Source organism: Rousettus aegyptiacus, unplaced genomic scaffold (genome assembly GCF_014176215.1).
Source record: "Rousettus aegyptiacus isolate mRouAeg1 unplaced genomic scaffold, mRouAeg1.p scaffold_m13_p_5, whole genome shotgun sequence".
Classification (NCBI taxonomy): domain Eukaryota; kingdom Metazoa; phylum Chordata; class Mammalia; order Chiroptera; family Pteropodidae; genus Rousettus; species Rousettus aegyptiacus.
The window spans coordinates 34809968-34863484 of NW_023416308.1; the positions used below are offsets into that span (position 1 = coordinate 34809968).

The following is a 53517-nucleotide window of genomic DNA, read 5'->3' on the forward strand; positions in this document are numbered from 1 at the left end:
ATTATTATTGCAATTAAAGGTAGAATCCTAGCAAACTTTTTAAAAAGGATGCAATTATTTTCACTATAGTTAAAACAACATTTATTGAGGGTCTCCTATGTTCTAAGTACTCTCAAAGTTTCCATCTGGTAGACAAGCAATAGACAACACAGTATAGGGCAGATGGGTTCTGATGGGGAACTCAAGATGCACAGAGAAACCAGAGGCAGCTAGCTCACCCACAGGCCAAATCTGAGACAATTTGAGGATTAAACAAATAATGATAGTAATGAATTATAATCCACTCTATAAAATAAGAATCCTTTGAATCCATACTGATAAACAAATATGGGATAAAGAAAAGTTCTTCCTTACTATAAAATGCCAACTAAATAAATGGAAAGGGAATAATAGATTTAGAAAAATAATCATTTTATAGCCATCAAAGTAATGATTGATTCAGGCAAGAATCATAAATGGATGCTAGAATTAGTGGGCCCAAACTTGATGAGGAACAGGATTTTAGATCAAAGTATCTCCACACGAATTATTTTCTAATTACAAAAGATGGAGAGAGATAACTTTACAGTAGAGAAACCTGGTGGATACTAAACCAGGTGATTGAAGTTACGATCACTAACAATGAGATAAACTAATAATGGTTAGTGTGATGTACTTGGTGTGAAGTACTGGGAAGGAAACAACGTCACTTCTGTGGTATTCTTGCCAAAAATGCTTAGGGCTAACTATGAGGAAACATCAGACAAACCTAAACTAAGGGACATTCTACAGAATAAGTGGCCTGTAAAATAGTAATGTTATAAAACATCAAAAAGGCTGAGAAAGCCCTCTAGATCAAAAGAGACTAAAGAAACATGAAAAGTAAATGTACTGCATGATCCTGAATTGGATTCAAGACCAGAAAACAAATTTATATAAAGAACATTATTGGGACAATTGGTTAAATATAAATAGGATCTATACATTAAATATAGTATTGAATTAATGTTAAATTTTCTGATTTTGATAATTTTCTCATTTCTGATTTCCTGGTTATGTAAGCCAATCTCTTTGTTTTTAGGAAATACACAGGTGAAGTATTTATGGGTAAAAATTCAAGATGTCTGCAAATTACTCTTAAACAGTTCAGGAAAAAAATAATCTGTCTTATGTGTAAATGGAGAGAAAAATGAAAGCATGATAGAATGTTAGTAATAGGTATAACTGATGAATTATAGGATTTAGTAAACAGGATCTTTTTTACAGTATTGTTGAGATTTTTCTGTAAACTTGAAATTATTAAAAATAAATAAAATTTTTTTAAAAAATCACCATTTAATCCTATCTCCACAACGTACTACAGACGTGATCTTGGATAAGACATAAAACAACCTAAAATAATCAGAAGTTCCAGAAAGTTAATACTATCATGGAATCATTCTTAAACTGTAGACGAATTTACTAAATAAAATAAGAGCTTTGTGCAAAGGTAGTGGGGAAGAGGACCTGGAACGGCTCCATTCTGTGCCCTCATGGTCCCCAAACCCCAATATGAAAGACACAGTAGAGAGTACCTAGCTGAGGCTGAAGGGGATTAAAGGCGTCGAAGCTAACTCCATCAGAGCTGGCAAAACTAACTCAATTAGAGCGCGGGTATTTGAGGAAGCGGCTCAGAGGATTTGGTCTCAGTCTCTCCGACTCTCCCACTCCGTGCAGGGCTCTCTCACTTCTCCCTGAAGGTGGACCTGAAATTCCAACACCTCGACTTCTGGGCCAGCCTCCATGGCCAGGTCCCGGGGTTGCTGGACTGGGATATGGGGAACGAGTGCTTTCTGGCCTGCACGACGACGCACCTTCCCTTAGCACAGCAGAACCGTGAGTGCCGGGTTGGGGGCAGGGGTATGGGCGTGTCGGGCGGCCGGGTCGGGGGCTCATGAGAGCCAGGCGGGTGGGCTCCCTAGCCTTCCACCTCCTACCCTCTGGGGGCGACCCCAGGCGATGGCGCAGAGTTTTGGAGCCCTGCGCCCCCTTTGCTGAGGACCGAAGCCCCCTCCCCCACTCCACGTCCCCCTGCAGCGATCAATCAGGCCAGGCCGCCTTGACTGCAAGCTCACAGAGGGCAGCGGTCTTGCCCTGCCAGGCACCACGCTTTCAACTCCACCTCACCCGCCCAGCTTGGTCCCAGAACCTTTTAGGCCTCTTCTCATCCTTTTCTCCATAGCGCCTATCGCCATTTGGTGTGCTACTTATTTTACTCGTTCTTATCTTAAAAAAAAAAAAAAAAAAAAAAAAAAAAAGCCATCTCTTGATACATTGTATGACACCCAGAGATGTTCAATATTTGTTGAATGGATGGCTGGCCGCCAGGGTCTTTAAAAAAATTTTTTTTTCAATCTGTACTCAAAGGCAGTTGAGACAATCACCTTCTGTATTCTTGGTATGCTTTATTGCCATCGTTTCCCCAAAGTACTTGGATTAATTCATTTTCCCCCTTCAATCTCCACCCCACTTCTATCACCTCCCACACTCCCATATATTTACTCTAAGCGAGTTAATGTCTTTAGATATGTGTATATTTGAAAACGACTTAGCACTATTTTGTTTCTAGGTGACCTTAATTTATATAATGCTCATTGCTCCCCACCCATACACAATCATTGTTTTTGAGAGTGATTCAAGTTGCTAAATGTAGATCCGATTCATCATTTTTGACTGTTGTATAGTAGTATACCATCTGCAGATGCTACCTTTCATATTTTAATTCTCCTTGCTGATGGAGACCTAGATTGCCTCCAACTCTGCCACACAGTAATGCTGATGGACATTCCTGTATCTCCACCGATCAGAGAAATATTTACTGAGCATTTCCAGTTTGCCATGCACTGTTCTAGACATAAAACATTTATATGCTGGTATGAGATGATAACTGAGATGGGGGGAAAAAGACATAGAGGGCCCAAGAATGGGGCTAGAGCAGGGAAGGTGGTGGTAGCTACAGTTTTAAATAGTGTGATTCATTGGGAACATAATATTTGAGTAGAAAGTTGAAGGAAGTAAGATGGTGAGCCAAGAAGATTATTTAAAGGAAACGTTTCCCAGGCAGCAGAAATAGCCAGTGAAAAGCCCTAAGGAAAGAATATGCTCGGAATGGTTGAGAAACAGTAAAGAGGCCAGTGAGGCTGGATCAAAGTAAATAGAGAGTTCTGAGGGTGTGTAGCAGAGATCAGGAAGACTGTCTTCTACTCTAAGGACATTGCAATTAACTTTGAGTAGGATGGAGCATGGTTGAAAGGTTTTGAGCAAAAGAGAGACAATAGCCAGCTTCATGAGTATGTGACTTGTACAGTTGCATAGGGTGGCTATACTTGATTTAATGCTCTGCTTTCACTGTCTTGAGGTTTTTAATCATTTTTGAATAAGGAACTTCACATTTTCATTTTGCACTGGGCCCTGCAAATTATGTAGCCAATCCTGCATGATCTATATTATGAAAAGATCACTGTGGCTGCTGTGTTGAGGGTACTTTGTAGATGTAAAGAAACTAGGAGCCTAGAACCTGGGATGCTGGTTAGGAGGCTACTGTAGTAATCCAGATGAAATAATGCTACCACCAGGGTGGTAGCACAGGATGTGGTGAGAAGGTAGAACCAGCTAGATTTGCTGATAGATTGGATGAATGGTGTAAGAGAGAGTAGAGAAGGACTTCTCTGAAGTTTTTGGCTGATTAAGTGGAGTTGTCTTCTATTGAGATGGAGGAAGCTTCTGGTGGGACAGATTTAGAGCATGCTGAGTTTGAAATACTTTTTAGATATCCAAGTAGAAATGTTGAGAGTAAGCTGGTGAATATGTAAGTCTGGAGTTCTGGAGAGAGGTGTGGACTGTAGATATAAGTTTTGAGAGTCTGCAGTACATATGGGGCATTTAAGGAGTGAGAATAGAGAAGGAACAAGGATTAGCCCAGGGACATTTCATTTCAAGGAGAGAAGAGAGATAACCAGCAAAAACTGAGGAAATGACCAGTGAAAATCAAACAAAGATTGTGGTCTCCTGAAAACTAAATGAAAATATTTCAAGGAAGGAATGGTCAGATGAGAGGAATGCAGCTGAGAGATCTGGTAAGAGGTGGGGGCTGACAATTAGATTTAGCAAAGCACAGCTTCGATAATGTGGTTTTGGTGGACTGATGGATGAGAAAGTCTGATTGGCATGGTCTTGAGTGGAAGGAAGGGAAGTAGAGACAAAGTATACTCAATTCTTTCAAGTTCTTCCTCAAAGGAAAGCAAAAATATGGAATAGTGGCCTGGCACAGAAAGTGGGGTTTAATGTCCTTCTTTTTCATGTGATGAATTAACAGCATATTTGAAGGCTGTTGAGAACAACGCAATGGAGATTTAAAAATAAATAAATAAATAAATAACAGGGAAGAGGAGAGAAGATTGTTGGAACATTGTCCCTGAGAAGACATGACGACATCTGTGCCAGAGATGAGGAATGAAGGAGGGAGACAGTAAGACAGACAGGCATTATCCTTTGATCCCCGGATATCGCCAGTCTGTTGTTCCTGTCACCTTTTTACTGCCCTCAGTCGCTGGGTGTCCTTTCTTCCTTAACTTGGAATCCCATGATCCAACATGCTCACTCTCCTTCATACACTTTTCAATTCCTTTGGCCCTCTGTGGTTTTGGAGCACTTGCTGGGCCAAACCACAACCCTGATTAAATCCAACTCTGCCAAACGAGTGCTCCAAACCCATAGATCAATGGACTGGCGATATCAGTGGTATCAAAGAATAGTTGGGGTTGAGAAGGAGGTAGCTGGAAAGATAGGAGGTGATATATTTTTGTGGTGCAAAAATGAGGTTATAGAGAGGTTGCAGTTGCTGGGTCAGGTTATGACAGTGGGAGAGACCATCGAAAGTAGAATGGAAGGCAAAATCTTTGGAGAAGAGTTATTAGAAAAATCATCTATCTATTGAAATAGCCAAGACTTAAGGCAGGAGAAGTGTTAATGACAGTGAGCCAGGAGCTAAACTCCTCTAAATGAGGGGGAGACTAGTAGATGACACTAACAATGAAGGTTAGTGTATAAATTTCTATGTTAACTTGAATATACATACCCAGTAGACAGTATAGTAAATTATAGTCCTACCTACCCAATTATTCATCACAGTGACAGCACCAGTTGCTATAAGATTTGCAATATAATAAAGGATTCTATTTTTCTGCATCTTGCCAGCACTTGGGATTATCTGACTTTATAATCCTTGTCAGTATGATGTAGTGTTAGCTCATTATTTTGTGTTCTTTTTACTAGTAAGGGTAAGCATCTTGTTATTCAGGTATCCCCTCCCTATGAATACCAATTCATACTTTTGCCCATTTGTAGGTTTGTGTTAGTCTTTTATTTATCGAGTTGTAGAAGCTGTTTATTAGAACAGCAGTCCTCAACCTTTTTGGTGCCAGGGACTGGTGCTCCTATGAGAACCTAATGCCTGATGATCTGAGGTGGAGCTGAGGTGGTGAGGCTAGCACTGGGGAATGGCTGCAAATACAGATGGGGCTTCACACGCTGGCCTGCTGCTCACCTTCTGTTGTGCAGCCCAGTGCATAACAGGCCACGGACTGGTACCTGTCTGTGGCCAGGGGTTGGGGACCCCTGTATTAGAGGACTGAGAACTTTGAGTTGAAAATTTTTTCTGGTTTATTTTATTATCTACTGATTTTTTCCTTAGGATTTTTACTATGAAGAACCTTTTAATATGTAGTATAATATCCGCATAAAACGTACAGATCACTTTGAGAGTATTTGGCATCTTTATAATACATATTATGTCTGTTTTTTTCAGGTCTTTTATGTCTTTAAATGGTGATTGCATCATTTCCCCATAAAAGTCTAGTTCATTATTTGATGGGTTAAGCCCTAGATACTTTATAACTTTGGTGGCTATTGTGAAACAGTACCTTTTAAAAAGTTTCCTAATGCTGAAGGAACAGTATTAATTAGTATGTTATTATTATATCCAGCAAACTTCCTGGACTCTTATTAGTCCTAATAATTCATATATCAATTTTATATGGTTTTCTACATTAATCAATTTTTTCTGTAAATAACAATAGGTTTGCCTTTTTCTTTCCAACTTTATATCTCTTGCTACTTTTTCCTTTTTTGAATATTATTTTGAACATTAGCTATATAATGAGCATCCTTTCTAATAACTGAGCTTTCCAATAAGTATATCACATTTTCCAGGCAAAAACCTCGATTCATTTGTAATATGATGGCACTCATGAGGACAATGAGGAAGACACAAATAGTTTCCCCTAACCCCAAGGAACCAGCACAGTGCCAAGCAGATAGCTCTAATATATACTTGATTTACTCTTAGCCTACCATGTAGTCATTCATCCAATTAAGTTGAGCTTCTCTCATGTGTCAGGCAGTGAACAAGACACGCCTGGAGATATACTCTAAGCAAGTAATTACAATAAAATGTGTACTATGGGGGTGTTTAGACAGGTGGTCAAAGAAGACCTGCTTTAGAAAGATGTTTAAATAGACGTGATGGGTGAGTAGCAATTAACTAAGAAAGCCGGAAGAAGGAACAGTGTTTCTGGCAAAGGAAACAGCTTGTGGGAAGGCCTAACTAAGATCTAGAGTGTGGTCTGTTGGAGATGGGTGGAGACCCTGGGAGGAATGACTCAACACTGAGGAGGAGCCAGGGCCTTTTAGACTATCTCAAGGAAGCCTATCTTTAGATTTGGCCCAAGGGCAGTGGAAAGTTTTCACAGCAGGCTGACAAGATTGGATTGACATTTTAGGAAGATCACCCAAACTGCAATATGATCTGTTAAATAAAAGGATAAACAAACCATTTAGGTTATGGCTTGGACAAGAATGGTTGGACTTGGTGATCGATTGAGTGTAGTTGTATGGGAAAGAGAAGTGTCAAGAACAGTTTCCAAGTCTTTGGCCTGAGACTGGGTAAAGTGGTGCCACTTGCTGAAACAAGGAACATAGAACAGGAAGATGGAGTTTAGTTTTAGAAATGTTCTAAATACCTGTGGTTTATCTGAGCGAAGACATGCTGTAGGGAGTTCAACTTAAGGGGTAGCAGAGAAGTCTGGGTTAGAGATAAAGATTTGAAAGCCCTAATTTTGTAGATGGTGACTGAGGCCACAAACATTCTTGAGATTGTTCAGGGACGGTATATGTGGCTTGTAAAGAGGAGAATGCAGAGGGAGTGAGAAGGTCAGAGAAGTAAGGAGAAAACTTGTAGAATATTGTGTCATAACTCCTCAGGCAGGTCCCACAGCCCTCTCCCAGAGAAGCTTCAAGGCCCAGGATCCTAGGACCACAGTGGAAATTCTAGGATGTTTTGACCCTCTGTCTTTCTTTTCACCAGCTGCCAGATACAAACTCCGTATAGTTGAGCCACCAAAACTCCCTATGGAAAAAAAATCCAACCCTGATAAAGATGGTGAGTAGTAGGGTTGAGTACTCTGACATGGTCCTATGGCCTGGGCTGGACACCCAAATCCAGTGAGTTATGGCACACAATCTTCTTTTTCTCTGCACAGGTCCAGATTTTGAGCCTAGCCTGTGGATGTGGGCAAACCCCAACATTCTGTTTTCCCCTGGAAAGCAGGAGGCCCCAGAATCTGGTAGAGGAAAGGATCTGACAAGCATACTCCCCTCCCCTCAGCTGCCCCCAAAAGAGGAAGACTTTGTCAACTACACAGAGGCCACAGTGATGGAGTTGCTGCCACCTTCCTTCAGTGAGCAGTCTCCCCCTCAGAAGCGATTTACCTCTTCCCCCAGTAGCTGGGAGGTAGGGATTTCTGGGGTTATGGGCCAGATTTGGGGAAGACAGGATGGGCATAGTGATGATACATCAGAGGGTTTTGTTTTCTTAGGGGTAACAAAGGGTTGATGGGTTCAGAAATTAGCTGCACCCTTGGGCGGGAGAAGTACCGATGGTGGCCCTAGACCACTACCCCTTCTTGCCATTGCACCCCTGGAGGAGAAGCCATGGAGTCAGGACCAGTTCCCACTCTGTGCTCCTCTAGCTCACAGAAGAGGAGGAGGCAGAGGACCAGGATGACAGCCCCTCTGTGGCTTTCCCATCCCCTCACAAAATGGCCCCCCTCCAGAGACGGAGGCCTCAGCAAGCCAAGAGCCTGGAGGGAAAGCTCTGGTCCCGGCCTCCTCTCAATTACTTCCACCTAATTGCACTGGCATTACGAAACAGTTCCCCCTGTGGCCTCAACGTGCAACAGATCTACAGTTTCACTCGGTATGTACCTGTGCAGGGCTCTGTGAAGACAGGGAAGGGAGGGGCACGGGCCCTTAGTCTGAAACCTTCCAATCTGTCACTGCTCTGGGGTGATGCCTTGGTTTCACTGTCTGGGTTTGAGAAGATAAGTATATTCCCAGTTCTCCTTTCCCAGGCATTGGTTGTGGGTTGTCCTGAAATGTGTGTCTATACATCACTCGTACAGGAAAATATCCACCCCACCCCCTTCCACATCTAGAAAACTAACCCTTTTGTATCTTAGTTTTTTAAAACATAAATTCACCTGTGTCATAAATTCTCCCACTTTTCCACTCAAGATTATCTAGTACGAAATCTGGTTTCCCCCAGTTTCTCATATGCTTTCTCTTTGGACTATACTGCCTGGCACAGCTTCCTCAGGGGTGCCCAGTTGAAAAAGGATTTACATTTAGCTTTGATAGTGATGTACACATGAGTGTGAAGAGTTTCTCAGACCTTTTCCCTATATCTGAAGGTCTCAGAATATTAATCCTCAAGTGGTATTCCTTCTTGACCAGGATTCCTTTTACGGGAGTTGGTTGGCCTGATTTCTGCTTTGTTCCTGTCGTGAGTCAAAGTCCCAAGTTCTCAGAGAGAGGGAGAAAAATGAGCCTGGGAATGGGGGCAGTAAACTGGGTTTAAAAAATGAGAGTTTGCACAAGAATACACCAGGTGAAGGTTTTGCCACATGCTCAGTCAGCAAAGAGCAGTGTAAGCTAGCTCGCCATTCTCCACCCTGAGAGAAGGGCTGAGGTTCCTGGCCCCTGGGGGAGAGCATGCACAAAGGTCGGGTATCTCTCAAAGAAACCATGCCATTCCTTACCATTCCTCCCTGTCCACAGACAGCATTTCCCCTTTTTCCGGACGGCTCCGGAGGGCTGGAAGAACACCATCCGTCACAATCTCTGTTTCCGTGACAGCTTTGAGAAAGTGCCAGTCAGCATGCAGGGTGGGGCTAGCACAAGGCCTCGATCTTGCCTCTGGAAGTTGACTGAGGAGGGACACCGCCGCTTTGAGGAGGAGGCCCGAGCCTTGGCCTCCACTCAGCTGGAAAGTATCCAACAGTGCATGAGTCAGCCAGGTGTGAGGCCTTGTCACAAGGGGGAGAGGGGGGAGCCTGAAGGGAGGGGACCTGAAGATCCTGACCTAAGGCTGAATTGCAAGGAAGGAACCCGGGCCACACCATGGGGAATACCTTCTGTAGGAAGGGAAGAGGATAGCAGTGGTCTGAGACCCTAGGGTGGTGCCTGCTTGAGGTGGCACCCTGCACACAAGCATGGAACTTGAGGTACAAGGAATCGATAGAGAAACAATTAAGATACAATTGGCCCTACTCAGTCCAGCAGCCTAGAGAAATGGTGACCACACAGTGTCAGAAGCACGATGTGAGGATTGTATGTAAAGGAGGCTTTTTCTTTTCCTGGACACTAGCTGGCATTTGGGCTTTGAAGAAAAGAAGATCATCTGCTGTGAGACAGCATTCCAGGCTTAGGTAACAGCAGCTGTAAAGGGCAGATGGATTCTTCTGACTCTCTTCTCTTACAGATGTGATGCCCTTCCTCTTTGACCTTTAAGTCCAAGAAGTGAGAGTCAGCCCATGTCTTATTAAAGTTACTTGCAGCAGCCTGGTGTGTGGGTGTGTGGGTGTGCATGATGTGTGGTCTCTGAGGATTGGTGGAGGGGTGGAGGTGGAAGGTCAACTCTGAGGTTGGAAATGAGATGCCCTCAGAGCCGACAGATGCTCCAGAAGCAATGGGGTAGTTGCCTGGTGTGCAGCAAAGAGAGCCCATATTCTTTCTTCAAAGGAATAAAATATTCAACTCTCTTAGGATCTTGGCAATCCTACTTTTCTGGGTTATGAGTATAGTCTTGGGAGATGCTAGCTTGTAGCAGTCAGCCCAGCTAAAGGCCTAAAGAAGCACCACACACTCACAGGAGTGGATGTAATCAGCTGGGGACAGTGAAGACATCATTTATGGGGCAGTTGAAGGAAAGACAAACCCTCGTAGGCCATGAAAGAACAGTGACAAAGGTGAGAGGAGAAAGATTTCTTGAATCTGGTGAGCTGTACTCTCATTTCCCCCATTTCACCATTGGGGTGGGAACTCAGAGCTGAGGTGCATGGTCTCTCCCTGTGGCACTTGTCTCCACTATACCCTCAGCAGAAGCCAGAGCCCTTATGGATTAAGAGTCCTTTTCCAGCTGAGCTGTTGTGGTTTTCCTGGTGTGGGAGACCATGTTCAGGGCAGGGCCAGCTGCCACCCTCAGATGTGAGGGAAATATGGAGATGCCTGGGGGACAAGTGATAAAAGATCAAGGTTCAAAGCTGTGTCAGGATGCCACAGACATTCAGGCAATGCTTGAAGATAGTACTGGATTTCCCACAGGGCTGAAATGACCATTCTGATTCCATCTCCTGCTTTTCCCTCACCAGTGAACAGGCCTGCACAGGAAACATGGCTCTACATTCAGAAACCCCCCTCTGGGGAACTGCGGATCACTCCTCTCTGGGGGTGGCAGTGGGTAGTGCTCAAGTTTTGAGAATGGCTCCCCTTGTCCAGGAATCTGCAGTCAGTCAAGGTTGAGGCAGTCTCACTTCACTGTTCCTCCCTGCCCTGCTTGCTTTCTATCAATCAGCTCTGAGGTAGCTGCTTGCCACTGCTCCAGCATCTTTGTTTCAGGAGAATCAATCGCCCTCTGGCAGGCACTTCTCTTTGAGCTTGAGTGTCCTGATCAGGAAAATGAGTTAACATCTCTTTCCTAGTACCAGAGTGGAAAACAAGTGTGTGGAGTGGAGTGCCTACACTCTAATGTACACAGCTAGTACTTCTCCTGGTTCATGGGGGAAGCTAAATCAGTGGTAGCTATTTTATTATTCATTGTGACATCTGATTAGGAATCTTCTCCCTGTCCCAGGATGCGGGTAGACTACTAACGGCCTGGATCCACTTTTAACACTTGACAGCTCTTAGTGGTAACCTGGACCTTACTGTTGCTGGCAACACTTTGCTTTTTTATATTTGACACCCAGCTCTGTTCCCTCTCAGCAAATAACCTGTCCTTTACTATGTCTTCTTTAGTACTGGTTTTCTGAACATTTCTAAACCTCAGCTTCTTTTTTATGGAAAATATAGATAATAAAAATACAAAGATTTGATTTGAGAACTAAGTAGGACAATGGAAAGTGCACAGTCCTGTGTCTGGCATGTTAACATCAAGTGCTTACAACTGGACATCATTCTACGTACACTTGCAGATTTAAACCATACAGCCACCTTAAGGAGTAGACACTATTCTCTTCATGTCTTTGAGTGTGATGGCTATTATATTTGAGGAGTAGCCTTCATTTCCTGTCCACTTATTCACCCCTTAATCCCTTGCAGTCTGTCTCACGGTGAGATTCAACTGCCCCCTCCCTGGTCTCTGAAACGTGGTATTGCTGAAAAAGCACAACCAGATGAAAATCTCTACCTTTGAAGAAAGGCATTTGCTTGATTTGCACATTTCACTAACACACAAAATCCCTTCCTGGTCACCTCTCTATCACCACTACCACCTCTGCTCTACAAGCTCCAGCTTGTACATTCACTCCCTAACATACACCAGAAATATAGTAGTGCTAGGCCAGGTGCTCTCACTAACCCTAGGGAGAACTGTGGTTGCTGCAAGGATTTGGGGGTGATGTGAGCATTGAAGTTAGACCCAGGAGTATCAGATGTTCTCAGTACTGGAGGCAGTCTTTTACCCTGAAGAATCGACCCTCATACCTCAGGCCATTTATAATAACCTGAGCCAAGAACCTAACTCAGCTTTATACCAGAAAGTACTTGTTACATCATTTTAATATACACTGAATTTTCCAGGAATGCAACTATTATATAAAATGAAGAAAGACTGTACTCTTTTTGGATTGGAGGTTTACTAAGAGTTGTCTGCCATTTTTGAAGATCACTTCACAGATAGCAAAACTGCTCTGGTATTTAAGTCACTAATAGCACCTATATCAGTCTGTGTTTGTATGTGTTGTACTCACAGGGATTCTACATGTATAAGCAAATATTTAACTATTATTTCAAGGTAGCCAATATAAAGAAAAAATATTATCAGTGTCATTCAAATATCATTTCTTAAATCTAAGCTGTTTGTTCTACATGCAAATTTCCAACTACCGCTTTTCAAATATAGTTTATCCATTGACATAATTTTTCTCCCTTTATTTTTCTGTTATATTACAAAGTATTATATTTATCTTTTAAAAATTATATGTGTAGATAAATTATTTTATCAGTAAGATTCATTTCAGGATTGTAAAGATGGTCTTACAAAATATGTGTTTTATTCCTAGAGTGTTAAGGCTGATGGGGTGAGAACCACAAAACCAAGCAAAGTATAAGGTATAGACCCTGTCCCTGAGGCACTCACTTACAGTGACATTGACAACCAGTGAGGACAATACACTGGAATAAGTCATGTTCATATCCAAACCCCGAGGGCCTAGCATGGGGCCTGTTAGGTAGTAAGAATGCACTGTTGCTATGTCACTGGTGACTTCTGAACAGGCAAATTCCATACTCTCTGGAAGCAGAGAAGAGAGAGATTAGCTCTGTATGGAGGAGCTGAGGAAGGATTCTCTCAGGAAACATTAACACTAGGTCTTTTTTCCAGGTTTAGAAAACAACAGCTAGTACTTTTCCAGAAGTGCTCAAAGCCATCCCTGCCTGGCAGGGAGGCCGGGGTTGGCAGGGCTGATGATGATACCCCCAGGAGGCAGAGGTGGACTCAAGGAGGTAGGGAATAAATAGCAGGGATGGGATGGGAAGAAAAAGTGATAAGTGCCAGGGACAGGGCAGGGCAGATATATACAGATGCCCAGTTGGAGAAGTAGAGAACTGCCTTTCTCTAATCTGCCTGGAGGTGCTTTGTGCTGATTCTCTTCTCTTAAACTGTCCAGATGCTAATTTTATGTAATATCCACTGGAGGAATAGGTAGAGGGACCAGGACATTAGTGTCATTATTTCTGGGCCCACTCAGTACCCTGCAACCAAAGCCCCCTCTCCTACCACCCTGGGCTATCCAGCTCCCAGGAAGGAGAGTTTCATCTGATTTGTCCTCAACTTATCCACCTCATCTGCATTTTGTGTGTATCCTTATCCCTGTCCATGTTCTTGTCCATGTCTGGTTTAAGTGCAAGCAGATCCCAAAAGGAAGCAAGTCAGAAGGAAGGAATAAAACAAAATAGTCTTTGTGGGAAAAGTGACCCTGAGAAAAATCTGCCTTTACCCATTTTGCCCTCTGAGAGAATATTATAGTCCTACCTTCACTTACTCATTTTTACTCATTCAACAATTATTTGTTTTGAGATTTCAATATGCCAGGCCCTGTGCCAGGTGCTAGGGATACAGTGAAACCCAAAATGGGTCCTCACAGAGTTTTTAGTCTAGGTGGAAAGATATTAACCAGACACACTAATAAACAATGATAATAAGGTAAGTCTAGGTTATTGTGAGAGAAAACAATATAATTGGAGAGGTCAGAGAAGGCCTTTCTAAGAAAGACATTTTAACTGAGATAAGTTTAATGAGTTTTCAGGCTGAAAAATGGGAAGGAAAATGGTTCTAGTAGAAGGAACAGAATGGACAAAGCCTAGGAGGTAGGGACCTCCTCACCTTGACCTGTTGAGAGAATGGGGATAAGGCCATGGCAGACAGAATATGGTAAGCAAGAGGAGAAAGATCCAAGGTAGAATCAAGTCAACAGGATTGACTGGATACAGAAAAGAATTACTCAAGTTTTTGGTTTGAGCAATTTGGTGAATGATGAGGAGAGGAAGCCTGTAGGAGCGGGTTTAAGCAGTTCTATTAAAATCTGAAATGCCAGGATGATTATGTCAAGTAGGTAATTGTTATAAGTCTGGAGTTGGTAAGTCTGAGCTGAAGATGTAAATACATTTGAGAGTCATTGGAATACAGATAATATATAAATCATGCTCTATCTACTGACATAGAAAGATATCCACAATACGTTTTTGGTGGGGGAAAAAAACGTATTCAATATTCCATATGTGCCAGATATTATTCATATATCTAAATATGTTATCTAAGCATGGCAAATGTCTTGAAGAATATAGGTATCAAATAGCAATAGTCATCTTTGAAGATTGGGGGTGGCAAGAGATATGGAGAACAATCTTTATAGCCTCTGGTTTTTTTGTTTTGTTTCTGACAACAAGAAATTATTTTTTTCAATTTTTAAATAAATAAAACTACCATTAGCTTGTTTTGTAGTTTGATACTGTTCATTATCAGGCTATTAGCTGCATGTTTCCTAATCTCCTTCCTTGCATAAATTCCCACCCCAACAGTATCTTAACCCTGGGTGCCTGTAGTTTTAATAGTTTTAACCTAATTTGACAAACATGCATAGAAGACCAGCTTATGCTAGTATTCTAGGAATTCAGACATGAACAAGACAGTCCCTGCACTTGTGGAGCTTTTCAGCTATTGGGTTTTCAACTGACTACTAAACAAAAATGATAGCAGGATTAGCGAAAGATATTGGAACTGCAGGGACAACTCTGGAAGTCTTCACAAAAGGTGTGACAATTCATTCAATAATGAATTGATATGAGCGTTTATGAATGGATTGAGAGCTTACCATATGTCAGGCAAAGTCACCAGCCTCATGGAAATTCCAATCTAGTTCATATTTCAGAACCTAGAAAGAATTTATCAGGTAGATGGATCCAAGGGTTGGAGATGCTAAAGTGCATAGGAGCAATAGGACTGCTAGAATACAGATGCTCCTAACTTATGAGTGAAAAATATCATAAGCCGGATTTAATGCATTTAACACTACACTATAAAGTAGCAGTTGTTTACCCTTGCAATCATGTGGCTGACTGGGAGCTGCAGCTCGTTGCCCCAATGCCCAAGATTATGACAGTATTGTGCCAAATATCTCTAGTCTTGGAAAAGATCAATGTTCAAAATTCCAAGTATGGTTTCTACTGAATGTGAATGGGGATATTGATGACAAGATGTGTTTGCTAAAAAAGTTTTTAAATCCTAAATTGAACCGTTAAGTCAGGGAGCATCTGTATTGCCTGGAAAAGTGTGTGAGGAGGTCAGGGACGGAGGAGGAGAGTGGCAAGAGACCAGACTGAAAAGGAACTCGGGAATCATATTGTAAAAGATTTTGAAAGTCATGCAGGGAAGTTTAGATTTTGTTCCTGAAGGCAATTTGGAGGCATGTATCAGAATAGTAATTTTAGAGACTTTCTTAAGACCAGAGTCTGGAGGATAAATGGAGCTGAAATATACCAGACACTTGGAAACTAGTTAGAAAGATTTTACATGAATCCAAGCAAGAAAGGAAGGGAATTAAAATTAGGTATGCGCTGTGAGTATAAAAAGTGGAAAATAGACTTTAAACAATTCAGAAATCCAATAAAACAACTTATGCAGGGCGGATAGGGGTACTTAATACAAGGGAGTGTCAAAGATAACTCACCCCCAACCTCTAGGCTTTTTCTTGGTGGTATTATTCACTAAGAGGATGAAAATAGGAGATGTTCTGAAGAGGAAGATGTTCAATTCCATTTCCCACGAGTCGAGTTCAGATGGCAGCTGAATGAATATTTGGTGATGGAGAACCTTAGGAAAACAGTTTCAAAAGCAAAATTGCAGAAGGCTAAGAAGTTAGCAGAAGTTGAAGCAGATAGTGTAGACTATTCTAAGCAGCTTTGAAACAAATGTGGGAAACAGATGGCTGGGTTGAATTGCAATTGTGGTTTGACAGAATGAGTAGTCTTGGAAAGTCAAGTGAAGTAATAGGTTGCCATGGGAATGTGGTGGAAATATTCCTAAGATCCAGTGGGTAAAGCAAAGCCAACAGGACCTAAGATCTAGACCAGTGATTTTTAAACTTGATTGAGCACCAGAATCACATAAAGGGCTCATTAAGCCACAGATGGCTGGGTCTCACCAGAGATCCTGATTCAGTAGGTCTAGGGTGGGGCCCAAGAATTTGTATTTCTAATAAGCTCCCATATGCTGATGCTGCTGATATGGAGACCACACTTTGAAAACCACTGGCCTAGAGCAAATCATCTGGCAGATGCTGAATAATCCTCTGAGTGTATAAGAACAGTCATCTTCAGTAATGGAGGTCTTCCTGTAAGACGAAAGGTAAGATTACATGGGAGGATGGAAGATGGTGTCAGTCAGAGAATAACTTCAGAGTTTGGATTCTTTTGGGTGAACAAAGTCCAGGATTAACTCTGCGAGGGGAATGATGGGAGGTCAAAGAATTGAATGTTGCAAGGGTTATCAAAATGGACCACAACTGGCAGAGGCTTGAGTCTAAAGGGAAAGTTCAACAGGAAGTCAAGATCTGAGGGGGGGTCTGGCTACTTTCTAGGCCTGAATTATGGGGTTGACTGTGGATATACCTACAGACATTGTAGCCCATCCAGGTTAATGCACCAGTACTGGTAACAAATCTAGGAGAAGTCTGGGACTCTACCAGCTCTGTCTGTTCATTCTTTGATTTAGGTCAAGGCTAGGCCCAAAGTTTCTGTGGAGGAACTCTAGGGTGGAGATCACAATCTGAGGATTTCAGCTGTGAAAAGAAGCAATTCACCTTAGGCCCTCAGGCTTAAAAGAGGAGGACAGACTGGAGGCTGCTGATTCTAAGAGAAGTGGGTTAAAAGAATTAATAAAAATTCCACTAGATTAGCACTTTTACAGATTAAAAATGTCTGCTAACCCTCAGCAATGATTTAGTAGCTTTTATAGCTTTCCCTTTACAGCTTTACAGGAGCAATGCTCAGAACACCTCTGTGGGATATGACTGTGATTAGGTCTTAGATTACAGCCACCCACAGCATGTGTTTCTTATAGTCTGCTGGTACTGAAGAGCACTGGGCCCAAGATGCTGCCTCCGCTGGTTAATACCTGTGCAGCTTTCCACAAAGTTATTTCCTCCCCCATGCCTGTTTTCCCGCTTGTAAAATGCCGATAATAGTACACTACATAGCGTTATTGTGAGAATGAAGTGAGGTAGTATAAAGCTCTGGACACACAGTGAGCACCCTATAAATACTAGTTATGATTTGCTGCATTGTCCAATTCGGGTCCTTGTCAGTCCCCCGACGCGTGTTTGGCTTTGGTCCTTCGGTTTCACCGAACTGTTGCGTGAGCTCTTTCCTCCACATCTGCACAGCAGGCTGACTACTTTTTCTAGCTAGACAGCATTTGGGGATATTGATGACAAGATTTGTTTGCACATAGAGAGGGAGCCAGGGCAAAGATCCGCACAGCCGCAGAAGGGTTTGCAGTGGCGCCTGCCGGTCGCTGGGGGGGAGCGGGGGAGCCTCTGGGTTCGCCCCGCCCCCGAGGGGTCAGGAGTCACGGGAGAGCGTAGGAACCGCAGTACGTCGTGTTTACCTAGCCCTGTGCTGATGGCGCCCGCGCAGCGATGTTGTCTGTGTCGCCAGACCTTCTTCTGTGGCCGTGGTCACGTCTACAGTCGCAAGCACCAGCGGCACCTGAAGGTGGCTTTGGATCGGCTTCTGCCCCAGGTGCGGACTGGAGGTTGGAGGGGACCGTAGACGGCCTGGGAGCGGGGATGTGAGTGGTGCATGAGGGCCTGACGGGATGGCATTTGGGGGTCCGGCTCAAGTTTCTCCTTGGCTTCTCCCCTGTTGCACTCTCTTCTGCGCAGGTGGAGGCGGCCCGCAAGGCCATCCGCACAGCTCAGGTCGAGCGTTACGTGCCGGAGCATGAGCGGTGCTGTTGGTGCTTGTGCTGCAGCTGTGAGGTGCGGAAACACCTGAGCCACGGAAACCTGACTGTGCTGCACGGGGGGCTGCTGGAGCATCTGGCCAGGTGAAATAGGGGCTGGGAGCCTCATCTAGCGTTTGCATACGTTTGTGGGAGGGTGGATTTAGGGTGGGTTAGAGGAAGAACGCTTTTGTGACCTGAGCTGGGTGGATTGCGTACCTTTAGGGATAGAGGGCTTATGGTTGCCATGGTCCCCCATGGTGTTGGTGATCTAACTAGGAAAGCCAGCTGGACAGCTGATTCAAGGTTACCTCCCGTCACCTCTCAGATTCTCTTATTTATATTGGTAGAAGGAGACTGGAATTCTGGAAGAGGCTAATAACAGTATTTCTAAATCTTGCCCAGAAGCAGAAATCCAGATGTTAATTTATAGTTATTTATTTAGTGCCTCATTATTTGAGTAATATTTTATAATCTATCATTGAGATTCTTCATTCTCACCATTCTCAGCCCAGAGCACAAGAAAGCAACCAACAGATTTTGGTGGGAGAACAAGGCTGAAGTCCAGATGAAAGAGAAGTTTCTCATCTCCCCCCAAGATTATGCACGGTAAATCACTGCTTTTGAAAAATGAAGTAGCAGAGTATGAATTCTGGATCTGTGTCAAGTACAGGAGCTTCCTTTATTAGTTGGAAAGTTAATAAGGACTTCATAAGTATTGCCTTCATTGCACTCATTATTCTGGTAGGCATTATATGGGACACAAAAGAAGTATGAGTCTTTGAAAGGTTTATAATCTATTTGGGGGTGGGATTTACAATGCATTTAGCAAATAGAAAACTATATAGTAAAAATTGACTATAATCAACTACTTAAATGTGTGGCACAGAGAATACTAAGGTCCTTTAGGAACATAAGACTTGTTTATAATGTGCAAAAAACTAGTATTCACCCAGTACCCACTTTTAATAGTTTTAGATTCAATTTTAACTGGCCTCTGGAAGACCTTTAGAAACTGAAGTGCAGAAAGCTGGTCAGCATACATGTGAACCCAGACTACCTCAGGAAAAGGATACAGGTAGCCTCATGACACCACTTTTATCGGGACCATATTGATATTATAGGATGTGGAACTCAAGGGGATCCCAAAGCTAAAGTTACAGAGAAACTCATAGTATCTATTATCTCTTCTACTCAGTGTGGAGAATAATGAGGGAATGATAAGAAATGCCTAAATCCTACTACCTTTCCTTCAAACCTGTGGCTCAGTTTGAGAGGAGAGGGTAACCGAGGACAAAAAGTACTGACTCCTCACGTGACCCTGACCCAGCTAGGTATGGTTCTTGGTGGGTGAATAAAGATAGTTGTGCAGAAAAGAGATGCCAAATGTAAACTGTAGCTACGTGGTTTTGTAAAGTCTACAGCTCTACTCTGGGGCGGGGGGTGGCAGAAAGCCCCATACTTCATCAGAACCCAGGAATTGATGAGAAACTGTCTCATGACAGCCTCCTAGGGAGATAGGCAGGTGGGAGAGGCCTCATAGCAGCTCTTTTCAGGCCTCCCATCCTGTCGAGTTCTGGATCACAAACGTGTTCAGGCAAGACTGATAAGCTGCAATTCAAAGCTTTGCCTGTATAGATATGTGCAAAGCTGCCAGGGCACCGTGGTACAGCCATTTCCCTCCATAAATGTTTTACATATTAAAATTAGGTCAGAAAACATGCTAAAATTGATTGCAAAGATCAATTTTCTTAATTATCAAATTGATAGGAAACAAAAGAATAAGAATTCAAGTAACTTTTGAACAAAATTTACTTGATTACATCCTTAGGATATTTTTTAAGGACTAAAGAACTGCAAAGAAATCTTGAGCTTTGTTTAGTTTTATTGTTGATAGTGGTATTGCTATTGATACTTTTTTGTATGTATTGTAGGATAAAACTGTAAATACATTTGATCCTTGAACAATATGAGTTTGAAATGTCCTCTTACAGACTTTTTCCATTGACCTGCGCAGTTCAAACCCATGTTGTTCAAGGGTCAACTTCCATTTAGGAATCCACACGGGCCCATTATAGTTATACGTGGATAGGTCGCTACCCTTAACCCCCACATTGTACAGTGACTGTCTATTGACATTGTTAGGAACCAGGGTTTTCAGTGTGGCAGAAGGAAGATATCAGTAAGAAATGGAAGGAATTGATTGGGGAGGTATCAGTATAAATTTTTAAGAAAATCAAAGCTCTGTCCTCTGAAAGAGCTAGAAGCATGACACCTGTAGACCACCAATAAGAATTTAGTACTAATACTCAGATCTTTCCTTTAAATAGTTTCTACTAAAAGAAACCAGATCTCAGTGGAGAAATGGTTGATTTTAGGTTTGGAGCAGGGTAGATACATGGTGAGCCCGGAATATCTTGTGCTCATATTAATAGAGTGATCCAGAGGACCAAGGAACTAGTTCGAAGGGGTTCTCTCTAGCCACACACAGGATAATTTGGACATTAAGATGAATAATTGATTTTCTTAAATGTGATAATGGTTTCAGACTGTTCCTATTCTCAGGAGATGCATACTGAAATAATTAGTTAACTCTCATGATGTCTAAAACCCATTTTTATTTTGGCAAAAAGGAAATGTGTATAAAAGAAGGGAGCCAGGATGGCAAAATATTAAACAGTGAATCTGGATGAGAGGTACACAGGTATTCACTGTACTTTGTTTCTGGGAGTTTGAAAACGAAGTATATTTTCACAACTGGCAGGGCCTGGGGGTCTAGGCTGACTTGACTTTTTTTCTTTTTAGATTCAAGAAATCCATGGTGAAAGGTTTGGATTCCTATGAGGAAAAAGAGGATGAGGTGATCAAAGAGGTAAGTTAAAGGAAAGGCCTCTGAAGGACCAAACCCCCATGATCTTATACCTATCTAAGCAGCCTCTCTCCTACAGATGGCAGCTCAGATTCGTAAGGTGGAGCACAGCCGGCAGGAGGTGGTACAGTCTGTCTTAGAGGTTGGTTTCCCTCGAAGGAACCAGAACAGTATCCAAATCCACTTATCCCTAGTTCTCCCGGATCCAGCATTTCACCTCCCAGCTCTAAGAGAACTCAGGACTCCATGCTTCGTATACTCTGCTTGAATTCCCTTACCTGTCCACCAAGGGGCAGGCCTTGTCAGTGGAGGTGTGGGCAGGGCTGGGAGGGATGGGCAATACCCTCCTTATGCCTGTTTCTTTCTGGAGGGTGGGGCCTAGCCTAGGCAGTTAAGCATCTTAGACACTTATTTTTCCTGAATCAAACTCAGCTTCAGGCAGTGCCAGACCCAGAAGAGGGCTCTTCGGCACCTGGAAGCTGGAAAGGAACAAAGAGGTATGATTGTTGTGGAATCCCTTCTTGGAATTTGATTTTAGAGCATTCTGTAACTTTTTGTTTGGGAAATGGGAATAAATCTCATCTTTGCTGTCCTCATAGCTGAAAGACCTCATCTGCCAGCCTGGCTGCTCTTTGTCTTTTTCAGCCAAGTAGCCTCCACCTCACAGCAGCCCTCATACTTGGACCTGCCACCAGCCCCCGAGTTTGATTGGATGGAAACAGGACAGCCTCTGACATTCATTGGCCATCAGGTACAATGGATAAACTAGCCAGGAAAGAGCCAATTCCCCTTCAGTTCCCGGGACACCCATCTCCTCTCGTTTCTTTTTAACCTATTCTGACCATTCCTGTTGTCTCCGCAGGCTTTTCTCTTGCTACATTATTCTATAGTACTGTGTACCTGAAACTAACTCCCCCCATATTTCCAATAACTGTAGATGCAAATCTTCATCTCCTCTACCTCCCATATCTTATCAGGTCTATTTTACCTGAGTACAAGTTAGCCTCTGTTCCACCTTGGAATAGTTCCTACTGCCTCATGCAAATCCTGTCCCAAACAAAATTATTGCATCATTATCTGCTATCTTATTCTATACTCCAGCCATATTGTGCTTTTCCCTACTTTTGCACATGTAGTTGCATTTCCTTAAATGTTTACCTTCAGCCTTTAACTCAAATGTCATTTGCATGGAAGGCTTATCTGAGGTGGTCTGTTATAAATGGATGTAGTACCATATAAAAAGTTGTAGATGTAATCTGTACGTAATTCTGTTCCCCAACATTATGTATGCTGTGAGAAAAGGTTTTTACCAGGCATGTACTAGGCACATCTTCACTATTAAGACTGTGACTCTCTTGAGTATAGGACATTCAATGATTTACTATGCTCTTAAGATTTAACATCAGTGGGGTGCAGAATTAGCATTGTGGCACTAGTTCCATCCATCTCCTATTAAGTTTGCCTTTTCTAGCTATAAGTATCCCATCATCTGGCTTTCTTATCCAGGATTTTATTTTCCATTTCCAACTACAGGACACACCAGGAGTTGGTAACATCCACTCAGGTAAGGAAGGCCCAGGGCAGTATTTCTCAAACTGTGATTTATTTTTTAAAGTAGATTAAGTATTAACTGCAATCTAGATGTCTATCAACAAATGGATAAAGATGTGGATATTCAGCAGTAAAAAATGAAATCTTACCACCTGAGACATGGATATACCTAGAGGGTGTTATGCTAAGTGAAATAAGTCTGAGATAAGACAAATATGTCATCTCACTTATAAGTGGAACCTAAAACAAATGAACAGAAATAGACACAGTGATATAGAGAACAAGCTGATGGTTGCCAAAGGGTAGGAGGAGGATGGGGGGTGGGGATGGGGTGGGAAGCACTGCCTGATGAAGGACTTGTACCCTGAATGTATGAAGAGCTCTCAAATCTCAAAGGCATATAAAAAAGATGTTCGTGAGAATAGCTAATATTAAAGACTGATCATGTTCGTGGAGGTACACTCAGTGCTGAAAGCCAGAACAAAAAAAGTACACACTATATTCCATTTATGTCTCAATATATCTATTAAGTATCAGCATACCACATGTAAGGTATGTTGCTTTAAATTAGCCTAGGGCCCTCAACTTCCCATGGTCCATAATTCCTGGACTTTTAAACATTTCCAGTTCTCAGTTAACAGTTTAGAGTTAGGTCATATTTCACAGTAGCCTGAAAGTTAAAAAAAGTTTTTAAAGTGCCTTATTTTTTGTTTAATGGGTCTTTTCCAGGTGCCACACCTCCTTGGATGGTTCAAGATGAATATAGCTCTTGGAATCAACAAATAGGACCCTCCTATGAAGAATTTCTTAAAGAGAGTAAGCAAACTAAATCAGGAATGGCATTGGGTTCTTTAAATCTCCCTACTCATAAATCCATTTACTTATTATAGAGGAAAAACAAAAATTGAAGAAACTCCCCCCAGACAGAGTTGGAGCCAACTTTGATCACAACTCCAACACCAGTGCAGGCTGGCTGCCCTCTTTTGGCCGGGTCTGGAATAATGGACGCCGCTGGCAATCCAGGTATGGGTCCAAGACTCCAGCCCACCATTTCCCTCTTTGGAAATCTCACCCTGTCCTGTTAACTCTTTACTCACTTCATTTCAGGCATCAATTCAAAACTGAAGCTGCAGCAAGAAACAGTCACATCAAGAAAAAAACCTAATGGTTTCAAGATAACTTATCCAGCCAATTTAAGTCAAGAAACCCATACCCTATAATCCTTGTAAACTACCCTTAGAAAACAGACATACCCACTTATTTGATGTAATAAACTTTTATTTTTCAAAATGTACAGTTGGTGGAACCTGTAAAAAAATTTGAAAAAAAGAATCAGTATAGAGCTTTGTAAAAGGAAACATACACTTCCTACACCATGTTCTCTCACCTGTTTTTCATGCATCTTCACCAGCAGCTGGGGCATCTCCACCCTTGGTGTTTCTGGTGTAAATTACTTGAGCTCTGTGCTTTGAAACTAGTTTAATAAGCCCTAAGAAGAAAGGGTAAGGTTTTCATAGCAGTACTATGAGATACTTAACAGACACTAGAAAGTGAGTTTTATATCACTCCCAAAAACAGAAATGCTGAGTAACACAGACATGTCTACAGTTCTTGACGATAATCTAATTTTACTTATCCTTTCTAAATGAGGGGCCCATTATCTGCTCTTGGGATGTCCAGCCTCACACTTTAATATAAAAACCACTATATCCATATGAGGCACTACAGATAGCTTCAACAAACTGCCACAGAAAAAATGGCCACTTGAGAGTCTACCCTAGGGGTGACATGTTAGAATTATATTAACCACTGGTCAGCCTAAGCATTATTTTTAAAAATTCCAATAAAAACATTTAAGATGTCTAACATGACTAAGCCAATTTAATGTACAAACTATACCAGAATATACCTCTCTCACCTTTACTAAGGAGCTCTTGAAGGGCTGCCCTGGCCAAGGAGCCTCGGATCTTCAGTCTCTCAGAGACAACAGCTGGGGTTATAAGCTTATAGTTGGGAACTTCCTTACAGAGTTTGTCATACGTTGCTTTGTCAAACAAGACTAGGTTATTAAGCTTGTCCCGCACTTTGCCTTTGGACCACTTCTGCTCACAAAAAGGGAAAAAGAGTGAGTGCTCCTAGAAGAATCACTTTCCCTCCCAAACACTGTCAGAAAAAATCTCCCTTGTTAGTAGGGCAATACTGAAATGTTTTGAGTTTCCACTTCCTTGGCCTGTGGAAACTTATGAAACTAAAAATTAACATAAACTCTGCAAATTAAGCTTCAAATAATTAGAAAACCAAGATACAAAATAAGAGAGACCGTGGTTACCCTTAATGAGATCAGATAAATTAGGTAGAAAATAGTATCTTTGAGACTTTCCAATATGGATGGGCGCCACGGGACTATTCTATTATGCGCTAAGCACCAAAACAAATGCTTTATACACACTTGTTTAATTTCCAAATACTACGTATCACCCCATTGTCCAGAGGAGGAGGAAAAGTGAGAATGGTGTAAGAGCATAGCTTTGATCTGACATTAAAAGCTGTTTGTTATGCACATCACCTATTACTATAGGTGTATGGGACGGGTGCCCCCACTTTTCCTCACTCTTAGAGGGCCTCCTACCTTCTTTTTGGCCTTGCCCCCAGATTTGTTCACTGGGTCTTTGTCTTTCTTGGCCGACTTTCCGGCATCTTTCTTCTTCTTGTCGTCCTTGGGCGGCTGTTGAAGAAAAGCGAGAATGCAGCCAGCTCATAAAGCAGCCCCATGCTCTCCCACTACTGCACTCAACCCAGCCCAAACTCCACTAACAGAGCACATGGATGAAGCAATACCCCTCCAGCCCTGAGTTGTAGCACGGCAGATCTGGAAGCCCTCCCTCCGATGGAGCCTCATGCGCCCTAGCACCACCCGGCTCTCAGAACCGTGCCAGCTTCACACCGCTGAGCTCACCATAACGAAGTTCCAAAAGCAGTCGCTAGCACAGCAGCCTCACTAAGATGTCGGACAAAAAGGAAGCGTTGTTCGCGAACAGGCCCAGAAACCTCCACTCTCGGCGAGTGCTTCCGGGGCAAGGGGCGGAGCCACGCAAAGAACGCTCGAGGGCCCGCCCTCTGACTGAAGCTAACAGAAAGGTTCGCGTTCACTCTTTGCAGGCCGTTAACACAGTCCTCGCCTCCTGGGCTTTGTCGTTAGTTGTGAAGGAGTCACACACTGCATTAAGAACCTGGAAAGAGAAACGGAAAACAACCAACTAGTTTTCCAGCGTTACACCCAAACGTTGCGTCAAGTGCGCAAGCGCCGCTGCGACGGCGTGTCGGAGTTCCGAGTCTGAAGCGAGAGGTGGTGCAGGAGCCAGGGGAGGGTGGTTCCGTGATTGGTTCCGGGACAGGGCCCGGCCAACTTCCAGTGTCTGAGTCGCGGCAGCAGCCATGGCGATTTTCAGCGTATACGTGGTGAACAAAGCTGGCGGACTGATTTACCAATTGGACAGCTACGCGCCACGGGCCGAGGCTGAGAAAACTTTCAGTTACCCGCTTGATCTGCTCCTCAAGCTACATGATGAGCGTGTACTGGTTGCATTCGGCCAGCGCGACGGAATCCGGGGTGCGCTGGGCTCGGGGGCGGGTCCGGTACTGCGGAAGTAAGCTGGTGTCTCGTAGCGGAGGCCGAGGGGGTGGAACCGAGTCCTTTATTCTTGGAATCTAAGGGATGGGGCTTCCTTGACCCTTGCCTCACCTTTGCAGTGGGCCACGCAGTGCTCGCCATCAATGGCATGGACGTGAACGGCAAGTACACAGCTGATGGGAAAGAGGTGCTGGAGTACCTAAGCAACCCTACAAACTACCCGGTGTCTATTCGGTTCGGCCGGCCCCGTCTCACCTCCAATGAGAAACTCATGTTGGCCTCAATGTTCCACTCGTAAGTCCCCCCAACGCTGCCTAGTGCCTATTGGCCTGAATTCGGTTCTTAGGCCGGCCGGGTTAATGTGGTTCTATGAGCAGTCTCCTGAGTGATAGTGTGTGTTTTTCTCAGCCTTTTAAATCATCAGTTTTTGTATTATGAAAAAGAACTTCATTATGTTTAGGTTTTAGGTGATACTGGCAGTGGTGTGATCTTGCTTAAGTCAGCTCTTCTCCGAGCCTTACTGTCTTCATCTTCATAGTAAGGCATTTAAACTAAATGATCTTTAAGATCTTTTCCTGCTTTCCACTACGGAGTGAGATGGGTATGCATAGCCGTGGGGTAAGTAACCGTGGCACATTCCCAGTGTTAATTTTACCCAAAGTTTTCTATGTAATATGTTTTATAGCAAAGTATAGATGTGCACCAAGCTTTCACTTAACCTCTTGGATAGGTTATACAACTTTAAGCAAAAGAAACACAGTTGTCACTTGAACAAGGAGGGGGTTAGGGGCATGACTCACACATAACTTTTGACTCTCTGAAAATAACTAGTCACCCCTTGGTATCTGCCAGGGATTGGTTCCAGGACTCCTGCAAATACCAAAATCTGTGGATGCTCTAGTTCCTTATATAAAGTGGTGTAGCACAATCTGCCCTCTGCATCCAATTCCCAATCATAGGTCAAAAATAGTGTTTCGATCCAGGGTTGGTTGAATCTTTGGATGCAAAACCCGGGGATATTGAAGGCTGACTATATTTATGGAGGGCCGGGGGCGGGGGGTTGTCGTTTAAGTGGACCTGCGCAATTCAAACCAATGTTCAAATGTCAACTCTATCAGGAAACCAATTTTACTGTAGGCTAATTGATATGAACAAGACTTAAGTTCCTACAGTACCTCATCAATGTTTTAATAAAATGATGTTATTCAAAGACCTGCTGTAAAATCTATGCAGAATTCAAGTGAATTTGAAAGAACTTTTGATACTGCTGCTAGGTAGTTCATACTGCCTCTCTGACTGACTTACGCTGTAATGTGAACTCAACAGATAGCATTACTTCAGTGGAAGTTAGGAGGTACTCCTCCGTTAGGACAGTGGGATGCATTCCCAGCTTTGCCCCCTTTGCAAATAGGTTATTCGCAATCGGCTCCCAGCTGTCTCCTGAACAGGGCAGCTCAGGCATCGAGATATTGGAGACAGACACATTCAAACTACACTGCTTCCAGACACTAACAGGTTTGTATTTCCAGATAGGCCAAAGGGATGCATTGGGGCAGGTTGGGGGAAGGGATTGGCCAAAGACAGCTTTGGTAAGCATTGGTGGGGAGAGGTAGCTTTTTCTGGGACAGTTACACAGACACATCTATTTATTTGTTTTGTGAATCCAAAGCCAATATTTAATCTGACGCTGACTTTTTTCCACACCACCCAGCATGCTCAGCCTTGGTTATCCAGTGCTCAAGTAAAACTTGCCTTCATGTTATCTCATGTTGCCTACATTTTGGAAGTTGTGTTGTTCCAAAATGAAGTTTGAATGCCAAATAGAAATTACCTTTGGATCATGAGTGTCATTGCTTCACTCCTTTAATGCAGATAATTTAAAATTGCCTGAGTTTGTCCCCTGCTTGGCACTTTCTGCTGAGGGACCCTAAGACTAGAAGTCAGTGACAGAGCTAGAACTCAAAGCCTGACCTCAGTCAGCTGGGTGACGTGATAAAGTCACTTCAATTCTCTGGTCTCACCCATAGATTTAAAATCTTGCCTTTCCTGCTTTGTGGGGCAGTAAGGATATAATAATGGGCTTATGAAAGTGCTTTGCAAAATCGAGAGTGCTGGACAAACACAGGATGACATTTGCTGTATATGCTACCCTTTGATAACCATTACTGGCCCCTCTCCAGGGATCAAGTTTGTGGTGCTGGCAGACCCTAGGCAAGCTGGAATAGATTCTCTTCTCCGGAAGATTTATGAGATTTATTCAGACTTTGCCCTCAAGAATCCATTCTACTCCCTGGAAATGCCTATCAGGTAGGTTGTCCCACTCCCCATATCAAAGCCTCTGTGCCCTTCTCTGTGTGTTCTTCCCTAAAGTCATTTTGAAGTGTAATAGGGTCATTTTTAAATAAAAACAAAAGTGAGTATTCTTTTACTTTTTTAAAATTACAGTAGGCATACAGTGTTTAGCCTATTACTTTAAGAAACCAAAGACTTTACTTGGGGTTTATGTTCTTCAAGCAGGCTCCGCACTGGCTCTGTCTCTGTACTCAAAGTGGGGACAGGGCATTTAAATTCTTAGGCCTCATACTTTGTCCTTATTTGTGCCCCTTGGACCTGGTGTAGGTGTGAGCTGTTTGACCAGAACTTGAAGTTAGCCCTGGAGGTGGCAGAGAAAGCTGGAACTTTTGGACCTGGGTCATAGGCTGAACCTGCAGAGGACCCCACCACCACCACCACCATCAGATTCTGAGAGATTCTGCTGCAGAGGTTCTGCTCTTTCCACTCCAGTGGAGAGCCCAGCAGCCTTTTTGGCGCCCTTAAAAATGGGAGGGTGCTGAGCCTGATGACATACTGATCCCCGAGCCTTAATACCATGCTGTTTTCCCTACTGTATCTATCGTGATCCTACTTCCCAACTCTGTACAGATTTATTTATGGAGGAGGTAGGCCCATAAATGTTGTAATAAACATTCCTTTGATCTCAGTGTTTGCTGTCCTAATTGGTGATTTTGGAGAAAAGGCCCAGGAGGGGAGATAGGAATGAAAAGGGAATATTAGGAAGATGAGATACTCTAGTAGAAAACAAAATGAATATGTTCATTAAATGAATAAACATGGGACTTTGAACCAGGAGCCTTAGGTCTGATTTCAGAATTGCTACCGACTTCCCAGTGATGCAGGACAGTAAATTCCCCCAAGTTGGCGAGTTGGGGTGGGGTGGGGGGCTGAGCTCAGGCCCTGCAAGGAGAGAGAAAAGGGTTCTTGAGAAAGAATTTAAATGCCTACCAAATCAGTCAAAAGGAAATTTTATTAGAGAAGGGGTAATGCTCCATAGGCAGAGTGTGGTCATCTCTCAGAAGCAGAGAGTGAGAGCCTAAGAGAAACAGGAACAGACAGAGTTGGGGACAGTGAGACATTAAAGACACTGAGAGGGACCCTGAGTGTTAGGAGAATTCAGTTTATGTATCATTCTTTAGTTTCTGCGAATTATTAAGACTTGGTTTTTCTCTGATATGGGCAAAGAGTGAGAAAGGATAAGAGTATATAGTGGGAAAGGCCTGCTGGCAGTTCCCAGCCTTTGATCAGTAGGTTCTCCATGTTTTAGCCATAGGGAATGAATGTGATTTTATTTTGTGTAGGCGCCACTAGAAGACATTTTTCTTCCTGGTGTGGGGAAAGGGTTGTTAGCAATCCCGGCAGAAATCTTCCTTTGTTCTGCAAATTTTCTGGTGGTCTGGCTCTAGGGTTGATCATCATATTGCAGTCTTAATATAGCTTGATTTAATGTTCTCTTGCCTCCTCCCTACATTACTAGGGTGGTGGTGGTGGTGGTGGTGGTGGTGGTAATGATGATGGAACATTTATCAAGTGTTTATAGCCATGCTTTACTGCTTTATTGTATTTAATCCTCACCCCAAACCTTAGGGTGCACATTCTGTTATAGGTAAGAGATTTAGCAAGGTAATTCTGTGCCCCAAGAGTCAAAGCTAGTTACAGCCTGAGTTTGAACCTAGGCGTTCCAACTACACTCAGCCAAGATTATACTGCTTCCCTCCATAAAGTTATTTAATCTTCCTGACACCCAAAAACTTGATCTCTGAAATGATCATTGAATTATACAGTGTTAAGTTGAAGGCAGAAGAGATGTGAACTTAAATTAGTCCATGTCAGCTTTCTCATTCCAGGGAAATGGAAGTCCCTCATTTTTGGGGTGGAAAGAACAGGCACTAAAAAAGTATTTTCCAAAGAAAGTTATCTCTGCCTCATATTATCTCTTGAAAAAAATAATTCACTGACAGCATTGAGTATCAAATCTAGTTTTAATCTTTTATAACAAGTCTTACTACACTCCCACCCATACCCTGCTATTGTACCCTGGGTAATGGTGAGAGTGATGGCCTCATCCCTTCCCCTGGAGCCTGAGATATTGGCAGTAGCAGTTGCCCCCTGCTAAGAAGCCCTAGGACAGAAGGCAGTGGCCTTTGGTGCCCTGTAGCTGTAGGAGGAGCCTCACTTCAGGTGAGGATGAGGTGGGATTGGGGAGGGGCAGGGCCCTGGAATTCAGAAAGGTATAGGAGATTCCCCGACTGCTGGGGTGTCCTGTTTAAAGGCAGGAAATAGGAGCTAATGGAGTCTTAAAAACAAAGGTTGTCTTTTAAATATGAGCATAGGATGGAGAGCTGGGACCTCATTAGCACTGATAACTTCCGGTGCCACCTAGGCTAGAGAAAAGGTGCAGAAAAGGGAAGTCAGAGGTTCAGCGCTAACCAAAGCAGCCCCCTCCCTCTTCTCTCCACCCTGTGCAGGCAAAAGGCCACAGGTAAAAGGATGCTCTGGAGCCTGCACTGTCTTCACTCAGCCTTCTTGGGCACTCGGCCCATCTTGGTGCGGATGTTTCGTAGGAGGAAGAAGGCAGCTGTACTGGCTGCGCAGATCACTTCAGCCACCCAGAAAGCTGTGTTCCAGTTGTAGTGCTTGGCAATGGTGCTGAAGGGCAACCCAGCCAGAAAGCCGCCCACTGCCGCAGAGGAGGGGGAAGCCCAAGTCATTTGTGAGGTTAGAGCCTGCCCCAGCCTCTAACTCTCTTATGTGGGGATGAGGTACAGACTCTAGAGGATACCACTTACCATTGGCCATGAGTCCAACAATGGCATGGGAGGTGCCACACAAGTTGGGAGGGGCACTCTCATTGGCTATAACTCCGAACAAGGCAATGGGACCATAAGAGGAGAAACCAAACACAGCTCCCAACACCAGGATCCAGAGCTGCAATGGCAGTGTAGGGTAGCATTTAGAGTGAGGAAGCCCACCTACTTACACCTGTCAGAGAAGAGAGGAATGTTTGGCCCCCAGGAACAAATAGTTGTAGTAAGGATATAATGACCTCCCTCATCATACTTCCCAATACAATTGACAGTGCAGAGCTGGAGGAATGCCAAACTGAGGCAACCCAGGGGCCTGTTGTGGGTAAGTAAAGGAGATACAGAAGCCATCCCTCCAAGTTAGTTAGATGCTATCTCAATGTATGCAAGCTGAACTGGCAAAGGCCAAGGCAAAATGGGTAGGACAAAGGTAAGAGAAACCAAGAGAGAAAGAGATAAAGATAAGGCACCTCATGTTCCTTAAAGCCTGTGAGCTCAGCAAGAGGGTGAAGAGCTGGAGTCCAGAAAGCAGGATCCTAGAGGAGCATAGGGAAGAGAAGAAAACCAGGCCCAGAGTCAAGAGGCACCAAAGTACAAAGGAGAGGAACTGAGGTACAAACAATTGAAAAGGGAAATCTGAGAAGCAGAGAAAGTCCTGGGCCAGGGAGGAGATTGAGTCAGTGGTCCTTGCTTTCTGATCCTTGTGCCTGTCCTGGGCCAGGCCCTCCATATTTACCTTGTGGGAGTCATTGGTCACGGTTACCCGTAAGAGATACATGGACACTGTCATGCCAGCCATCATGAACAGCAACAGGCCATGGCGAGGGTTCCCGTGGATGGAGAGCCCTGCCTGTGGAGATAGTTCAGCAATGTCAAGCCCTAAGAGCAGCAGAGAACCCCCAAACCTGGACTCTGACACAGCAGGTATCTGCTGACAGGTCTTTGGCAATCCCACCACAGTTCTTGGCCCAGGTAGCTCTGGGAGGCCCTGGGACCTGCTCATTATGTTCTGAGGCCAAACTCCACCGTATCCCTTCCTCCACTTGAGGCAGGCTCAGGACATGTGCTGGCAAGCTGTACCCTGTCCCTTCCCAACCTGTTCAGTTAAAACCCTTTCCCCAAAAGCTTTGTCTCCACATCCCTAGCAGAGTAGCCTGGACTCGTTCCCGCTTCACCCAGCTTAAACCAGCATATGTCAACCTCCCTGTGCCCCAGGGCTCCCACCTCTCTGGTGCCTGTCCCAGTTGTGGTGGGAGGATTTAAAGAGATCTTCCTCCTTCCTGTTCCTTCTGCCCACTCACCTTTGCCATGGCCCGGTCTGACAGGTAACCAGCTGCAATGCTGCCTACAAGGCCCCCAACCTCCAGGGCACTCATGTAGGAGCTACCTGAAGTGAGAGTTGTGGTAGGAAGAGGGAAAGAAAAGGTGGGTGTTACACATTGGGGTTGTCCCAGATTGGCTTAAACCCAGAGAGGTACAGAGTCCCCAAGGGTGACTGGTCGCAGCTGCCTGAGTAGTACCCACCCTTAGGGAAAGAAGAAAGAGGATAAAAGGAAATGGGCCTGAATGTCCCATCCCCTACATTGATTCCTGCTCCCTATGCCCACCCCTGTCCCAGCACTCCTCTTACCCACGAGGGCTGACTGTCCTTTCTCCTGGATAAGGAAGAACTGGCCCCAGTCAGTACAGCAGGTCTTTACTCCAAACACCACAAGGTAGCCAGTGGAGAGTATCCACAGGTAGGGAGACAGAAGCAGCTCCTGTAAGGTACTCTCCTCCTTCAAGGAGCCTGGGGTGGGAAGAGGCCAGGCCTCAGGTTCTGCTTCTGCTGCCCTACCCCCACTGAGCCCCCACCACTCATTAACCAGCCCCAGGAGCAGAGTCCACCTACACAGTCAGAGATCAGCAGGAAAGTAGTCCCTCAGCCACTGCTCTGCCCTTTCCCCTCCATTGTAAGCCTCAACAAATGAAAAAGATACTGAGGACCAGAGTGGATGGAGGAAGGCACACAAGCCACTTAGGCATAGGATGCTGAGGATAGGGAAGTCTGGCTCTGTTGTAAGGAAGGCCCAGAATATAATATGACTCACAGAATTTGTTGGCTCTGCCACTTGTCTGGTACTGTCTCTTGGGATTGAGTTTTATCTACTCCCAACCCACTTTCCATCACCACCTACATCCATTGGCTAGGACAGGGCCAGGCATACAGCCAGTCCTCAATGAAAATCTGCCAGATGAATGATGAAAGCTGCCAAGTGGTCAGCTTGTGTGAGTGCTTACCCTTCTTGCCATTGGAGGGGGTAGAGTCCAGGTTTCGGAGTCCGACGTCAGCAGGTTCATTGTAGATGAACAGGAGACAGAGGAAGGAAACAACCACACACAGTGCCCCAGATAGGGCCAGCGTGCTGCGCCAGCTATAGCTCTGGGCCAGGATGGTTGCCAGAATAGGGCCCAGCCCTCCAGCCAGGTTCATGCTAGTTGACAGGATGGCCCACCAAGTGCCAAACTGAGATGGCTCAAACCACTGTGGGGGAGAGGGAGACAGAGTAGGTGCCCAGCCTATGGTTCATGTTGAAGGAGGAGATCAAGTGGGGGCAGACCCAGAATCTCACATTACAAGGATGAAGGAGAGGGCACTTCTTGGCAAGGCCATTTCCCTCATTTGCCACCTGATCCCACTGTGTTCAGGCTCCTAAAATATCTTGACAAGCAATAGGAGATGGACTGGGACTCCTGAGGAACCTGCTCTGGGTTGGGAGTGGAGATGCCAGTGGTTTCACATGCTCTTCAGGTATCCTCTAGGCAAGGGGTCCCCAACCCCCAGGCCACAGATAGGTACTGGTCCATGGCCTGTTAGGATACAGGCCACACAGCAGGAGGTGAGTGGTAGGTGACCCAGCGAAGCTTCATCTTTATTTGCAGTCGCTCCCCAGTACTAGCATCCCCGCCTCAGCTCCACCTCAGATCATCAGGCATTAGATTCTCATAGGAGCACCAGTCCCTGGTGCCAAAAAGGTTGGGGACTGCTGGTCTAGGCCACTCTAAAAAGGCTTCTTGGGAGCAGACACTCACCTTCCGCAGGACCTTCCCACAAGGAGGCCAGCCCAGTCCCTGTGCCAGGCCATTGAGGAACCAGAGAGCAGCGAAGACAGGCACTGTGGAGCTCCAGGAAAATACTACATTGACCAGGCCAACCAGGAGCAGCCCAGAAGAGAAGAGCCAGCGAGCACTCATCTGGTCAGAAAGTACTCCGCTCACAAACTTGCTGATGGCATAGGCTGCAGACTGGCTGCTAGTGATGAGCCCTGCAGGGGAGAGGAGCAAAGAACAGGACACCTGTTAGGGGCCAGGGGGGATGGGGTTAGGGGCCAGGGTAAAACCACAGAAGGGGTGAAGGAAGCTGAGGTCAGATAGGTAGAGGTGCCCAGCAGGGTGAGACAGCTTTTCATGAAGAATAGGAGGAGACTGTACTGGAATCCAAAGATACTCATTCATGGAGCCCTACTACTCCTCCTGCCTCACCATCAGCATTAGCCCCAGGTTGACCCATGACTTTTTAGCCTCTTGGAGAGTTCCAGCCACAGCTGTCAGGGGGCAAGAAGGAGGCAGGGATTTACATATGCCTGATTTCCCCCTCACGCTGGATGCCAACCCCGAGCCTCTGGCAGTTCTGTTGCCCCACCTTTGAACATGGGACAAAGGGCTTAGATTTGGAGTCAGGGATCTTATTCCTCCTGCTAGGCCATATGAAGTCATTGTGCCAACTCCCCAGTCCCCAGCACTCGCAATGTCAGGGGCCAGCATGCACCCTGAGATCTTAGCATGTACCCACATAGATGTGGAAACCACTCAGAATACACTCAGCATAAACAGTGCCTCTGGGGTTACATGTGTGTCACAGGCACACACACACACATCGGATTAGCAACCCTCCTCAGATATACATGGATCATACTCCAGAATCCTTCACCCACAACCATGTACATGGATCACAGAGACTCTTCATCTGGCACATGGAGACTGTACCCTAGCCTCTGCTGTGCAGACACTCCACACACATGACATGCCTGTACACACCACACTGCCACAAAAACCCATCTTATCCTGCTGGTCCTATGCCCCTGGGCCCACCACCCTGCTCTTCCACAGCTTACCCAAGTCATCCTTGTCCAGGGGGATCTCCTCCACCAAAGACGGCATGACAAAGGAGAAGGTCTTGCGGTTGAAGTAATACAAGCTGTAGCCTCCGAACATGGCCGAGAAGATCACAATACGATAATAGCCATAGCCTCGGGCCGCCATGGTGGAAGCCAGCAGGCCCTACTGGCCAGGACACGGAGCCTCTGACCACAGCTCCTGCTTGTGGCTCTCTCAGTGCCTAGATCTGCTGAGTTAGGCTTTTTCTGCTCCCTCCTCCACCAGCCTCTCAGGCTCCCTTTATAGCCACCTTCTGGACAATCATTAAGCCTGGGGCAGCTCCTAGGGAACCCAGTGTCCTGAGGGCGACAAGAAAACAGATTATTGATGGCAGAGCTGTGGGGGCTGGAGAGGGTCCCAGAGGGAGGCAGTGTCTGTGAGCCAGGCCAACATCTTGTGTCCCAGGATTTCTGCCTTTCCTTATTCTTCCTTGCCTGCCTGTGAAATCAGCTGTGATTAAAGGCTAAACCTAATTCCTTTGGCTGCAGGAGCCCAGGGTAGGCAAGGGTGGGATGAATAGAGCTGCCTCTCTAGCCCTGCTCTCTCAGTCACTACCTTCTAATTCATTCAGGGAAGGTTTATTGAGGGTTTACTGGTTGCCAGGCACTGCACTAGTGCTGGGTTAGTTTCTGCACATATCCTCAAAAACCCCACTTCCAAGTCTTGTAAAGCTGACCTCAAGCCCTGTAACTCTCAATGCTTTGTACCCACTGGGGTGTACATTTTTACTGATAGTTCCAAAATTGTAAGAAAGGGGGAACTTCCCAGTTTAGGACCCATAGTGTCACACCAAAAGCCCCACTAAGGGCAGGGTTGTGCTAGGGTCACTCAGTTGCCTTCGGTTCCTTTTACCCTGTGACATCAGTGCGGGCTTCCATCTGGCTGGCTGCGGGCTGCAGGGTGGGTGACTGCACTACCTGTGAGCGGGAAGACATACCCACATACTTCAGGGGTCAGTGCCGAACTGCCCTGCTTCTCAGTGCCCGGGCAACATGTTACTCGGCTTTTCCGCTCGGCTAGGAAAACAAATGGAGCAGAAGGCCTAGGCAAGCCAAGCAGAAGACCACACGTAGTCTCCTGGAGGCCCCGCTTCCGGCGCCGAGTGGCTCAGCCAGACTTCGTGGGGCCCGGCGGCGAGAAGGGAGAGGAGGGAGAGAGGCTGCGGGTTCTCGGAATCTGCCCAACTCCGTGTCCTCAAGCTACCCAGAACACCAGCTTCGGGCTTGGAACGGATCGGAGCCCGAGCGCAGGCGCTTGATTGGTGCGAAGACATAGGACTGAAAAGTGACAGAAACGAGCAGGCATGGGCTGGTCACGGGCAGCGCCTTGGTCCCCAGACTCAAGAACTGCCCCTCACTCCGGAAGGAGCAGCTGCAGGAACAGCTTCGGGTTGTATCAGAAATGAGCGCAACCTTTGTTGAGGTTCCACCAAAGACCCAGAACCTGAGACTTCCCCTCCAGACCCGCCCTCAGGAGAAGCCCCTCCCCAACACACCTTCCCCTACCTGAACCGAAGCTGACGCAGCCATAAGATGGGGCGGTGCCAGCGGACTTTGCGCAGGCGCCTTAGGGGGGGGGGGCGGTGTCTCTCTGTCTGCGCCTCCGCGTCGCGGAGAGGCAAATCTATCTCCAAGCATCGCGTTGGCGCTTGAGCGAGAGAGCGCCCTTCAGTGGCTTGTTTTGTGTGTTCCTTTCTTAACTGACGCCCTTCAACAAACCATTTTTTAGTGAGTGCCTCCTGGTACCAATCATTGTTCCCGAGTTGTTCACAGTCTAGGAAAGGTCTAGTAGGAGAACACAGTATTTTCTGTAAGAAATTAATGCAGTCCTCAAAAAGCACAATTTGAACATTTAGCTTGTGGTGCGACTGTTGGGGACAGTTAAAACAAAATAGGCGAAATAGGTAAAGTACCTGGCCCGGAGTAAACCTTAAATTCTAGTCGGGGGCCCTCTACATCCTAAGAGTGTGACCTCGGGTAATCTCCATGAGCCCCAGTTTCTTACCAGACTCAGGTTCGTTGTCGGAACTCAATAGATTTAGATAAGAATTCAGAAATTTTAGATAATCGCTTTCAGAGAACTTTCCAGAGAATTGCTGAAAGAATTTTAAGTGCTCCAAAGTTGAAAGCAAAGATCTTTTAGAGTGAGAAGGTGGTCAGGGAAGGAAAGAGATGGAGGTGAGATAAAAGTGGGCAATTTGTGGCTAAACTTCATAATTCAACAAGTATCTACTGAGCCAGAGCCCACGGTGTATCAGGCCCTTGGCTTTCATGGAGGTAAATCAAAGAACCAGGAAAATGAGCTTCTCCAAGACCATCCCAGGCCAAAGAATTCCTACTTTACCTAAAAGACAGCCTTTAAGTTTTTTTCTCTAACTTATTTTTAAAGCATAATATACATACAGTAAAATACAAAAAAAAGCACAAATTTTAAGTGTACAACTCAATGATTTGTTTAAAGTATGTTTATACCCCTGTAACCATCACCTAGATGAAGTTAACTTTCCTATCATTTTATTTTGTAAATTTTCAAACCTAGAAAAAAGTTATAAGAATACTCTTCGTCTCTTGAATGTTAATATTTTACTGCATTTTCCTAATATCATTGTATAAGTATACATTATTTGTTGTTATAATTTTGTAAGTCAGTTGCCGACATTGTGAAACTTTACCCCTATATATTTCGGCCTGTGTTGTCCTAAAAACAAGGATATTCTTCTACATAACCACAATATAATTCTCACACTCAAGAAATGTATTTGTTAATATATACTCCACATTTAAATGTCTCAAATTTTTCCAAGGATGTCTTTTAGAGCTTTTTAAAAATCTAGAATCCAATTAAAGATTATGCATTGCATGTAGTTATCATAATTCTTTACTCTCTTATAATCCCATTTTGAGATCTATCATGCAGCGTTCTGAAGTGGTCTGGTGACTGATGGCAGAATGGAGAGAATGGAGAGTGGGTTCAGCATTTCTAGACAGGGTTCCCAAAATGATGAATTCTGCCAGGGAGTTCCATCCACACAGAGGTGAAACATTCAGCTTCTCCTAGACCTTGAATCTAGCAATTGGAAGGCAGAGGATTAGGGGAAGAAGACAAAAAAAAATTAATAAACAACTGGAGTCTCAATATCAGCAAGTATAGATAGTAATTATCAGGAAGATATCGATGACCTTGTAAACCTAGCTTCAATGAGGTAGAAGATCATGACAGAGTAAGTGATGTGTTTGGAGATGATGGTGATGATGATGATAATGATTCATTTGATCCTCAAAGTCCAGATGACTCTTAAAGTAATTCACAGTCAGAGAAAAAAGAATCTGCTGAAAAACTCCAAGTTACAGAGCACCTGATGAAGTAGAGGATCCCAAAACAAAAAAAGAAGCAAAAAACAACTATAAAATGATGTTTGTTAAATCAGTGGTTCATTTCTCCCACTTAGTCTTTGTTTTAAAAGTAACCTATTGTTATAAGGCACTGTGCAAGACTGCTCATAGAGCACAAATTTTTGAGTTGTACTTTTTTAAAGTCACTTTTAAATAATTACAAAGAATGTTTGCTTTCAGATACTGTGGGTTACACTTTTATGGGCATGACTATAACTGTTTTTGTAAAGAGAAAGAGTTGTATAAAGTAAGAAATAAAACACAATACTCAACTTCCTTTCATATTGGCATTATCAAACCACTGATATTATGTTTTTACTCCCTCAAATACAGTTGCGAGAGAGACAGTATTTTTTGTTTGTGGTAGCTGTTTCATTTTTTTTGTTGTTCCTCCATATTTTTCTCTTATGAAAAGTTTATCTGATACTGTGATATGATCATTAAAAATATTATTTTATTATACTTTGTTGTAGTAGTACTATTCAACATGAATTTTTCTACTAACAATAACAATCTAAATTAGTGTTGAATAGATTATGTACTTAATTTTCCCTTACTGATTCAGTTCTTCTCTTTGAACCAAAAAAACATGAGAACAAATACTTTCTCATCTGTTAGGATGGAGTTGTAACTGTCATACATTTGGAATGTTATAATCCCAGGAAGTCTTTATATAATTTGAATTACATTGTATATCATATTTTTGATAAAATTTGTCCAATTTTTACAGAAGAAATTATTTCATCATTTGGTTTTAATTTAAGTTTATGTGCTGCCAAAGCGAGCACCATTTGTAAAAAATCTATGTAAAACTAGATTTTTTTAAAAAGGTAATATGTGATCAAAATTAGTTTTCTTCCTAAGACCTAAGTAAAGATAAAGCAGTTTCCCATTTAAAAAAGAACAAAATTTCATGACTTTTATATTTTTCAAGAGTCTAGGTCAGTTGTTTCACAGAATGTTTCTCAATATGGACTTGTTAGATCGTTTTTTGCAGTTAGGATCATACAAACCATTGTAGCAGAAGTACTGTATAGATGATGGTGTGTCCTTCTCAGTGTACCACACCAGGAGGCATGTGATAAGTTTGGTCTGTTAGTTAAAATAGTGTCCACTTGATTTTTATAGTATAAGAGTTCCTTTTCATCTTTGCAATCAGCAATTTATAGAACCATCCTTTGATACTGCAGAAATATCTTGTTCTAGCAATCTTTCGCCCAGTGGTTTTAGCATCCATCAATTACTCTTGCCTGAATCATTTATTGGTGATCATTATGGTGGTTATAAATACGGATTTTTTCAGTTTATTATTCCTTCTATATTTACAAGTTGGTATTCTTCTGTAAAGACTTTGTCCTTCTCACCCTCTCCTCTTTAAAAAAATTGGTGTCATTGTATTTGATGTGTTATAATCTGTGCCTACCATTACCTATATTAATGCTCAAATTGTCCCACATTTGGCCAGTGGGAGCCCCATATATGTTTAACTTTAAATTTTTTTCCATTGTTCAAGTTATACATTATCATTAGTGTAAACTTGGAAAAGACCAAAAAGTTTTAAAGGCCAGCTAAAGACTGTTAAAATGGAGCATTTCACTATGGATGTGGACAATGGACTCGTGGTTACCAGAAGGTAGGGAGGAGGGGGAGGTAGACAGGGTAAAAGGGGTCAACTATGTGGTGACAGAAAGAAATCTAACTATGGGAGGTGAATACACAATATAAATATAAATATGCCTTACTGTTAAAATGTACAGCTAAAACTTATCCAATTTTGTTAACTAATGTCACCATAAAAATAATTAATTTAAAAAAATAAAATGAAGCATTTCTGTTTTTATTCTTTTCTGTATACATATGTATGTACTTAGATATCTTAGAATACATAAATATAATCTTATAATTTTCCCTATTAAGTTGAAATTGTTTGCTTGTCAGCCTTCCCAACTACATAAATTCCTTGAGGATGGACTATGGCCCCTTTACCATTCTACCCAACTGGTGTTTGGTACATGACGAGCAATTATTCACATTATCTAAACATTTTATATCTCGATTTTTTTCTATTATTGCATAAACATTTTTACAGAGTTAAGGACTTTGACCTGAAAGAAGGTAAAACACTCAAAGTGTTGTTTACTAAGAATCGATTTGCCATTGAGAAGAAACAGATGAAAGGGACAGAAATTGGACAAAGCTATAGTTCTAAAGTGCTAAGAGTTACTACTCCAGAGAAAACAATGAAACAGATATCTTGCCTCAACCACTGCTGATGCTACTAACTGGCTAGATGGGGAAGGGAATAGATCTCAGAGGCCAGTCAGAGCTACAAAGTCCGGAGAAGCTTTGTTCAGATATATTTGTAAGGACAGAGACCCCTGACAAGGGCCCTGAAAATGGCCCAGGAACAGAGTTTAACAGATTTTCAACACTTACGGTACCAACTTCGGTAAAATCCTGAACCTCCTCTCAACCACAGTTCATACTAAGTTATTTTCCTGTCTTCTCCCATTTCAGTTCCCTCAAATAAAATAAAGACTATACCCCATTTCAGCATAGCTATGAAAATATTACTTAAGAGTAGAAAGAAAAAAAAAAACATTGTAAAACCATCTTATGGGCAGGTCACAGTAGGGATTCAAATCTAGTTTTCTCACTCTCTATTTCCCAAGAAATAAAAAAATAAGGAAAGGAAACGAGAAGATGATATCCCTGAAGAGCAAGACAGACTTTACTAAGGGATAATAAAAGCTAATGTGAAAAAATTTAAATCACACGACATGCCTGAAAAAGAAGCTATGATTTTAACACTGTTATAATACCAACCTTTCAAATTCATTTGGAGTTTTAAAATGGTTCCAATCAAAATCTCAATAGAATTTTTTGAAAACTTGACAAAATTATTTTAAAGATCATCTGGAGAAAAAAATAAGCATCAGAGTAAGAACCTTGACCAAAAAAAAGTGAAAAGTGAAAGGGGGGCATTTTCACTGCCAAAAAAAGTGAAAAGTGAAGAGGGGCATTTTCACTGCCAAATATTAACAATTCCAAGGTCATGTAATTGTGTGATTTGCAGCAGCAGTCCCCAACCTTTTTGGCACCAGTTTCATGGAAGACAATTTTTCCATGGAAAGGGGTGGGGAGGATGTTTTCTGGATGATTCAAGCACATTACATTTATCATGCACTTTATTTCTGTTATTGCACTGTAATACATAATGAAATAATTACACAGCTCACTATAATGCAGAATGAATGAGAGCCCTAAGCTTGTTTTTTTACAACTAGACAGTCCCATCTGGGGGTGATAGGAGACAGTGACACCCGAAGTGTGTTGCTTATGTCCAGTCTACTCCGAATCTCGTTTTGGTTGCTGTCACTGCAGAAAAACCTATTTCACAAAGGTAGGATGCTGGATATGGAAGCAGGCTTTTCAGTGCTTTTGTGGCAATCTCAGGATATTTTGCCTTGATCTTAATCCAGAACATACGGTGATTTGAAGTTATCTCAAACATACTTTTAAGGCCACTGTCATTTGCGATCTCAAGTAGTTGATCCTCTTCTAGCACAGACAAAATCAATTCACCTGGCTTATTCACAAATGGGTCGTAGATCCATTCCTTCCCAGTTTGCAGGTCTTTTGTGGTCAGGAAGTAATTCTTGAAGCTGAGATAGGTGATCGTGTACCAGCTGGGAGAAAGAAGGCCCTGGCTCAGTCTATTTCAACATCTCTGCTAATGTTTGAAATGTGCCAAAAATCCCAAAGTTCACTCATCACCCCGATAATCCCAGTTTGACTTTATCTTCCAATTTGAACACAGTTGTCATTCCTCTAAGTGACAGATTGAGTTGGTTAAGCAGGTTGAATATGTCCTACAAGTAAGCAAGTTTTGTGATGCTACCAGTGGTGACTGTTTTTTCTAAAAGAAATCTCTGGAGCAACTCTCGTAACTCAAAACCTCTGACCAGTGATCTACCTTTAGAAAGCCATCTCACTTCTATGTATAAGAGAAGATGTGTGTGCTCTGTGTCCATCTCCTCACAGAGCTGCATGAACAGTGAACAGACAGATGTGAGTTAAGGGTGTGCACTTTATTGCCATGCCACCCTGTGATCTCAGAAGCTAAGCAGGATCAGGCCTGGTTAGTCCCTGGATGGGAGACCACCTAGGAAGACCAGGTGCTGTAGGCGTAAAAAATAAAAATAAGGGATTGTGAGCTAACAAGGTCCTTACAATCTGTGAGGTCAACCAAGGGTTGCCTAGCCTAAAAAAAGGGGTGGGGGGAGTATGCAATTTAATGTGGTTGATAATTTTAATCACATCCTGAAAAATATTGTTAAGTTCAGGTGACATTTTTCAGATAGCCAGCATTTCTCTGTGGATGGCATAGTACGTAGACTCACATACAGAAGCAACCTTTGTGACCCGAGTAGCGAAACCAGAAAGCCTTCAGTCATGGCAACTGCTCCATCTGTGCATGTACTAACACAAAATGACCAATTCAGTTTTCCGTTGCATACTCATCCAAAGACTCGAATATTTCTGCAACTGTGGTGTTGTTTGGCAACAAAAATGCACATAATATATCCTCAGGTACATGGTTCTCAAAAACATATAGCATAAAAACAAGCATCGTTGCCTTGTTGTCAACATTGGTAGATTCATCAACCTGGATTGCCTACTACAGTGACTCATTAATCCTAACAATCGTGCCTCAATATCTTCTGCTATTTCATCAATTTGTCTAGTTATGGCACTAGCCGAAAGAGGAACACGTGCTACCTTTTGAACTGTAGCCTCTCCTAGAATTCACAACAAAAGTCCTTAGCAGCAGGCAAGATCAACTCTTCAATAGTAAAGGGCTTCTTAGCTTTAGCAATGCAGTTAGCTGCTAAGAATGATGCTCTCAGCGCAGACACATTTGGTAAAGAGGTGGCCTTCAATATTGCTTCCATTCTTCATGTTCACATTTTTTTCTTTTGAAAAACAACAAAAGACTTGTCTTTTAATACAGGGTGCTTGGTCTCCATGTAGTGAAGCAGATTTTGAAGATCTCATGGCTTCACTGGATACTCGGTTACCACATATTATACAAAGCGGGCTTAAAGAATGTGAATAACCTGTTGCAGTAAACCTGTAATTTAAGTAAGACTTTTTGTGTTTTCTTTTAAACACAGCTTTCTTTTTGTTAGCAGTCTTAGAGTCTTCTGCTATCTCATCATTGGGTGTTTCCCCCTTTTCAAAGAAATTTGTTTTTTACTTATTTTGGCTAGGGTTCGCTTGTGGGCTTACCAAAACTTACTGAGACAAGTGTGCAGTGCGGGAAGAAGGCATGGATGGAAGTGGTAAATAAAATAATGAGCAGATCATTCCTGGACTAAAATAAGTGTTGGATTCTGACTTAAAGCCTGCCACCAGATGTAGCTTGTCACATGCCACTCACTGATAGGGATTTGATGAGTCTGCAAGCAATTGATTTATTATGGTATCTGTGCAGTCAAACCTCTCTGCTGATATTAATCCGTATTCACAGTTGCGCCCCAGAGGCAGCATCACTGCCTCAGCTCCACCTCAGATCATCAGGCATTAGACTCTCATAAGGAGTGTGCAACCTAGATCCCTTGCATACTCAATTCACAGTAGGGTTTGCACTCCTATGAGGATCTAATGCCTGATGATCTGACATGGAGATGAGACTGTGATGCTATTAGTGGGGAGTGACTGCAAATACAGATAAAGCTTTGCTCTCTTGCCTATTGCTCACCTCCTGCTGTGTGGCCCAGTTCCTAACAGGTCAGGACCAGTACCAGTCCATGGACCGGGGGTTGGGGATCCCTGCCATGGGGGACACTCAATTGCTAACTGCACAGACTCAGGTTGGCTAGACTGCTTTCAGCCAATAATACCCAGTTATGGCTAGTTCTTTGGAGGGACCTGAGAACAGCTTCCTGCTGTTTTGTGCATTATACTTTAAAAAACTTGGTTAGTGTCAGGTTTCAAAATCACCCCAAAACTTAGTTGCTTAAAACAATATTAAGATTTTATTGTGGCTCATGAGTCCATGGGTCAATAATGGACAGTTCTCCTGATCCGAGCCAGGCTCAGCTGATGTGTCAGCAGGCGAGTTGGCTGATCTAAGATGGGCCCAGATGAGACAACACCTCTATGCTTCATGTAGTCTTGCATATTCTAACAGAGTAGCTTGGGTTCGTTCTCATGGCAATTCCCAAGACAAAGGTCTGAGACAGAATTGAAGCATGCAAGATCCCTGAAGCCTAGCTCCAGAAATGCTTCTGTTGTCTTCTACTGGCTGAAGCAAGCTATAAGATATCCAAGGTTCAAGAGATGGGGAAATAGACACTACCTTTATTAGGAGGAGCAGCAAAATACATCGTAAAAGTTGCAGATGAAAACTCTCAGCCATTTTTTTTTCAATAAATCTGCCATGTATGTCAAGATCCCAGAGTAAAGTGAAGCCCAGAGAAATGAGCCTAATATTTGCTGTTGTTTGCATCAACGAGACATTTGCCAATTCAAAAAAAAAAAAAAAACTGCTGGGGGAAAGGGAAGCTCAGCACATCTTTCAGAAGAATTCTAGCACTGGGAAAATAAAAATTGGAGTTTAAGGCCCACCAAGAAGAAGGCACACTGAAAAACAGCCCAGGCATTAAATGAGGTCCCCCAAGGGACTATACTTTAGGAATAAGGGTAAACATGAACTATACCAATCTTCACAAAGACTATTTAACATCTAATCAAATCAGTTCAAGCCCTGGTTGGGTTAAGGGAATGGTTCTCACAGTGTAGTTTTCAGACAGACCCCTGAGTTGTTTTTAGGAGGTCAAGGAGGTAAAAACCTATTTTTATGATAATACTGAGATATAATTTGATTTTTTTAAACATATTAACATCTGTACTGATGGTGTAAAAATAAATGGAAGATTCAGCTGCTGGCCTCTTGGTGTGAATCTAAGTAATGGCATCAAACCACATTAGTAATCATTGTTTTCTTCACCACTACACACCCATACACTCAAGTTAAAAAAAAAAGGTGGGGGAAAGAAAGAGAAAAAAAGCCAGTTTCTTCTTTAATTCATTTTTTTTTACTAAGTTTATTGCAGTAACATTAGTCAATACAATTATATAATTTTCAGGCATACATTATCATTTGACATCTATATATTCTATTGTGTGATTATCATCCAAAGTCCAGTTTCCTCCAGCTACCATATATTTAATCCCCTTTACTCATTTCACCCTCCCCCAAATCCCCTATATTTGACTCCCTTTACCCCATCTACCTCTCCCCTCCTCTCCCACCCCCTACCTTCGGGTAACCACTAGTCCATTGTCCATGTCCCTGAGTCTGTTTATCCTGTTCATTTGTTGCTTTTAGGCTTATATCCCACAGATAAGTGACATCATGTGAATTTTTACTTTTCAGTCTGGCTTATTTCGCTTAGCATGATTATCTCGAGGTCTATCTATGTTGTCGCAAATGACAGTATTTCATCTCTTCTTATGGCTGAGTAATATTCCATTGTATATATGTGCCAGAGTTTCTTTAGCCAATCGTCTATCATAGGACACTTCAGTTGCTTCCATGTCTTGGCCACTGTGAGGAATGGGGCTATGAACATCGGTGTGCAAGTATCTTTTTGGATATGGGTTTTCAAGTCTTTGGGGTAAATACCCAGTAGTGGGCTCACTGGATCATGTGGTAGATCAATTCTTAGTTTTTTGAGGAACCTCCACACTGTTTTCCATAGTGGCTGTACGAATTTGCAGTCCCACCAGTAGTGTATAAGGGTTCCTTTTTTTCTGCATCCTCTCCAACATTTGCTATTACTTGTCCTGTTGATTATAGTTATTCTAACAGGTGTGAGAATGGTATCTCATTGTGGTTTTGATTTGCATTTCCCTAATAGCTAGCGATGTTGAGCATCTTTTCATATGTTTGTAGGCCATTTGTATGTCCTGTAGGGAGAAGTGTCTGTTCAGGTCCTCTGCCCATTTTTTGATTGGATCTTTTGTTTTTTTGTAGTTGTTATTGAGTCATATGAGTTCTTTGTATGTTTTGGATATTAGGCCCTTATTGGAGGCATTGCTTGCAAATATATTTTCCCATTGAGATGGTTGTCTCTTTACCATCTTGACAATTTCTTTTGCTGAACAGAAGGAAAAAGCCAGTATCACTCGAGATCGTCCTGGATTAAGCAGGAAAAATCATAAATTTTATTGATTTTGAACTCTTGAGTACATGCCTTTTGAATATTTTGTGCAATAAAATATGAAGTATGCCTAAAGCTCCTTATGGAAATACAGTGGTTGTTCTGAGGAAAATCACCTATCCAATTGTTTGAGTTGTGAGCTGAACTAGCCTCTTCTTTCATGGAACATCATTTTTACTTGAAAGAATGACTGAGAGACAACTTTAGTATCCAGATATGGGTAGTTGGCGACATTTTCTCCAAAATGCACAAAGTAATCCTGTCACTTTGATGAAAACGACTAACACTATTTGTTACCAAAAAAAATTTAAATTTGAGCTTGCCAGCTTCCCATTAATTTAACACATTCCCAATAAGATCAGAGGCAATGTTACCAAATATTATTTTTGGTATTATATAATGAAGTGTGTTAACATTTGGAAGATCTACATAATTCAGTGAACTAACATTTTCCAAATGACCAATGCGTGATGTTAAAAAAATCATGCATAGGTAAGAGATTCATTCAAAGTGTAAAATAGACCAATAGATTTGAACTTAACAGCATATGAATAGGTCATTGACTTGGTTTCAGATTCCACATTACAACCAATCTTTAAAAAACTACCACTTGTCTAATTTAGTGTATATCAATAAAGAATATTATATTCACAAATATCTGAAGAAGTTGTTAATCTACTCCTGCCTTTTCCAATTGCATATCTGTGTGAGGCTGGAGGTTCTTCATATACTCGAACCAAAATGACATTGGCAGCTGCTTGAATTAAGAAGCAGATATGAGAAAACAGTGACCTCTTTTTAAGGCAGACATAGAAATTTACATAATGTTAAACAATCTCACTGTTTTCACATTTGTGAAAACAGTGAGATTGTTTCACATATTTTTCATAAAAATGAATTGACATATAGTAGTAGGTTTGTTAGTGTTATTATAAAATGTATTCATAAATAAATATTTTTAAAATTTCTCAGTTTTAATCTTACAATATGAAAAATACTGATAGATATACCCATAAAAACAATAGCTTTTTGAGTCTTCAGTGATTTTTAAGCAGGTAAAATGGTCCTGAAATCATTGAATTAAGATGATCTTCCCCTACCCTTAAAATTGTCTCTGTTTTCAGATGACATGATTTTAGATTATAGGAAACCCTAAAGACTCCACCAAAAAAAGACTGTTAGAATTGATAAGAAAATTCAGTAAAGTTGCAGGATATAAAATCAACACTCAAAAAACAGTTCCATATCGATACACTAATAATGAACTATCCTAAAAAGATTCCCTCCCCACCCACCCCACCCCCACTCCCCACCCTACCCCACCCCAGGCTGCAAAAGCTTTATTGTTACTATTTGGTCAACGTTTTAGAGAGAGCTCCAGGATGGTTAAAAAGCTGCCTACTGGCTGCAGAGAGAGTCTCGGGCAGAGGCCTTGACATCATGGAGATGCAGAGGGACCCCTCAAAGGCTGCTGGTTTCTGAAGATTTCTATCATACTTGAGAATGAGCCTTTGGAAGAGATACTCACCCGGCCCAGCCTGAGGGCTGGCCAGCCTACACAGGTTAGTCAGACAGCTGCCATATTCTTGATGATTTTTCACCTCCTCATCTAGAAAGTGGCTCTCCAGCAACTCACAGAGATGGGGTCTGTGTGGGCAGAATCCAGGGCATGCAGATCCAAAAGGCCCTGGTTCAGGTTCTTCTGCAGAGCCATACATGGAGGCTTCTATAGCATGGAGGGTTTTACCCCCTTCATTTTCAGACATCTTCTGCAAGTCCTGGAAGATGGCAGCTGGACTGGTTTTGTATCTTCAAGAGATTCTCAATGTCCTTTCACCTCTCATAGAAGTGGCCTACACCCTCCAGAGTCACACCATTGTTCTAGAAATAGAAGTCAAAAGAGGGATAGGCCTTGGAGGCTGGCAGATGCAGGTTGACCAAGTCAGTTGACAGTGACCTTCATCTTGATGGAATAACTCTGATAAATCTGGAAACTCGTAGGAAGTCAGCAATAAGGGTCTAACCACAAATGCAGTGTTGTCTGGTCCCAGGGGCCCAGAATAGCTGAGAAGATGGTCCTAGAGGTTGCAACTGGAGAGGAGACTGGAAGATGGGAAGTCGCCTGGTCTTTTCTGTTCAAACACTGTTGAAGTAAGAGACAGACCTACTAGGAATACTAGGTGGGCTCTGAAAAAGAAATTAAGAAAAGAATCCCTTTTACGATAGCATAAAAAATAATACAATAATTTAGAATATATGTAACCTTGTAGGTAAAAGATTTGTACACTGAAAACTATAAAACATTGATAAAAGAAATGGAAGAAGACACCAGTAAATGGAAAGATATTCTGTGTTATGGATGGGAAGAATTAATATTGTTGAGATGTCCACATTATCCAAAGCTATCTACAGATTCAATGCAATTCTTATCAAAATTCCAATGGCATTTTTTAACAGAAATAGAAAAACAATCCTAAAATTCATATGGAACCACAAAAGATTCTGAATAGATAAAGCAATCTTGAGCAAGAAGAGCAAAGCTGGAGGCATCACACTTTCTGATTTCAAACTATATTACAAAGCTGGAGTATGGTATTGGCATAAAAACAGACATATAGATCAATGGAAAAGAATAGAGGACACAAAATTATAAATCCACGCATATATATATAGTCAACTAATTTTCGAGAAAGGTGCCAGGAATACTCAACAGGGAAAATCCCTTCAATAAATGGTGTTGGGAAAACAGGATATCCACCTGGAAAGAATAAAATTGGATTCTTTTCTTACACCATATTGGATTAAAGTTGCCAGAATGAAAGAAAGCTCTATACAAGAAAATAAATGGATTAAATATTTAAACATAAGACCTGAAACTATAAAACTCCTAGAAAAAAATCATAGGGGAAAAGCTCCTTGACATTGGTCTTGGCAATGATTTTTTGGATTTGACACCGAAAGCACAGGCAACAAAAGTAAAAATGAACAAATGGGACTGAATCAAACTAAAGATTCCTTCACAGCAAAGGAAACAATCAAGAAGATGAAAAAGACAATGTACAGAATAGGAGAAAATACTTGCACATTACAAATCTAATAAGGAGTTAATATCCAAAAACATATAAGGAATTTATACAACTCAATAGCAAAAGAAAACAAGCAAAAAACAGAAAACAAAAAATCAAAACCAATTTTAGAAATGGGCAAAGGACCTGAATAGACATATTTTCCCAAGGAAGACATACAAATGGCTAAGATGCGTACTGAAAGATTCTAACATCGCTATTAAGGAAATGCAAATCAAAACCACAATGAGATAGTACTTCCCATGTCTTAGGATGTCGATTATCAAAAAGACAAGAAATAACAAATAATGGTGAGGATGTGGAGTAAAGAGAATGTTTGTACACTTATGGTGGCAATGTAAATTGGTACAGTCATTATGGAAAACAGTATGGAAGTTCCTCAAAAAATTAAAAATAGAACTACCATATGATCCAGTAATCCCACTTCTGGGTATATATATCCAAAGAAAATAAAGTCATATCTTGAAGAAATATCTGTACTCTCATGTTTATTGTAGGATTATTCACAATAGCCAAAAAACAACCTAAGTGTCAAATGACAGATCATGAATAAAGAAAATGTGAATATAAATACATACATATATATGTGCATGTATATGTGTGTGTATATAATGGAATAACATTTAGCCATAAAAAAGAAGAAAATCCTACCGTTTGTGACAACATCAATCTATCTCGAGGGCATTATGCTAAGTGAAATATGCCAGACAGAGAAAGACAAATCCCGTATGATACCAATTACATGAGGAATCTAAAAAGAAAAAAGTCAAACTCATAGAAACAGAGAGTAGAATGGTAGTTGTCAGGCTCTTGAGGGGTAAGTGAAATGGAAGAAGTTGGTCAAATGTTATAAACTTTCAGTCATAAGATGAATCAGTTCTGAGGATCTAATGATGCATAGCATGGTAATTATAGTTAATAATAAATAATACATTGTATACATGAAATTTGCGAAGACAGTAGATCTTGTTTTCACATATACAAAAAAGAGTAACTGAGGTGATGAACATGTTAACATGATTGTGGGAATCATTTCACAAAGTGTGTGTGTGTGTGTGTGTGTGTGTGTGTGTGTGTAGTCATCACTTTGTACACTTTAAATATATTACAATTGTTTTTGTCAATTACACCTTAATAAAACCAGGGGAAATCTTTTTTTTTTTAAGATGATTTTTCTTTACCCTAACTGCCTACTATAAGAAAAAGCAATGTCTCTCTGAAGGAAGATAACATCATCCAAAGGTCAAATTATCTCTACAATTCAGGATAAGTGCAGAAGTTAATGAAATAGAAAGCAAACTACCATATAGTATATCGAAGGCAGACTAAAAAGCTAAAAATAGAAAATACTCCGAAAATACTGATTAAAAATGGAAATAAATTATTATTCTGCCCCACAAACTTATGTATATAAGTGTCCCCCTTTATCATATGACCATAACTATAAACATAGAACAAATTTTAAAAATAAGAATACTATATATACACTTTCTTAAAAATTGAGATATAGTTCACATAGCATTAAAGCTCAGTGGTTTTAGTATATTTACAAGGTTGTACAATCATCACTGCTATCTAATTCAAGAACATTTGCAGGAACCCAAAACACCCAGATAAGTAAGCCTTCCATGAGAAAACTACACTGGTCATTACTCAAGACTCCTGATACCCAGCGCAGAGTTTCCTGCGAGAGAAAGTAGAGATCCCTTTCGTCCCTTACCCTCTGAAAAAAAAAAAAAATGCCCCACAGCATGGAACTTGTCTTCATCTCCACTCTCCCACCCCTCTATACAGATGCTCACTGCAGGTGTTCTTTATGTATACTGGATACTAAACTCTTATTAGATGTATGATTTGTAAATATTTTCTCCCATGCTGTGAGTTGCCTTTTCACTCTCTTGATAGTATCCTTTGACATCTTAAAGTTTTAATTTTGATCAAGTCCAGTTTATCTATTTTTCTTTTATTGCTTGTGCTTACGATAGAATATTTATGAAACTATTGCCAAATCCAAATTCTCCTATGTTTTCCTCCATATGTTTTATAATTTTAGCTCTTAAATGTAGGTCTTTGGTCTATTTTGAGTTAATTTTGTATATGGCATAAGGTAATGTTCCAATTTTATTCTTTTGCATATGGCTATCCAGCACCTTTTGTTGAAAAGACTATTCTTTTCCTATTGAATGTTCTTGACACCCTTGTCAAAACTCAATTGACTATATTTGAGGTTTATTTCTGAGTTCTCAATTCTATTCCATTATTCTATATGTGTTCCCATATACCAGTAATACACTGTTTTGATTACTGTAGCTTTGTAGCAAGTTTTAAAACTAGAAAGTGTTGGTCCTCCAACTTCGTTCTTTTTGAAGACTGCTTTGGTTATCTGTAGTTTCTTGGATTTCTATATGAATTTTAAGATTATATTATCAATTTCTGCAAAGAAACCTAATGGGATAGGTATTGCATTGAATGTCAAGATCAATTTGGGGAGTATTGTCATTTTAGCATTATTAAGTCTTGCAATTCATGAACATGGATGTCTTTCCATTTATTTAGGTCTTCTTTAATTTCCTTCAGCAGTGTTTTGTAGTTTTCAGTATGTAAGTCTTGTGTTTCCTCAGTTAATTTTTTTCCTAAGTATCTTATTCTTTTCAATGCTATTGTAAATGGAATTGTTGATTTTCTTTTTGGTTTGTTCATTGTCAGTATATAGAAATACAACTGATCTTTGAGTGTTGATTTTGTATTTTGCAACTTTGTTTATTAGCTCTAACAGACTTTCTGTGGATACTTTAGGGTTTCTACATATAAGATTAAGTCATCTGAGAACAGAGGTAATTTTATTTCTTCCTTTCAAATCTGAATGCCTTTTTTTTTTTTCCTTGCCTAATTACTCTGGCTAGAACTTCTACTGCTGTTAAATAGAAGTGGTGAAAATAAACATTGTGTTGTCTCCCACAAGTTATTAAGAGTGCATTATTTAATTTCCACATATTTGTGAATTTTCCAGTCTTCCTTCTTCTATTTCTAGCTTTATTCCATTGTGTAGTGAAGATATTTTGTATGATTTCAGTCTTTTAAAACTTCTTGAGACTTGTTTTGTGGCCTAAAATACGGTCTATCCTAGAAAATGTTCTGTGAATACTAGAGAAGAATGTATATTCTACTGCAGTTACGTGAAATGTTCTATTATTGGGTGAGTCTGTTAAACCTAATAGATTTATAGTGATGTTTAAGTTCTCGATTTCCTTATTAATTTTTTATCTAGATGTTCTATCCATATTGAAAGTGGGTATTGAAGTCTCAACTATTATTAGGGAGTTGTCTATTTTTCCTTCAATTCTGTCAT

At 42.2% G+C, this 53517-nt stretch overlaps 5 protein-coding genes across 10 annotated transcripts; 3 read left to right on the plus strand and 2 right to left on the minus strand.

Annotated features, from left to right (window-relative positions):
* The first annotated feature begins 1740 nt into the window (after positions 1–1740).
* FOXR1 (forkhead box R1) lies at positions 1741–9864 on the plus strand. Its single transcript, XM_016139187.2, has 6 exons — positions 1741–1854; positions 7382–7456; positions 7557–7807; positions 8046–8272; positions 9133–9371; positions 9836–9864. Exons 1-6 carry the CDS (start codon positions 1794–1796, stop codon positions 9862–9864), a joined length of 882 nt encoding a protein of 293 aa, XP_015994673.1. The 5' UTR covers positions 1741–1793.
* A 7839-nt stretch (positions 9865–17703) lies between these two features.
* CENATAC (centrosomal AT-AC splicing factor) lies at positions 17704–23787 on the plus strand. 4 transcript variants are annotated; one of them, XM_036220952.1, is made up of 11 exons: positions 17704–17871; positions 18015–18178; positions 18584–18682; positions 20879–20945; positions 21022–21084; positions 21375–21439; positions 21588–21693; positions 22449–22506; positions 23223–23309; positions 23384–23516; positions 23601–23787. In XM_036220952.1, exons 1-11 carry the CDS (start codon positions 17752–17754, stop codon positions 23656–23658), a joined length of 1020 nt encoding a protein of 339 aa, XP_036076845.1. In that variant the 5' UTR covers positions 17704–17751; the 3' UTR covers positions 23659–23787. The 4 variants fall into 4 exon arrangements, with proteins under 4 accessions (XP_036076845.1, XP_015994819.1, XP_036076844.1 ...); XM_016139333.2 differs by having other exon boundaries at positions 22476–22506; XM_036220951.1 differs by having other exon boundaries at positions 23384–23787.
* Positions 23754–25591, minus strand: RPS25 (ribosomal protein S25). The gene is made up of 5 exons (XM_016139337.2): positions 25450–25591; positions 25123–25218; positions 24412–24595; positions 23881–23982; positions 23754–23800 (listed from the first exon to the last, which is right to left on the minus strand). The coding sequence occupies exons 1-4, from the start codon at positions 25450–25452 to the stop codon at positions 23888–23890; spliced, it is 378 nt and encodes a 125-aa protein (XP_015994823.1). The 5' UTR covers positions 25453–25591; the 3' UTR covers positions 23754–23800; positions 23881–23887.
* A 130-nt stretch (positions 25592–25721) lies between these two features.
* Positions 25722–29104, plus strand: TRAPPC4 (trafficking protein particle complex 4). The gene is made up of 5 exons (XM_016139335.2): positions 25722–26103; positions 26244–26418; positions 27536–27639; positions 28305–28431; positions 28744–29104. The coding sequence occupies exons 1-5, from the start codon at positions 25929–25931 to the stop codon at positions 28820–28822; spliced, it is 660 nt and encodes a 219-aa protein (XP_015994821.1). The 5' UTR covers positions 25722–25928; the 3' UTR covers positions 28823–29104.
* Positions 29105–30421: 1317 nt separating this feature from the next.
* On the minus strand, positions 30422–37050 carry SLC37A4 (solute carrier family 37 member 4). 3 transcript variants are annotated; one of them, XM_036220950.1, is made up of 10 exons: positions 36397–36897; positions 35417–35758; positions 34335–34567; positions 33543–33786; positions 32893–33051; positions 32564–32649; positions 31999–32112; positions 31733–31798; positions 31248–31386; positions 30422–31138 (listed from the first exon to the last, which is right to left on the minus strand). In XM_036220950.1, the coding sequence occupies exons 2-10, from the start codon at positions 35562–35564 to the stop codon at positions 30972–30974; spliced, it is 1356 nt and encodes a 451-aa protein (XP_036076843.1). In that variant the 5' UTR covers positions 35565–35758; positions 36397–36897; the 3' UTR covers positions 30422–30971. The 3 variants fall into 3 exon arrangements, with proteins under 3 accessions (XP_036076843.1, XP_015994816.1, XP_015994817.1); XM_016139330.2 differs by lacking the exons at positions 31733–31798; positions 36397–36897 and adding an exon at positions 36965–37050; XM_016139331.2 differs by lacking the exons at positions 31733–31798; positions 36397–36897 and having other exon boundaries at positions 35417–36259.
* Between the last annotated feature and the right edge of the window lie 16467 nt (positions 37051–53517).

Bases quoted from the DNA above. Each gene is read 5' to 3' on its own strand.
- FOXR1 (XM_016139187.2), top strand. From the start codon at position 1,794: ATGGGGAACGAGTGCTTTCTGGCCTGCACGACGACGCACCTTCCCTTA. The intron at 7,457-7,556 runs GTGAGTAGTAGG...TTCTCTGCACAG, and splicing joins ATCCAACCCTGATAAAGATG to GTCCAGATTTTGAGCCTAGC. The intron at 8,273-9,132 runs GTATGTACCTGT...CCCTGTCCACAG, and splicing joins CAGATCTACAGTTTCACTCG to ACAGCATTTCCCCTTTTTCC.
- CENATAC (XM_036220951.1), top strand. From the start codon at position 17,752: ATGGCGCCCGCGCAGCGATGTTGTCTGTGTCGCCAGACCTTCTTCTGT. The intron at 18,683-20,878 runs GTAAATCACTGC...TTTTCTTTTTAG, and splicing joins TCCCCCCAAGATTATGCACG to ATTCAAGAAATCCATGGTGA. The intron at 22,507-23,222 runs GTAAGGAAGGCC...GGTCTTTTCCAG, and splicing joins AGTTGGTAACATCCACTCAG to GTGCCACACCTCCTTGGATG.
- RPS25 (XM_016139337.2), bottom strand. The intron at 24,596-25,122 runs GTAGGAGGCCCT...TTTTGTGAGCAG, and splicing joins GGGGCAAGGCCAAAAAGAAG to AAGTGGTCCAAAGGCAAAGT. The intron at 23,983-24,411 runs GTGAGAGAGGTA...CTTTCTTCTTAG, and splicing joins TCAAGAGCTCCTTAGTAAAG to GGCTTATTAAACTAGTTTCA.
- TRAPPC4 (XM_016139335.2), top strand. From the start codon at position 25,929: ATGGCGATTTTCAGCGTATACGTGGTGAACAAAGCTGGCGGACTGATT. The intron at 26,104-26,243 runs GTGCGCTGGGCT...TCACCTTTGCAG, and splicing joins CCAGCGCGACGGAATCCGGG to TGGGCCACGCAGTGCTCGCC. The intron at 28,432-28,743 runs GTAGGTTGTCCC...GACCTGGTGTAG, and splicing joins TCCCTGGAAATGCCTATCAG to GTGTGAGCTGTTTGACCAGA.
- SLC37A4 (XM_036220950.1), bottom strand. From the start codon at position 35,564: ATGGCGGCCCGAGGCTATGGCTATTATCGTATTGTGATCTTCTCGGCC. The intron at 34,568-35,416 runs GTAAGCTGTGGA...TCTCCCCTGCAG, and splicing joins CCTGGACAAGGATGACTTGG to GGCTCATCACTAGCAGCCAG. The intron at 32,113-32,563 runs GTGAGTGGGCAG...CTATCTCCACAG, and splicing joins CAGACCGGGCCATGGCAAAG to GCAGGGCTCTCCATCCACGG.